The 63,605-nt window shown below is 41.2% G+C and overlaps 4 protein-coding genes and 1 pseudogene across 12 annotated transcripts; 2 read left to right on the top strand and 3 right to left on the bottom strand.

Annotated features, from left to right (window-relative positions):
- Window positions 1-3,004: 3,004 nt before the first annotated feature.
- On the bottom strand, window positions 3,005-15,908 carry LOC139565230 (myosin-8-like; annotated as a pseudogene).
- Window positions 15,909-18,695: 2,787 nt separating this feature from the next.
- Window positions 18,696-21,596, bottom strand: LOC139565375 (protein SCO1 homolog, mitochondrial-like). Its single transcript, XM_071385667.1, has 7 exons — window positions 21,231-21,596; window positions 20,960-21,079; window positions 20,708-20,798; window positions 20,340-20,537; window positions 20,055-20,147; window positions 19,830-19,945; window positions 18,696-19,713 (listed from the first exon to the last, which is right to left on the bottom strand). Exons 1-7 carry the CDS (start codon window positions 21,381-21,383, stop codon window positions 19,579-19,581), a joined length of 906 nt encoding a protein of 301 aa, XP_071241768.1. The 5' UTR covers window positions 21,384-21,596; the 3' UTR covers window positions 18,696-19,578.
- Window positions 21,597-22,746: 1,150 nt separating this feature from the next.
- LOC139565376 (transmembrane protein 220-like) lies at window positions 22,747-24,814 on the bottom strand. The gene is made up of 6 exons (XM_071385668.1): window positions 24,243-24,814; window positions 23,999-24,028; window positions 23,824-23,884; window positions 23,481-23,604; window positions 23,330-23,389; window positions 22,747-23,213 (listed from the first exon to the last, which is right to left on the bottom strand). The coding sequence occupies exons 1-6, from the start codon at window positions 24,351-24,353 to the stop codon at window positions 23,084-23,086; spliced, it is 516 nt and encodes a 171-aa protein (XP_071241769.1). The 5' UTR covers window positions 24,354-24,814; the 3' UTR covers window positions 22,747-23,083.
- A 334-nt stretch (window positions 24,815-25,148) lies between these two features.
- Window positions 25,149-43,235, top strand: LOC139565374 (dual specificity mitogen-activated protein kinase kinase 4-like). Of its 9 annotated transcripts, XM_071385658.1 has the most exons (14): window positions 25,159-25,506; window positions 26,420-26,455; window positions 27,920-27,952; window positions 29,888-29,990; window positions 31,255-31,426; window positions 31,816-31,935; window positions 32,075-32,194; window positions 32,297-32,348; window positions 32,520-32,647; window positions 33,996-34,046; window positions 40,945-41,022; window positions 41,188-41,336; window positions 41,651-41,696; window positions 41,916-42,604. In XM_071385658.1, exons 1-14 carry the CDS (start codon window positions 25,362-25,364, stop codon window positions 42,027-42,029), a joined length of 1,347 nt encoding a protein of 448 aa, XP_071241759.1. In that variant the 5' UTR covers window positions 25,159-25,361; the 3' UTR covers window positions 42,030-42,604. The 9 variants fall into 9 exon arrangements, with proteins under 9 accessions (XP_071241764.1, XP_071241759.1, XP_071241762.1 ...); XM_071385661.1 differs by lacking the exon at window positions 33,996-34,046 and having other exon boundaries at window positions 41,916-43,235; XM_071385659.1 differs by lacking the exon at window positions 27,920-27,952 and having other exon boundaries at window positions 29,900-29,990.
- A 2,729-nt stretch (window positions 43,236-45,964) lies between these two features.
- LOC139565024 (zinc phosphodiesterase ELAC protein 2-like) lies at window positions 45,965-54,277 on the top strand. The gene is made up of 23 exons (XM_071385031.1): window positions 45,965-46,429; window positions 46,554-46,604; window positions 46,691-46,761; window positions 47,876-47,940; window positions 48,040-48,166; window positions 48,338-48,484; window positions 48,982-49,037; window positions 49,126-49,184; window positions 49,274-49,346; window positions 49,462-49,574; window positions 49,697-49,795; window positions 49,928-50,066; window positions 50,227-50,312; window positions 50,540-50,661; window positions 50,897-50,993; window positions 51,114-51,252; window positions 51,361-51,399; window positions 51,505-51,614; window positions 51,718-51,817; window positions 51,944-52,064; window positions 52,569-52,647; window positions 53,282-53,426; window positions 53,758-54,277. The coding sequence occupies exons 1-23, from the start codon at window positions 46,098-46,100 to the stop codon at window positions 54,001-54,003; spliced, it is 2,616 nt and encodes an 871-aa protein (XP_071241132.1). The 5' UTR covers window positions 45,965-46,097; the 3' UTR covers window positions 54,004-54,277.
- The last annotated feature ends 9,328 nt before the right edge of the window (window positions 54,278-63,605 follow it).

The following is a 63,605-nucleotide window of genomic DNA, read 5'->3' as shown; positions in this document are numbered from 1 at the left end:
CCAGGTTGAAAGTCACTGAGCTCTTCAGTAAGGCCAGTCTACTGCCAATGCAGTCTATGGAAATTGCATGGCTGTGTGCTTGAACAGCAATGGGTGTGGCTGAGATAGACGAATCCACTAATTTGAAGGGGTCCACATACTTTTGTATATTTAGTGTAATTCACATTTTTTGTTGCTGCTGGATTATTTTCCTGCTGTAGCAAACAAACTCAAATTAACATCCTACATTCGTAGTCAAACAATTGCTTTAGCTATGACATAAGCTTTCATATTTAGTGGATGTACCTCATAAATTGCAAGGTTACCAGTTTTGAAATCAAGGGCCTGTAATGGTTGTTTAGCTGGTTTTCAGATTAACACATTATGGTATCAAGCTTCTAGATGTCCATATTCAAGGTTGCTGAGATACATTAAAGGAACATTTAGAATACGCATGGGGAGTCTCACAGTGCTAAGTAAGGAGTATGAAGGGCGGACTGATGAGTGACAGTTTGAAAACACATAACAGCATTTTATTTTATTTTAAGATGGTTGAATGATTACACACTCACAGTAGCTCTTTTGGCGTCAATGATAAAGAGCCAGACCCATTACATGATAAGTTTGACCTTAGGTCCTTGTGGAGAAATATGACCATGCTTATGTCTCGGGAGTGCTCCTGCTAACTAGTTCACAGCATATTCTGCTAAGGCCAGAGGGCAGGGATGCACAACTCCAGTCACAGAGGGCTGTAGTGTGTGATGGTTTTGGTCCTCGTCTTTTAATCAGAGACTATTTATATCTGGGCGGAGAGAGAATTGTTCATCCCTTCCATAGACGTTCTATTAAATCAAGCCGGCTCAGGCCTGAAATGTGAACCTGATTTAAGAAAGGATACACATTTTTATATTTAACCTTTATTTAACTAGGCCAGTCAGTTAGAAACAAATTCTTATTTACACTGACAGCCTACTGGGAGTTTCCTCTTGCTCATTCCTTAGAGGTGCACTGTGCAGCCATTTACTTCTCACTTCCATTTCTGAGTTAAAAAAAAGAATACGGCTTAGAATTACATATCTTATGCTATAACACAATATAGGATCCTAATTCAAATGTAATTATAGAATGTCTGTGGTTATTACCTTATCATAATCCAACAAAACCCATTTGTTGCAGGGATGTGAAGTAGTGTTGTATTGTTTGTGTTCAACTGCAGAGAAGGAGAAGCATCCGTGTAACAGGAAGATGCTGTTTGTGTACACTGAAGTGGCCAGTTGACCAATCACCAGTAAATAGGTCACAAAATTATATTTGTATTCCCCCACTGCTACATATCATATACATTATAATCTATCTGCAGGTGGAACTGTTGCATTAACTTCCAAGAAGATTTGTATGCAGCAATAGGTTACATAGCAATGAGTAATACGTTGGTGTGATTACAATAAGCATGATTGCTTGTTGCCTGCCACATTAAAGTATAGCTTGATTATTGTACCTTGATGTCACTTTATTACACGTTCACTCTGTCTCCCACTGTGTGGGGATGTGTGTTGGGTGGGCGTGTTGAAGACACAGGAAGTGTCTCCATCTATTGGTCGTTGAACAATACTACAACAATGGAGCCAATGCCTGCAGTTAGTAACTTCTTGCAGTCACATGAATATCTGTCATGAGTTCCATCTTCAAGGATCTCATATTAACAGCATGCCTGTTAGATTAACCAGAGGGTGTTCCTTGATCTCTATGCTTCACAAAATGTTTTTTTCTTCCATTAGTAAGCTCTGAGTTTGGATGCTTTAATGAGATGCATTTTATGATTAGAGTGAGCTGGGGGAGAGGTTCAGGAATTCACACTGATTCTGGTATGTACAGTATCTATACGTGGAGAATAAGTGGACAATGTGTTTGCATTCTCAACTTGTCCTAATATCTTTTCATCTTCGAAAGTCATTGTGTATTCATGATCGTTACTGATAAAAGCAGTGGATGATTTTGATGTACTGTAGCTCCTGACAGATGAGTGGACACCTCTGACATAACCCTGTATGAGGGGAAGCTAATCTCCTGGAGTATGAAGGTTTCTCCAATAATGCCTGGCATTTTAATCAAATGCTTTTGGATTGTATTTTTCTGCACTCTGTCTCGCCCAGAATCAAGCTGTATGTCTCCTAATGTCTAGGTCAGTGAGGCCAAACTGTTGTCAGATAGCTATCCCTGGAATCTGTCTGTATTCACTCAAAGTTGGATCCAGAGCTCTCTAACATACACTGAAGAATGGCTATGAGACGTTATTTATGGGTACATACTGTGATGGGTTTAGTTTTTCACAACAACCGTTCCGCCCAAAAATATCACAGCTCAGGTATTAAATGGTATTGTCTTTCTTGGAAGTAGGTTGTTTGTTTAATTGTGCTTTTAAACTATGGTGCCTTAACATGCCCATATATTTGAAAATAAGATACCTAAAATAACTGTTCTTTTTTTATAGTCTATGCAATTGGTCACAAGACATATACTGTATTCTATTCTACTGTATTTTAGTCAATGCCACTCCGACGTTGCTCGATCTAATATTTATATATTTATATTAATTCTATTCTTTTACTTTTAGATGAGTGTGTATTGTTGTGAACTGTTAGATACTGCTGCACTGTTGGAGCTAGGAACAGAAGCATTTCGCTACACCCGCAATAACATCCGCTAAATATGTGTATGTGACCAATACAATTTTATTTGAATAGCCCATAATCAAATCTACATTCAGTTAAATGACTTGAAGAAGAGGGTTTTATTCATCAATTCCTAATTACTCTTTGGTCTGTGTATGTTTTTTTCATCGCTCAACCTTTATGGTGGTTTGCGACTCAAGACACCTCAATTGGTGGTTCACGAAGCAAAATGTTTGGGAACCCTTGGTCTATGGTAAAAGTGTTACCTCACATTTCATGACACAAAGACAATAGACCAGTATGATACTGCTTTGTAATATTTAATTCTAGTTTTATAAGTTACATGAATTTGTACTGTATTTCATTGTCATTGTCTGCTTTTAAGTAGAACATCTGAGCATGGCAGTGAATCTATAGCACGGAAGAATGCTAACATCCAGGAACGTACAACGGTGTAAGCATGCATGTATCTTTGCAACAATAATTATTTTATACTGGATCTACATTCTGTGTCTGAGTTATTGCAATTCTAAACATGAATTACAGCAGAAGATGCCCATATCTCTATTCTTCTCCCTTGACGCCAACATCACGACTCTTAGCTCTTAATTTGTTCACTTGGCATTCTGCTATGTCTGCCCGCTCCTCAGCTTCATCAAGCTCATGTTGCACATTCCTGAATTTAGCCAAATTGATACTGGTCTGCTCCTCCTGTGGCTCACAGAAAATAGATAGATATGAATAAGTTAGAAGTGGTGAACTGTTGTCCTATTTATCTAATAATACTATGCACAGTTGTTGCCAATAATATATTGTACTCACCGCCTCCTCATTCTGCCTTTTGTAAGCTTTCACCCTCATCTGCAGCTTGTTGACCAACTCCTGCAGTCTGCCTACATTATTCTTATCTTCCTCACCCTTTTATCATGATTTGATGAAAGTCAGGAATAAGCAACCAAACATATTTTACCTGATACGTGAGCTCCTTGACTTTTCTCTCATATTTTCGCACACCCTTCATGGCTTTTTTTTTTTTTTTCACCTTTATTTAACCAGGTAGGCTAGTTGAGAACAAGTTCTCATTTGCAACTGCGACCTGGCCAAGATAAAGCATAGCAGTGTGAACAGACAACACAGTTACACGTGGAGTAAACAATAAACAAGTCAATAACATGGTAGAAAAAAAAGAGAATCTATATACAATGTGTGCAAAAGGCATGAGGTAGGCAATAAATCGAATAATTACAATTTAGCAGATTAACACTGGAGTGATAAATCATCAGATGATCATGTGCAAGAAGAGATACTGGTGTGCAAAAGAGCAGAAAAGTAAATAAATAAAAGCAGTATGGGGGGTGAGGTAGGTAAATTGGGTGGGTAGTTTACAGATGGACTATGTACAGCTGCAGCGATCGGTTAGCTGCTCGGATAGCAGATTTTTAAAGTTGTTGAGGGAGATAAAAGTCTCCAACTTCAGAGATTTTTGCAATTCGTTCCAGTCGCAGGCAGCAGAGAACTGGAAGGAAAGGCGTCCAAATGAGGTTTTGGCTTTAGGGATGATCAGTGAGATACACCTGCTGGAGCGCGTGCTGCGGGTGGGTGTAGCCATCGTGACCAGTGAACTGAGATAAGGCGGCACTTTACCTAGCATAGCCTTGTAGATGACCTGGAGCCAGTGGGTCTGACGACGAACATGTAGCGAGGGCCAGCCGACTAGGGCATACAGGTCGCAGTGGTGGGTCGTATAAGGTGCTTTAGTAACAAAACGAATGGCACTGTGATAAACTGCATCCAGTTTGCTGAGTAGAGTATTGGAAGCTATTTTGTAGATGACATCGCCGAAGTCGAGGATCGGTAGGATAGTCAGTTTTACTAGGGTAAGTTTGGCGGCGTGAGTGAAGGAGGCTTTGTTGCGGAATAGAAAGCCGATTCTTGATTTGATTTTGGATTGGAGATGTTTGATATGAGTCTGGAAGGAGAGTTTGCAGTCTAGCCAGACACCTAGGTACTTATAGATGTCCACATATTCTAGGTCGGAACCGTCCAGGGTGGTGATGCTAGTCGGGCGTGCGGGTGCAGGCAGCGAACGGTTGAAAAGCATGCATTTGGTAATGCATAAATAATGTATTACAAAAGAATCACAAACTAAGAGAGTGTGAACTGGAAATAAAACATTTATCTTTATCCTTACTCTGGTCTCTGGAGCTCTTTTTTTTCCACCTTTCAGGGCTAACTGCTCAGCCTCATCCAGACGCTGCTGCAAGTCTTTAACAGTGACCTACAGGTTCTTCTTCATCCTCTCCACGTGACCACTCGTGTCCTGCTCCTTCTTCAGCTCCTCAGCCATCATGGCAGCCTATCGGTACAGAATTTGTAATTGATCAAGACATTGTTTGAGCAGACTTCATTTGGGCTGAGATTTACACATTTGGGCTGAGATTTACAGTTCGGACTTACATCTATAATAGCCTTTTTAGCTTTATCATCTGCATTTCTTGCTTCTTGGACTGCATCTTCCACCTCTGATTGCAGCTGAGTTATGTCAGACTCCATCTTCTTTTTTGTGCTGATGAGACCAGTGTTGTGTTAAATGAGTAAAGAGATAAGGTAACACAATAAGTTAAACTGATACATTTAACTGAAGGCCAAAGTTCCGAATTGTTTATGGGGCCTCACCTGAGAGTGCAACAGGTGCATCCTCTCGCTCACGTCGACCAGCTCCTGCTCGGCCAGTTTACGGCACCTCTCTGCCTGCTCTAGTGTTGCCCTCATCTCCTCAATCTCTGCTATCATCAGTGTATTGCGCCGTTCTACAATGGCCAGCTGCTCCTTCAAGTCCTCCTGCCCATGGAGGGCATTATCCAAATGGACCTGAGTGTCCTGAAACAGAAAGGTCATGAATAAGTACAATACCCACTGACTAGAACTTTGATAGAGATGGTGAGTGTTATGGTTGAAAAAAGATGGGTTTCTGGAACCAAACACTAACTTTGAGCTGGCCCTGGATGTTTCTGAGCTGCTTGGTAGCATCAGCTGCTTGGTGGTTGACATGGCCCAGCTGAATCTCCATCTCATTTAGGTCCCCTTCCATCTTCTTCTTGACTCGGACGGCATCGTTTCTGCTGTGGGTCTCAGAATCTAGAGCACTCTGCAGGGTGTCCACGGTCCTCTGATGGTTCCTCTTCAGCAGGTCTATTTCCTCATCTTTCTCTGCCACCTTTCTGTCAACCTCTGACTTGATCTGGTTCAACTCCAGTTGAAGGTGGAGCATCTTGGCCTCTTCATGTTCAAGGGAGGACTAGAAGAAGACACCAGTGCACAGAACAGAAACATTTGCGGTCATATTCAAATAATACATGTAGGGGAATGCACAATATGTGTGAGAAAATGGCGAACCTCAGCTTCTTCAAGAGTTGTTTGGGTGTCCATCTTGTCCTGTTCAGCTTGTTTCGCTGCCTTTTCCAGGTCATGGAAGGTCTTTGCAGACTGTCCCACTTGCTCAGTGATATCTGTTATTTCCTCTGAAAATTGACAAAGCAATATGTTTGTTACATGCAGACCTATAAGCTAAAACTCATACATACATTCTATGAGGGTATGTTGTTATGATTTTCAAGGGTGATGATGATCATACGTTGAAGGATCTTATGCTCTCTCTTCATGTTCTCTAAGTGATCCAGGGCTTCTTCAAATGTGTTTTTCATCTTGAATAGCTCTGTGCTCAGAGACCTGGACTCCCTTCGTGAGCCGTCCAGCTCAGACCAGGTCTCTTCATACTTCTCTTTCCATTCAGCAAGATCCTGATGTTAAAAAAATCACATGAAATTCATACCTATTGTTGAGACCGAACCACCACAGTCTTTAGTAATTCAGACACTAAAGGAGTAAATATGATTACTTTGTCAAAGTTCCTCTGGTTCTGCTTGTAGTCTCTGCTTGTAGTCTCTGCTTATGGTCTCTGCTTGTAGTCTCTGCTTGTAGTCTCTGCTTGTAGTCTCTGCTTGTAGTCTCTGCTTGTAGTCTCTGCTTGTAGTCTCTGCTTGTAGTCTCTGCTTGTAGTCTCTGCTTGTAGTCACCGCTTATGGTCACTGCTTATGGTCTCTGCTTGTGGTCTCTGCTTGTAGTCTCTGCTTGTAGTCTCTGCTTGTAGTCTCTGCTTGTAGTCTCTGCTTGTAGTCTCTGCTTGTAGTCTCTGCTTGTAGTCTCTGCTTGTAGTCTCTGCTTGTAGTCTCCGCTTGTAGTCACCGCTTATAGTCTCTGCTTGTAGTCTCTGCTTGGTCTTCTCCAGTGAGGCACACTTAGCATTCATTGTCTCTGTCTGCTCTTCAGAATCCTGGAGGCGTTGGGCAAGCTTCCTCCTTAAAAGAGGAACAAACAGTAGTAAATCAGTTGATTAATTAATGAATGTATGTTGCAAAATAATATATGTTTTACCCATCAGTGCACTAACTTAGCATCCACAAGTTCCTCAGTGCGCTAGATGGCATCAGTCTCATACTTGGTTCTCCACAGAGCTACCTCACTGTTGGCCTTGGACATGCTCTGCTGCAGCTCAGCCTTGGACTCCTGCTCCTCCTCATACTGCTCCCAGAGCAGGTCACAGTCATGGTGGGTTGATTGTAAACCACGGGCCAGGGCATTCTTAGCCTAAAGCCAGAGACAATTCATAAAGTTAGTCTTAGCTTATATCGTCGTTGTGAAATAATTATGGCTTGTAATTGGCAAGAGTTTGTCTAACCTTAACTTCCTCCTCCAAAAGTCTCTTCAGCTCTTCAATCTGTTGACTGCTCACTAGTTTCACTCTGCTCAGCTGGGACACAGTTAGCTCCTTCTCCTCAAGCTGGCGTTTGAGCTCACCTATTCAAGATATATTGTAAAAGTGGCACACTAGCAGCGTAGTTCTCAAACTATGTATCAAGTCCTTGGTGTCCTTCATATAAATGGGATTTACTTGAAACTTACCATTTTCTGTTTGCAAGCGAGCATTCAGGGCAGTGTAATCATTTAGCGACTCATGGGCCTCGTCAGATTTGTTCTTGTACTCATTACTTTGGTCTTCAAGAGTTCTGCACAGTTTCTCAAGGTTAGCCTAAAATGTTAAAAATAACAGTAAGTAACCAGTGTATCCAACCTGGACTCAGGGGTAGACGTAACATAGTAAATGTAATGCTTCGTATGGTATGTATTCATTTGCAGATGTCCATCATCCATTTCTATGATATGTCGCAATTTGTGTTATGTTACGAATTTACAAATTTCAATTTTATGTGGCTAATGTTAGCTAGGCTAGGATTTAAGGTTTGGGTTAGGAGTTAGGTTAAAGTTAGGGTTAGCTATCAGCTAAGTAGTTGCAAAGTAGCTACCCACCCACACAACCTATGGATTGCTAGACGTTCGCATTATACACCCAACCTATTTAAATGTTTTGCATTAAGCAACCTTCTGTCTTATATAACCATACAAAACTTAACATATCATACTCATTTGAACTTCCTAGATTTAAGTTTACTATGTTACCGCTAGTCTATGAGACCAGGCTGGTGTATAGTGAATGGGTTTCTTTTGTATGTTGAATATCAACATGGTCAACATCTGATGAACCTACCTTGCTTTTGAGAACACTCTCCACGTTGCAGGCCAAGTCATCAATTTCCATCTTGTATTCACTTTTCTCCTTCTCCAGTTTCTGCTTAACTCTCTGGAGGTTGTCCATTTGTTCTCCCAGTTCTGCCACGCTGTCTGCCTGCTTCTTGCGGAGAGCAGCAGTGATTGACTCATGCTGCAGGGTGGACTCTTCGAGATCACGACGCAGCCTCTGAAACTCACTTTCGTGCTTCTTGTTTGCATCAATTTGGGAAGCAGTGGCTCCACCAGCTTCTTCCAGTCTCTGACTGATCTCCTCAAGTTCCCTGGAGAGATCAGACCTCTGCTTCTCTATCTTGGCCCGAGCAGAGCGCTCAGCTTCGATTTCCTCTTCGAGTTCCTCAATGCGAGCCTGTGGTAAAAAAAAATATTCCGTCAAAATTTTGGCAAAAATTACAATGTATGCATTTCATTTATTTTCACAAATCACATACCTGAAACTCCTTTATTTTCTTCTGAAGTTGAGAGCTCAATATTTGTTCATCCTCAATTTTACCTTGCAGGTAACTGAACTCTAAATCCTTCCTGAAAACATTTGAGAATTCATTGAATGGAAATTAGTTGATGCTCCATTGTTTGTGCTGCTTCTATCACTTTCAACTATTGCTCTATCAACATGTGAATCAAGAGTTTAATCTCCATAAACTCAATGATAATTTCTAACTTTTTAAATCTTTCATCCATTTGTTGTCTTTCATTCTCCAGGTCCTTTACATTTTCCTGGGACAGCTTGAGATCTCCCTCAAGTTTTCTTTTGGCTCTTTCCAAATCCGCATGCACCTTCTTCTCCTGCTCTAGAGATCCCTCAAGCTGGAAGGAGACCATAGTCCAGAACAATTGAAATCTTGAAAGAATGCTAACAAAAGACAAAAGTGTATAAGTCACTTGATGCTTACATTATCAGCCTGTTGTTCCAGCTTGACCTTTGTCTTAGTCTGTGTTGACTGTGTCCTCCTCTGCCTGGAGTTCATCCAGGGTCTGCTGGTGCACCTCTTGCAATGCCTTGATCTCCTTTGAAGACTTCAGAAGATGTTGTTCTAATGTGGTCAACTCTTCTGTCAAATGTTTCACCTGTGTTAAAGAATGCACACAGTTACCCTCCATTCATTGTGGTTATGAGATTTAAAGGCATGGGGTGATGTGCTTATCAGATGCCCTGACCTTATTTTCTGTGGCATATTTCTCCTTCTCAACCTCGGCAATAGTGAGCTCCAGGTCGCCTAAATCCCTTTTGAGCTCGGAGCATTCATCCTCCAGTTTCCTCTTCCTGGCAGTGATCTCTGCATTGATCTCTTCCTCTGGATCTTACTCTTGATCAACCCCTCACATCTCTCCTCTGCATCAGAGAGGTTCTCTCTTTCCTATTGAAATATGAACAAGTAGCATACCTTAGACAATAAAACCACTGTAACAGGGTTGCTGCTACTGTTTATTATATATAATGCTGCCTGGTCACTATCCTTACTATATGTACATATCTACCTCAATTACCTCGTACCCCTGCACATCCACTCGGTACTAGTACCTCGTGTATATAGCCAAGTTATCGCTACTCATTGTGTATTTATTCCTATTTTCTTTATATATTTCTCTCTGCATTGTTGGGAAGGGCCCATAAGTAAGCATTTCACTGTTAGTCTACACCTGATGTTTACGAAGTATGGGACAAATACAATTTGATTTGTGTTCATTGGATTCAATTAAAGTTTGGTACTTCTTGAAATGTTAATATGTAACCCTCATAGAAGGTGCTATATATTGATAAGAACCATGCAACATCTACACACATCTAATATAAAGCATGTTCTTAAAAACCTGACAGAAACCCACCACTTGAATCTGGAGGTAAAGGTCATTCTTCTCCTGAGCAAGGACCACCGTCTTTTCCTCAAGTTCCTTCCTCCTGGCGTCTGACCTTGCAAACTCGCCTTTGACCTTTGAGAAGTCCTCTTTCATCGTCTGCATCTCCTTCTCAGCCTCTGCGCTTCGCAAAAGGGGCTTGATCTTGAAGTAGAGCCTCATCCAAGGCCAGTTCTTCACGTTCATGAATGACCGGATGTTATATTGGATGATGAAAATGTATTCCCTATGTAGTGGCAAAAATAAAAAATCCCATCCTTTATTGAAGTTCATAGGAGCTGTACTGTCTTCATTTTTCCCTTACAGAAATATGTTTTTTAGACCTTTTCCTTGACATCTCCTTAAACCTCTGCCTGGTGACATAGCCCCTGGAGACAGCCTGGATGCGAGTCAACAACCACTGCCAGGCGCTCATCTCTCATCTCCTCCAGCAGACCTAACAGGCCAGCTTTAAAGAACACCTAATATACACATACAAACACAAAGAATGCAAATGCTATTCTGAGTTGGTGCACCACTGTCTGAATGTACACTACAGAAGACGACAACTGCTCACATCACTCGATAACATCATCCCTATAGGTCAGAGAATAACATTGTTTTGTCACAATACCTTAGTGTATCCAAATTTGTACTGGGCGTGGTCCACGTCGATGGAGGACAATAGCTTCTCTGATGCCTTTTTGCTGTCAATAAACTGCCCCTCTGGGATAGCACTGGCATTCAGGATTCTGTATCTGTTGGGGAAACAGTCCACATTTATCCTTGAGCTCATGTTTGTTGAATCGTTTTTCTTATAGGTAACAGGGATCAATGAAGGATTTGCCTCTGCTTGAAGTCAGCATATATAATCCTGCTTGGGAACCCCTTCATGCAGATCCTGATACCCTCCAGCACACCGTTACAGCGCAGCTGATGCAAAACGAGGTAGTGTTCCATGGCCCCTACATGGAAAGGCAGAATTCTGTCAGGTCAGGCAGCCTTGAGAGCAAACAACCCACATTACATGTTTCAAACCTTTACATACCTGGTGTTTTGGTCTCATTTGGGATGATGCATCTCACAAAATGGGGATGTGTGGACCTCAGGTTAGACATAAGCTTGTTGAGATTTTCCTGAGGGAAGGTTATGAAATGCAAAAAAAATTATGAACAAGCAAAACAATGCTCACTGAATTGTGCGGAAATGTTCTGAAGTCTACATACGATCATTAGATGGATATACATGTTCATAGTAGGGGGAAACAGTTTTACCCTGAAAAGTGCAGAGACAGTCTGGAAAAAGGACCCCTTCTTTTTTGCTCCTCTTTGGTTTCTATCAGCTACAGAAAGAGAGACATAAAACAATTATATTTCTACTCAAGATCATGTTTCACTGGTCTTATAATGCTGATGTAAACTCACCATCAACTAAGACAAACGTTGCAAACAACTGAGACAATAGTTTCAGGGCAGCTTTTTGGTACAGTTGTACCAGTGTCATTCAGCGGGTCCTTGTTCTTCTCCAACCAGCCACCGATGTTGTAGTCCACAGTGCCAGCGTAGTGCACCAGGGTGAAGTGGGCCTCTGCCTTGGCTTTGGCAGGCTTGGGCTTCTGGAAGTTGCTGTTCTTCCCAAGATGCTGGTCGTAGAGTTTGTTCTTGAAGGAGCAGTCTGTTGCCTTTGGAAACATGCGTTCTGCTTCAAGGATGGAGAAAATACCCATTGGCTGTGGAAGATTTAGTGCAACGGGTTTAGAAGAACCAAGTTATAGAAGTTCATTGTTTTGATCACGTCTGTCTACTAAATTTCAATACTTTGCTTGTAAACTTTTTAATTACTGTAATTAAACAGATCTTTTTCAACTCTGTCCTGTTGATCCTAACTTATTGAATCCATTAACAGTTAGACTGTAAAGAGTGACTTAAAGGAAGGCTGAAAAGGTCACAATACCTTCTCAATAAGCTCAATGCAGGCAGCCAAGTCCATACCAAAGTCAATGAACTCCCAGTCTATTCCTTCCTTCTTGTATTCCTCTTGTTCCAACACAAACATGTGGTGGTTGAAAAACTGTTGCAGTTTCTCATTAGTGAAGTTGATGCAGAGCTGTTCCAGGCTGTTCATCTGCATGGTTTACAAAATATAATTAAATAACATACAATCAATTATTATGTTGTTGTAAATGTGTTTCAAATGAGGAGTCCACTCATACCTCAAAGATCTCAAAGCCTGCTATGTCCAGAACGCCAATAAAATGCTGTCTGGGCAATTTGGTGTCTAGCTGCTGGTTTATTCTGGTCACCATCCACAAGAACAGTTTATCATACACTGCCGTAGACAGGACACCCATGGAGTTATTCACCTGCAAATGAGACAAAACACATTTTAGGACCATTAAAATTTGTGAGAGTTGGGCGAGGGTCACTCATGTCTGTACACACTTTAATGTAGTTGTCATACCTGTTGAACTGTCTGTCCTTTGTTGACATATTCATTCCCGACCTTCACTCTGGGATAGCACACAGCCTTCAGTAAATCAGCAGAGTTCAGGCCCATGAGGTAGGTGACTTTGTCAGCCACTATTGGATACATGAGACAAAAAATATGAGTGGATTCTGGCTGTGGATAAGTGAAGATTTAATTTGAATTTCTAAATAAGTCAAAACCAAAGACTGCTGACCCTCAGTGCCATCAGGCTCTGCCTGTTCCTCACGCTGCTTCTGCTTGAACTTCATGTTCCCATGATGCATCACAGCACCAGTCAGTGTGTAGATCCCAAGTTTCTCCTCTGCAGTGAAGCCTAGGATATCAATGGCACTCTATTGGGACAGATATTGGAGCTCAGTCAAACACATATAAACATTTAATCAGTCCCTAAGACAATCTTATACAGTACAGTTGAGGGTTTTCTATTATGTTTTCAATGTAGTTCTTTTCCAAGCTGTGTGGGTAATATAAAGATATGCGATATAAGGTACAGGTGGACTCACCTCATCTGTGGCCATGAGCTCTTCTGTGTCATTGATGCTTTGCACCGTTATTTCCCCCTGACTGATGAAAGGGTAGTCATATGGGTTGGTGGTGATGAGCAGCATCTCTGGTGAACATGATAGAGAAGGTGTATATTTACCATTGGGGGTTATATTGGTGTTGGAGGCTGAACTCACAGTACAGCACATTTTCCAGATTGCATATTCCAGCCCTCTTTTTAGATGCAAAACATTTAAAGGGGCAATCTGCAGTTCAAACAACAAAGTGGTTAACCTACCACTGTTTTTGGTAAACAGTTGAGGGATGGGGCTGGGGAAATATAACCACTCTCAAATTTATAGACAGAGCTATGGATGTGAGGACTGACTCGGCTATACAGTTTTTATTTACAATTACATTGTTTTACTCCATTGTTTGTAAACAATCTTATATTTTGGGTTCTGATGGGGAACGACAGTTGACCTAAGCTCATGAGGCATTTATTCTTCAAGAATCAATGGGTATATATCATTAATTTAAAAGTACACAAATGGATGTAGCAATCACAGATTGACCCCTTAAAGTAACCAATAACCTTGCATTCCAAAACTACAATTACTGTGTATGGCTTTACATAGATCCACCAGCTAGAATTACTCAACCTACCAATTAACTCAGGCTTCTTATTGGACATGATCTGGTAGAAGATGTGATAACTCCTTTCTGCTAGGAGCTGAAACATTACCCTGGATTTTTCCAATAGATCTAAAGAAGAAAATCATAGAAATCAAGGGACATCTTGTTCCAATCCACAGCAATGGCCTTGTATTTGCAAAGAAAATAGGCAAGCAAACTCACAAGTCTCAATATCAGCTGAGGACAGCTTCCCCTTTGTTTCAAAGTGGATGCGGATGAATTTTCCCTGTATGTTTTCCAAAAATTACATTATTTTTAAAATGTCACATTTCAGCTAAGGTGACTGGTTTATGAATGCATGCCTGGCTATATGTTAACCCTATATGCTCATACTGTATGTTGATCAAACCCACTCACAAAGCGAGAGGAGTTGTCGTTCCTCACTGTCTTGGCATTCCCAAAAGCCTCCAGCAGAGGGTTGGCCTGGATGACTTGATCCTCCAGGGTTCCCTTTGAGAATAAAAGTGTTGGTAAGTACGAGTAAATACACTTTACAGTAAATGCAATAGAAATTACTTTTGCAACAGAAAATGCATTAGAGGGAACTATATACATCTTATGTTAATGTAACATGAGTATGGATAAAACCTGAATTTTTCCATTGATTTCCTTCTTCTTATCACTTCCTCCAGCCATTGCGATTGTGGCAAAATACTGGATGACACGCTTTGTGTTTACAGTCTTCCCTGCACCAGATTCTCCACTGTCAAAATCAAGATTGAACAACACAATTGAGAGTAATAATGTAAACTTTCCTAGTAAATCTAGTTCTTTACAGAGGCAGACAATTAGTAACAGCATGTGCAGCAGTACATACGTGATAAGGATGGACTGGTTTTCACGATCTGTTGAAAGATAAAATCAACTACCCCATTTTCATACTTGAGAAAAAGTAAAGATACCTTAATAGAAAATTACTCAAGTAAAAGCGACAGTCACCCAGTAAAATCTACTTGAGTAAAAGTCCAAAAGTATTATTTTTTTTTTTTTTAAATATACTTAAGCATCAAAAGTAAATGTAATTGCTAAAATATACTTAAGTATCAAAAGAGAAAGTATAAATCATTTCAAATTCCTTATTTCAAGAAAACAAGACACACGATTTTCTTGTTTTTAGAATTTATGGATAGCCAGAAATCATTTACAAACAAAGCATTTGTGTTTAGTGAGTCCGCCAGATCAGATGCAGTAGGGATGACCAGGGATTTTCTCTTTAAGTGCGTGAATTATACAATTTTCATGTCCTGTTAAGCATTCAAAATGTAACGAGTAATTTTGGGTGTCAGGACAAATGTATGGAATAGAAAGTACATTATTTTCTTTAGGGATGTAGTGGAGTAAAAGTAGAAGTTGTCAAAAATAGAAATAGTAAAGTACACCCCAAAAAACTACTTAAGTAGTACTTTCAAGTATTTTTACTTAAGAACTTTACACCACTGGATAAAATTACCTGTTAACTATACTGTAATAGCTTGCTGCCACAATATGATACATCATTAAATGAAGATTATGCCTGTTAGCATAAACTGCTAGGCATTATCAGAGATGGAGAAAATGTGGGGTGGGACCTCCTGGCGCTTCTTGCCCCGATAGCCAGCCACCACCTCTGGGTTGTGGACCGGGAGCCGCTTATAGGGGTTCACAGTCACACAGAACAGCCCAGAGTAGGTCTGCAATAGGGGAACAACTCAGGTTATGTCATTTACATTTACATTTACATTTAAGTCATTTAGCAGACGCTCTTATCCAGAGCGACTTACAAATTGGTGCATACATTGATGACTTGATCTGATTGAACCCAGGAAACTAGTTGGTAGATGTTTGATTGACAATGCAATTAGAAGATGTACGTATGACTGAGTTGAAATGTAATCTGATCTGTGTCTGCTTACATTGATCATCCAGGCAGCGTAGCGCTCCTTGAGGTTGTACAGCACGGTTGGCTCATGGAGATGGGTCAACATGGCCATGTCCTCGATCTTGTCAAATTTAGGAGGGTTCATGGGGCTGATGTCATCCGGATTCACTGTGACAACCTGCAACATGATCAAATAAAGGAGAGGGCAGTTAGGGGAGGCAAGTTTCCATTCAAATAACGAACCAGTTGCATTCTAGAATAACAACTGGATGAAACTGCATCGAAATCATTTCACGGTGGCATAATTAACTTTTTATTTAGCATCCAAGAAGGCTTAGAAATGACATGTACTCTGAATTTCAGTCACTCTCACATAGTAAATAAAATATAACATGCTTTCCCACTGGGCAAACACTGGTTGAATGTTGTTTCCACGTCATTTCAACAACAAACATTTTATGTGATGACGTTGAATCAATGTGGAAAACTGATTGGATTTGAAAAAAAGTCATCAACGTACGTGAATATTGTCTTTTTTTAACCCAACTTTTAACCATGGTGGAATGTTTTGTTGACTTCACTTTGAATTCATGTTAGCTGACAACTCAACCAAATGTAAATGTAAACAAACTCAACTCTCCAGGGCAACAGTGTACATTGAATAAGGCACAAGGGACTCCTGTCCAATTTTTCAAAGAGACGGGCATTTACTGTAGGTAGGACACAACAAATCAAGATATGGAATGGTTCAGTGGGTGAATTAATGAGCATACAACATAAAATTCTCATAAAGGATGATTTGATACTTTGACAGCTGAAAGGTGATCTCTTCTCATCTAGAAGAGTATTTCTTCCCAGTCATCACAAACCACCAGCCAGCCAGGAATGAGTGGAGTGCTTTGCCGAAGAGTGCTGAAAAACTGCTGTGCTCTCTCTAGTTCAGGTTACCAAGGGGGAACTCAACAGGTCCTTGCCTAAAATACAGTCATCAGCTGTGTATTCAGTTTGCAAGGATATTGAGAAATAATTTGTATGTATTAATATATATACAGTGGGGAGAACAAGTATTTGATACACTGCCGATTTTGCAGGTTTTCCTACTTACAAAGCATGTAGAGGTCTGTAATTTTTATCATAGGTACACTTCAACTGTGAGAGACGGAATCTAAAACAAAAATCCAGAAAATCACATTGTATGATTTTTAAATAATTAATTTGCATTTTATTGCATGACATAAGTATTTGATCACCTACCAACCAGTAAGAATTCCGGCTCTCACAGACCTGTTAGTTTTTCTTTAAGAAGCCCTCCTGTTCTCCACTCATTACCTGTATTAACTGCACCTGTTTGAACTCGTTACCTGTATAAAAGACACCTGTCCACACACAATCAAACAGATTCCAACCTCTCCACAATGGCCAAGACCAGAGAGCTGTGTAAGGACATCAGGGATAAAATTGTAGACCTGCACAAGGCTGGGATGGGCTACAGGACAATAGGTAAGCAGCTTGGTGAGAAGGAAACAACTGTTGGCGCAATTATTAGAAAATGGAAGAAGTTCAAGATGACGGTCAATCACCCTCGGTCTGGGGCTCCATGCAAGATTTCACCTCGTGGGGCATCAATGATCATGAGGAAGGTGAGGGATCAGGCCAGAACTACACGGCAGGACCTGGTCAATGACCTGAAGAGAGCTGGGACCACAGTCTCAAAGAAAACCATTAGTAACACACTACGCCGTCATGGATTAAAATCCTGCAGCGCACGCAAGGTCCCCCTGCTTAAGCCAGTGCATGTCCAGGCCTGTCTGAAGTTTGCCAATGACCATCTGGATGATCCAGAGGAGGAATGGGAGAAGGTCATGTGGTCTGATGAGACAAAAATAGAGCTTTTTGGTCTAACTCCACTCGCCGTGTTTGGAGGAAGAAGGATGAGTACAACCCCAAGAACACCATCCCAACCGTGAAGCATGGAGGTGGAAACATCATTCTTTGGGGATGCTTTTCTGCAAAGGGGACAGGACGACTGCACCGTATTGAGGGGAGGATGGATGGGGCCATGTATCGCGAGATCTTGGCCAACAACCTCCTTCCCTCAGTAAGAGCATTGAAGATGGGTCGTGGCTGGGTCTTCCAGCATGACAACGACACGAAGCACACAGCCATGGCAACTAAGGAGTGGCTCCGTAAGAAGCATCTCAAGGTCCTGGAGTGGCCTAGCCAGTCTCCAGACCTGAACCCAATAGAAAATCTTTGGAGGGAGCTGAAAGTCCGTATTGCCCAGCGACAGCCCCGAAACCTGAAGGATCTGGAGAAGATCTGTAGGGAGGAGTGGGCCAAAATCCCTGCTGCAGTGTGTGCAAACCTAGTCAAGAACTACAGGAAACGTATGATCTCTGTAATTGCAAACAAAGGTTTCTGTACCAAATATTAAGTTCTGCTTTTCTGATGTATCAAATACTTATGTCATGCAATAAAATGCAAATTAATTACTTAAAAATCATACAATGTGATTTTCTGGATTTTTGTTTTAGATTCCGTCTCTCATAGTTGAAGTGTACCTATGATAAAAATTACAGACCTCTACATGCTTTGTAAGTAGGAAAACCTGCAAAATCGGCAGTGTATCAAATACTTGTTCTCCCCACTGTATATACAAATATATTATGAATGTGTGTGTAAATTCATCGAAAATGATTTGTTACTATGAGCCAATCATGCATCTATGGCTATAACCAGAAAGAGGCTCCGGTGAATACCATTTATTTGCAGAACAATGGGCCCAGTCAAGACACTGGCCTGGCTGTCATATCAATAGCAACATGATTACAAATCAAGCTGTTAAATGAATTATCTAGGACAGTGCTCTACTCTTGACAACTCCTACGAACAACCTTAAACTCTGACCAGCACGTGTTTGCCACTAGGAACAGGCTAGTCTACAATATGGTTGCACAAAGTGAAGCCCTGAAAACCTTCATGGTAGCCTACGACTACATGGGCAGTAAAAAAATTATAATAAATCAGACAGACATACATAATTGTAAGTTCAAGTTTAATAAATTAAACATTACTTTGGAAATTCAGTTGAAATATGACTGATTTATGAATAGTACAAATCGAGTAACCAAAGAGTTATTACAGTGCATAAATGTTTCTGGTGTCACAGACGAGTCCAGGTATTGGGCCAGACTTAACAGCAAGGCTAAAAAGGAGAATTAGTGTAAAGGAAGTAAAGCCGAACTGTAACAGCACAACGACAACTATTCATGTATTTTTCCATTAGGAGTGTCCAAGGGTAAACACTGGAAAACTTAAGTTCTTCAGTAATGATTTCCAGGGAATACTTTCCCCCTCCATTTTATGGTGGTTACATTTGTTGAGGTACTTAAAATCAAGTATTATTGTTTGGCTCTCATATTTTACGTCGAAACAATTGTATTTCACATCGATTTAAATAATGGGCAAAGCAGAAAAAACAAACACTTAAGTGTTGTCCACACCCATTTGCAAACAATCACTTTAAATCATCTTAGACTTAAATATGATATTAGAGACCATGTTAAATGGTGAACCGCAACAAGGGAATGGTAAGTCGTAGACATTTGAATTCAATGAAAAGCTGTAATGCAGATAAATATTCCATGTCATTGAAAAAAATAAGGTAACGTTCAGTCCTGATGGGCCAGAGGGTGCTGGGCCAGAGGCTGCTGGGCCAGAGGCTGCTGGGCCAGAGGGTGCTGGGCCAGAGGCTGCTGGGCCAGAGGCTGCTGGGCCAGAGGCTGCTGGGCCAGAGGCTGCTGGGCCAGAGGCTGCTGGGCCAGAGGCTGCTGACAGTCTCTGAAGGCTGTGAGAGAGGCACACAAGAGGTGTTCCCAGACACAGACAGTGCACTTGACCAGTTCTCCTTCATCTCACCTCTTAATTCCCCTTCTTGTACTTCCTCATGTGTGATGCAATGGAAGAGGAGATCTCAGCGCTCCTCTTGTTCTGTCCAAAATACTCCTTGAACTCTCCGTCCGGACCAACCAGGTACATGATGATTGTGTGATCGACCTGCAGTCAAGAATAAAGCAGGTTTCATTTAGATATCAATTCAGCTGGGAAAAGTGTGAATATCTACTTTACTATGAACAAATGAGAGTTCTGAATAAGAGCAGGATCAGACTCACAATGTAGTCGTTGTCTTCATCCTTTGGTCCCTGGCTGTAGTAGACTCTGTAGGCTCGAGAGACCTGGTCAATTTGGGCCATTGTCCCAGTCAGGCCAATGAGCTTAGGGGAGAACTCTGGGGATAGAGGACAGAGGGGGAATGTTATTGTTCCACCAATGTGAGTCTAAATGCCACTTTTACCATAACATGGAAGCTACAGTAGTTAATGGCTTGTTCTCTTTACCTTTCACATATGTCCCCATGGCCTCAGGTGTGTCCCTGTCAGGATCAATGGTGATGAGGATGGGGGTCAGGTTTGGAAGAGACTGTATCCTGTCTGGGAAACATGGAAAGACATGGTGTTGATCACAACAAATCTCCTGTACATTCCAGGGTTGTAGCGTTAACATTATGCTTTGTGAAAACATGATATGAGTGACTGACTGGCTACTCACTCAACCATCTAATTGCCATGACATTCATAAATAATATGATGCATAATAAGAGACGTTTAAAATAAAACCTTTACCTATTTCATCCACCACCTCAATCATTTTCTCGATTTCATCAGGACAGATGTCAGGGCAGTGTGTAAACCCAAAGTAGATAAGGACCCACTGGCTGAGGAAATCCTCACTTTTACAGGGTTTATTATTCTGATCCACAAGAGAGAATGGACCCCCAAGTGCTGGTTTGCCCATTGACTTTGTCCTTTCTCTTTCAATCACTGCAGTGCATGTGTAAAAAAGACAACATAATGTAAAACAAATTGTTACCAACATGTACAGAAACTGACGATTAACTCCAGTTCAGAACATAAATTAATTTGTGTAAATCCACTGTTGGATGTAGCCTACTGCATGATGGTGAGTACGCCAAGAGGTGAAATGTCCTTACATTCTTCTTTTTCCTTTTTGAAATATTTCATTCCGGCAAGGAGAACACCCCCAAATGCAAATGTTATTGCTAATGATTTCCAAGTCACTGGCTGCAGAGGATAGATGAATGGAGACAGGCAAAGCAACAAGGTTAAAAACAAAGCAAAAGGCACGGTGCTTTATTTTATCCATAGACATTAAAACCAGGTTTTATCAGGTGCCCAGCCAGTTGTTTACATGTCACTCAGAAATGAATTGATACGTTACATACCCCTGTCTTTTTGGTTTTATCACCAGAAGGGGGCGGTGGAGGTAAAGACGAGAATGATCTTGAGTCGTAAAAAGACAACCACTGTGATGTCCGGCACGTCCAACTCCCGCATAGATTTACCTGCGCATTGCATGAGTACACACAATATGTTAACATGATGGATAGGTACAAGGTACAATGATATCTGTCTTCAAGCTGTTAGTCATTCCGCGCTTCAAACCGTGAACACATTTGATCCTAGTCTGTGTGTTGTAAGCTATGTATGACCTACCAGACCGTGGACTGTCCGTGGTGAGAGATCTGTGCCAGTCCTTCTCGATAAAGCGCGTGTAAAGCTGCAGATTGTGCTCACGCTTTGGTGCGAAATCATACGGTTTAACAATCGACAACTCAAAGTCTGATACGATATTAGGCCCACTGCCATGATGTTAAGCTAGTTTGTCAAGATCTCAATGCGAAAGTGGTAGCAGAATTTTACCCAACGTGAATCATGAAAGTGAAAACGCATTCAAATTCCTGATCTTGGATCAGTATACCTTTTACAACGATGCTCATTGACCGAGTGGCTCGCAATATCAACCTTTTAAGCTGACCCTGGACCTGCCGGCGAACGCAGTTATTTCTGGCTGTTAGAACCGGAAATTACGCACTTGAGTCCTATTTTTGTACTGTGTTCTCTGGGCGCTACTGACATCTAGCTATTGTAAAACACAGTACAGAAAATTCACTTTTCATTGGCAGTAGCTTACTTCTGCTGCCAACTTTAACATGTTAGGAGCACCAAACACAAAATAAGTTTGATTTACATTTATTTAAATAAAGCCTACATTACTTTTAAAGCACATATCCTGTAGCTAATCAAATCAAATTTTATTTGTCACATACACATGGTTAGCAGATGTTAATGCGAGTGTAGCGAAATGCTTGTGCTTCTAGTTCCGACAATGCAGTAATAACCAACGAGTAATCTAACCTAACAATTCCACAACTACTACCTTATACACACAAGTGTAAAGGGATAAAGAATATGTACATAAAGATATATGAATGAGTGATGGTACAGAACGGCATAGGCAAGATGCAGTAGATGGTATAGAGTACAGTATATAAATATGAGATGAGTAATGTAGGGTATGTAAACATTATATTAAGTGGCATTGTTTAAAGTGGCTAGTGATATATTTTTACATAAATTTCCATCAATTCTCATTAAAAAGTGGCTGGAGTTGAGTCAGTATGTTGGCATCAGCCACTAAATGTTAGTGGTGGCTGTTTAACAGTCTGATGGCCTTGAGATAGAAGCCGTTTTTCAGTCTCTCGGTCTCTCACTTTGATGCACCTGTACTGACCTCGCCTTCTGGATGATAGCGGGGTGAACAGGCAGTGGCTCAGGTGGTTGTTGTCCTTGATGATCTTTATGGCCTTCCTGTGACATCGGGTAGTGTAGGTGTCCTGGAGGGCAGGTAGTTTGCCCCCGGTGATGCGTTGTGCAGACCTCACTACCCTCTGGAGAGCCTTACGGTTGTGGGCGGAGCAGTTGCCGTACCAGGCGGTGATACAGCCCGACAGGATGCTCTCGATTGTGCATCTGTAGAAGTTTGTGAGTGCTTTTGGTGACAAGCTGAATTTCTTCAGCCTCCTGAGGTTGAAGAGGCGCTGCTGCGAGGCTATCGAGGCGCAGTGGTGCTAAATAAAAAATACCTAATTATTTGGAGCCTTGAGTAGGCTACAGTACATGCATTTCTTTCAATTTAGATTTCTGATGCAAAAATAATAATAAAAAGCCATTTATATTTCTTATTAAATTGTTTTATTTTACTGTGATTACACCAGATATCACCACAAGTGCAATGGGTTGCCTACAACAACAAAAAATGTTCAGAAAGAGAAAAGTATGATTCCAGTAAAAAAAGGAAAATGTATCAATCATATACATTCTAATTTATGACATTGTCACTTATTTAGATGTATGGTTTAGCAGGGGTGTTTTTTACATGGGTCTTTTTAAACAATGCATTCATGATTTCCATACTGCCACTGTAGCTAGGTCATATCCTCTTGTAAATGTTCCAACCCGCAGATATGTTGCTCACTCATCACTGGACTATCTTAATGAATGGATATCTACAGTGCAGTTTTACAATGCGGGGGCCAGCTGGTCCTCAGCTCCTTGTTAATGTAGTAGTACAGCCAGGCCACAAAGGGGAAGATTGTGATGGCAACAGCAACGAACAGTCTGAGAGCCCCAATAGAGCTAATAGAAAATAGTTACGACAGTACAGATATCAGTGATGTACGGAGTTTGAGTCTTTTTTTAAATAAGGTATTGCATGTTGGGATAAGGTCCAAATCTATGTTGAAAGTCCTTACCTTCCAGAGTGTTGACACAGGAGAAGCCAGACAAGTATCAAGATGAGACCAGAGAATTCCCTGGGGATAGAGAGAAACAGGTGTGACCAAAAGTATTTATTGAACACAATGCTCATCTAAACAGAAAAATATTTTGACAGAGAAACTATACCTTCCCTCCTCTTGCTGGAAGATATTTGTGATGCGCTCTTTATACAGAGTCCATCCCATCATGGAAACAACAGCAGTCGAAATAAGCACATGAAGTTTAGCAATTCTCCTCCAAAGTAGTGTCTCTGAAAAACAGTCTCTTAAGCATTTAAACATTCAGGGTGCAGTGCAGGCTCATGCATACATATTTCTAGCTTTAACTACACTCATGATATAGCTACAAGATACTAAACAGTCAATGGCCTTTTTCACTGGCCAAAAATGTTAAAATGGAAATGTTATTTAATAGGAAAAATAGGCAAAGGTCATTGATGGATCTTTATTCATCCATAATGCCCACATACCTGTTACATGTGGTTTAATGGCAATCAATAAACACAGGTTTGCTGGAATAGCATAGGCAACCTGGAAATAGAAAAGGTGTGGATGTGGATTACTGTAAATAAAAAAATTCAAAAAGCACTTTGATTATAGTAATTCATAAGAACATTAAACGACAAAAAAAAAGCGTGATCCTACCACCCATAACACTGCATCCGGATCGTTAATCTATGCCAATAAAAAAGACAAAAGGATAAGAGATGGGATTTACTCAGTTGGGCCAAATATTCAGAGACAGACATACACCGTGTTCACTCATTAAATTACTCTGCTAAATCCATGAGTTCAACAGAAGCAGATATGCCCACAGCTAACGCCAAATACAGTAGGCTATAGATACAAAGTATCTCAAACAATGTAACCAAATAAGGGAATCACTTGCCTGCACATAACTTGCTAGAGCAAAGAACAATGACATGCATACATTGCAAGCTCTCCAAATGATCAGAGAAAAGTTCGTTTTTGTGCACTTAACGTCACTCGGTTCGTTCATTGTCGCTGTCTATAACTACAGAACCAGTTTCTCGTAAACAGCAATTCGACAGCAAATTTTCCTCCTGGACTTTGAACCATAAACTTTGCGTTGAATCCGTATCCGTTAATTTTTTAGAGTGAGGTTTGGGGTATGAAGTTTCGACAACTGAACATTTATAGGCACGATTGCAAAGTCGCCAAGATTCGTTGTTTTCTATCTTTTTTTCTTGAAAACTGCTTTCTGAATATATATGAATAAGGAAAACGATTAAAAGGTACATATGTGTTACTGTTACATTAAATACTGATTTGGCTACTTTAAAATAAAAACAATTCTGGACAGTATTACACACTACTTTAATGTACGTAAACTGACATTTTACTGTTTACTGTATGGTAATTCATAGCCTAATACAATTAGGCTAGAAATCGCCCCTACCCACTGATACACGGTCAGATATTTGTCTTCCCCCTAGTGCTTTAGGTTAACGCTGGCGGTATGGTTATCTGAGCCTAGATTTGTGTTCCTCGAACTCCGCCCATAAACACAGCAGCGTCGCGTTGGAAGCTGTGGGTGTTCACGTTCGCAAGTGACATTTGGTCAGCTGACTGAGTCTCGACCAGAGACGGAAGAGGAAGCGAGACACCCCACTCGCTGATTTTGTCTGTTTTTTTCTGGTTCAATTAAACTAAGTAGACCAGACCGCGCTGCTATTGCATTGGTGTCTATGGGAGACACACCCAGTTAAGTAAGCCGGAACTGATCTTTTTTCAATGGTAAAAGGCCTGACTGAATAATCTTTATTTATCCACCATCTTTGGTGTTGACTCTATGTGGAAAGGTGGTTACTGGACTGTCAAACACTGTCCCGATTTCTTACTGTTTGTTGGTAGTTACAGTCTTGTTCGGTAGCGCTCTCTACATCCACCACGCACATTTGAGTCGAATAAGTCTAGCCAGTTTGATTATTCTCCAGTCTTGTTTTGTAAGGGTGAAGTTGCTCTGCATTGCAGCCTAGTGCTGCTGATGGAATTCAAACACACAATGGCGACTCCCAGCCCCAACAACTCAACAACATCTACCAGCCACAACAGCAATAACCCAGGATCTACAGGCTCACATCACCATCAATCCCAGTCGCAACACATAACAACAATGAGCAGTATGCAAGGTAAGGATTGTACAATACCAGCTTGTTAACTATATCTTTTTTTGTGAGGGGTGTTAACGGGAGTAACCTAATGACTATGCTAACGAACTAGCTACCGATATTGGCGAGCTAACTATCTACTTACTAACAGATATCTTGCCTCAGTTGTATTCACACACTATTACTAGTTAGCTAGCTAGCTTGGTGTCTACAGTTAACGTTAGCTAGCTACTGTCAAAATCAGTTGCCCTCAAACCCAAAACATTCTTCTAGTCAAATAATGGGTTCTGAAAATGTGTTTTGTTAGAAATAATTAACACCAAAAAGAACGTTAGCTAACCACATAGTTTACGTTAACTAGTGAATAGTTAAGTAAGTTAACTCGTTAGTTATGGTTGGCTAACAAGCGGCATTGCTAGCTACCCTAAAAAACGTTAGCTAGCAAGAATATAAGAAGGCCTGTCATGATTGATCTGGATGTGGTCATGTGTTGCTTACTGTCTTTCAATGTCAGGATACCTCTAACTAGCTAACCTCAATATGTTGCAGTTCTAAAAATAACAAGATCGTGTTGGGATGTGTTTTGGGGAAATTAATTGTATCTACTAACATGCTACTGTAGCAGTTACCATATAATTCCAGTCATTGCACTAACGCTAGTTAGCATTAGCTCCTGAAACTACCTCAACTACTGGATACAGTTATCCATGATTTGATCTGACTCTTGTGAAGTGATAATGGGCTTTATTACTAAAATCCCGAAGTATCCTAGGCCAGGCAGTTAATGTTAGCTCAGTGAAACGTGTGCATGATAATCTCTTAGATTTCAAATAACGTTAACTTACATCCACCAGGAGAAATCTGTTAAATGTCCACCCAATGCATAATTAGCTAGCTATGTTTTTACAAACTATATATATTTTTTAACTTACAGAATCCAACACGTGCTGGAGATGTCAGAGTGAAACAGGTAGCTAACGTTACTGTCAATATTACACATTTTATAAAGATTTATATATACATTTTTTGTTGATACTTTAATAATAACTGTTAGTTCCTTCTGGAACTGGTTCTATACTTTTGCATGCCGTTCTGAATCTGATATTTAACAGGTAGTAAATGAAAGAAACATATGTTATGGTCCGCTTCTGTTAGTGTCAAAGTATTGAAACTACATTTCTGTAATAATTTTCTTCCCTTTCCTTAATGCTACTAACTTCCCATAACCCTCCTGACTTGATGCTGATCGATGGTGAGCTGCCCCAAGAATAGTTTCTTCAATTGTTATTGTCTCTCCCTGCCAGGATCATTTTGTGGATGCATTTAATTTTCTATCTCACACCCCTCCATTTAAAAAAATAATAATATTTTGTAGGTGTTATTTTTATAGGTCTACCCCAATTATCTCCACTGAATCTGCCTGAGCTAATCCTCAATCATATCAAAGTTATCTTGGTTGTTTCTGGCTATATGTGTGTGCATTTAGATTAATCCCCCCCCAGCAATACATTTTTCTGTGTGGTGGAATGCTCAGCGTAAACGTTTACCAGTTCACTGATGTGAGGCCAAGTTATAAAAGTTCAGTAGTTCACTCAGCAGAAAATAATTTGAGTATGTCACAAGGCCATAACCACACTTGTTTACAGGGACATTTCAAAGTGCAGTGTTACATTTGACAGTAAAAAAAAAAAAAGCTTAACAGAACACGGTCTTCCAGATTTGAATGATAAATATGTTTTTAACTCTTCAGTTATTGGTTGGTTTCTTTTGGAAAAGTGCATACAACATACAATAGGGTCTGGGAAATGTACCATCCATAGCATAGAGAAGACAAGTGCAAGAGAGGTAAGCCTATGTTTTTAGTAGGCCTTCCTTAGCACCAGTGCCTATTCAGCCAGTTGTCTCTGTGTTCTTATTGTATAATTTGGGTGGCTTATGCAAAGGAGCTTGTACTGCTTCAAACTAAGTACATTTATGATTATTAACTCTAACATGCAACATTGATAACAAGGCTGCTGCCATTTCAGCTGGCAACATCTGATAAGTACCCTAATTATTTAGTTAAGTATTGCATGTAGGTTAGGCCCAGATAAAAATATTTCCGGTCAGGATTTCTTCAATTGGGCTAGTTGGTCATGTTTTAGTGTGTGTAGTAGTTGTTGTTCACACTTGGTATCAAACTGTGATTCATAGACCTTTCCAGTAATGAAGCCTCATTTAGAAAGATCAAGTTGATTTGAGATACTTCAAATAGTTGTCAGTCATGGTGGAATTGGGAAACAGTGCTGCATCGTTCCCTGGTCTAAACTGAAGCTGAGAAGAACAGTGTTTGTTTTCACCACGTTTCCTAATAGAACCTGATTGTTTTTTGTTTATCGGTCAAACAGTAGCCTAAATAAAGGTGAAAAAGAAATGTTCTCTTCTCACCTCCTAGGGTTTCAGATAAACCTGTCTGGAGCTCCCCCAAGTAAGCCAAACCTCTTTTGCTACAGTACCAACAGTTCTCAACCCTTTGCTTCCGCCTGATGGTCTGGTATGGGGGAAGTCTGTCCTCTTTTCTCAACTAATCCAAGTGAAGAGTTGTTGGGGTCTAGTAGGCTTGTGCCGGTTTTGATAGGTAAGGCTAATAGTTGAGGCTAAACATTGATTATCCTAGAGTTAGAGTGCAGCTTTTGTTGGTCTGTGATTTAAGACATTAGGTCATAATATTTTACTGATGCAAAGCAAGTGAATGAAAGACTTGTCCAACTGTGAGTCTTATTGATTTAACTTCTGTAGTTTCAAAAAAACAAACAGTTGGTGTTAACCATCCTGTATGTTTTTACCTTACTATTAGTTATCACCGAACAATTTAGTTTCATAATGTTCATTTACCAAGATGTTCCAATCCATATTCTGATCATCCATCATCGGCACAAGCCTAGGGCTAAGAGCTTCCATTAGCATTGGTGTATATAGATTCACACTTTGGCTTTCAACTGGTCTTTACCACTGTTTGGTTCGGCCTGAACTGATAACCTTCTACACAAAATAGCACTGTGTTGGAAATGTATTTTATCTTGACAGAAGTGTAGTCCTTTTGCTTGTATTTATTAATTAGGTGTGTTTTTAACAAACATTGTAATGGAAGCTCTACCTTTTTAGTTTTAGCACTTTTAGTCGGCTTGTTACTAACAAGCAAAACTAGCTAGTAATGCTTGGGGTTTTGTCACATTGTTTTTCAAACCAGTTTGCAGCTGTTTTGTTTTTGAACACGTAAGTGATTTTTGGCATGAGCTGTACTTAAACACTTGCCTGTTGAGACATGGAGACACTAGTGTAATTTCCAATGGCGTGTGCCATTTTTTATTGGAATTTGAGTACATACATTCTTGTGGTGTTTTGGGTGGAGAGAACAGAATGCTTCCTTCATTTCAAGGTGAACTCGGAACAGTTTTACTTGGGAAGCTCCTTCTCTGGCAAGATTTTCCAGTCTGCAGTGTAGGCTATTTTACTCTTATGTATGGTTATGAGCCAAAAGTCACATTTTGTATTATCAAAGATACAGTTCTGTCAGATCAATGCTTTTGTTGAGTTAGAATCTCATTACACAATGTTGTCATGTTTCACAGTCTCTGGGTAGTAGCCTAAATGAAATAAAAAATGTAAAAATCAAGAAAAATTGTCAGTTTTTAATTTAAATTCTCACCTATTCCCTCATTATTGTTTAAATTACCAAGCAAAACCTACTAAAACATGGTAGGTGAGTGTTGGATTGTAGCTAAGCTTCCATCCTGAATAGCCATGGTATGGGATGTGATCTAGTACTAGGCTATGGTTTAGAGCAGGTGTCTACTGAGAAGTGTATGCCTCTGCATCAACTTCAGTGAACTGGTCAAAGTATATACCTACCATCTGCAATGAGTCACTGGTACAACCAGGACATGTCTTGTAAAAATTCCTCCAGGAGGTTTCTGTTCCTGGCCACTGAGGCTATAGCATACACATATTTGATTGAGAACCTGTTATTAGACCTACTCGTGATTCATTTTAATTTGGTCAAGACCTGTTTTGTTGACTATCCCATATAGTTCAGTATCAGCCAATATCTCAAAATCAGCATCTATAGAAGAAATGTATGTTCTCACAGAGAAATATAGAGGGAGGCCTTTGGTAAGAAGCTGGTCATTACTCTTACATCCATCATCCCTAGATGTAGATTGCATGACTTCAGTAAATTTACTTGAATACTCTTGTTAAATTTACCTCTCCATTGCTTTACTAGTCTCTCATTCTGTGGTATGGTAACTGTTTGTTTTCATGTTGTTTTTGAGTGTAAGTGTTGTTTTCTGGTCCTTGGCTCTACCCCTGCCACAGATGTCTTGTGTACAATCTGACATAAACTCTGCCTCTTCCCTATCAGGTAAACGCAAAGCACTGAAGTTAAATTTTGCCAATCCCCCGATCAAACCAACGACCAGATTCACTCTGAATACAGCAGGACCCCCATTCCAGAACCCCCACATGTAAGTTGACCTCAACTTTGCAATGGATGTGGTTTTCTGAAGATGTACATGGAGCGGAATTTGCATTAGCCACAATGCAAACTCCTGCATAATGAATTGTTATGTGACTCTAGTCTACAGTCTGCGGGGACTTTTCATCTCCAAAGCCACACATTGTCAATGTAACATTCAGTACTGTATAGGTACCCAGGCAATCTGTCACAATAAAGAGAGGCTAAGTGAGGTTGGAATGATTAGCAGTTGTTGTATTTCTATCTTCACCTGCTCATGGAAAACAGACAGTAACTGAATGTAGCCTCAAGTAGATGTTTGGGCAACACCATTGTAGTGAATGTGAATAAGCCCTGTGTCTTGGCTGTGTAATTAGATGATAACATGAAGCTGCTAAGTTACCCTGGAAAAGCAAATAACTGATGCTGGATAATGCAAACTGAACAAACGGATGCCAACTAACCATCCTTTTTCAGGTGCAGTATCATATATATATATATATATATATATATATATGCTGAACAAAAATATAAACGCAACATGTAAAGTGTTGGTCTCTTGTTTCATGAGCTGAAATAAAAGATTCTGGAAATGTTCCACACGCACAAAAAGCTTATTTCTCTCAAATTCTGTGCACAAATTTGTTTTTCATCCCTGTTAGTGAGCACTTTATCCTTTGTCGAGATAATCCATCCACCTGTCAGGTGTGGCAAATCAAACAGCTGATTAAAAGTTATGATCATTACACAGGTGCACCTTGTGCTGTGGACAATAAAAGGCCACTAAAATGTGCAGTTTTGTCACACAACACAATGCCACAGATGTCTTAAGTTGAGGCAGCATGCTTACTGCAGGAATGTCCACCAGCACTGTTGCCAGAGAAGTTTATGTTAATTTCTCTACCGTAAACCGCCTCCAACGGCATTTAAAAAAAATTGGCAGTACGTCCAAAAGGCCTCACAAACGCAGACCACGTGTAACCATGCAAGCCCAGGACATCCACATTCGGCTTCTTCACCCGAGGGATCGTCGGAGCCTATGCCCTCCCAGGCCCACCCATGGCTGCATCCCTGCCCAGTTATAGGAAATCCATAGATTAGGGCCTAATTTATTTAAACTGACTGATTTCCTTATATGAACTGTAACATAGCAAAATCGTAGAATTTTTTTCATGTTGCATTAACATTTTTGTTCAGTATATGATTGAGGTGAAATTAACTGAACTAACAAAGATTGTGTTTCTTATCTGTCTCCCACCTATTTCTGTGGCCAGAGAGAGGCTGCGTACGCATAGTATCGAGTCGTCAGGGAGGTTGAAGACCGCTGGTGGCGATTGTGACTTCACGGCTGAGGACCTCAAGGACCTGGGGGAGATTGGGCGGGGCGCTTACGGCTCTGTCAACAAGATGGTGCACAAGCCCAGCAACCAGATAATGGCTGTCAAGGTGACTGCCCCTTACTGACCTCTTATTGACTAAACTACAGGAAGTGTTCAGGGCAAGATTTATGCCTGCTCATCAGTCTTAGGCTATATTGTGAAATGAACACTCAGTAATCACCAAAGTGTAACTGACTCCCATTGCAGGATATGGTAACATGTTGCTCATGTTAAGGGGAGGAAGGCTTGTAATAGTGGCTGGAACAGAGCGAATGGAACGGCCTTAAACACATGGAAACCATGTGTTTGATGTTGATACCTTTCCACTAATTCCACTCCAGCCATTTACCACGTGCCCGTCCTCACCAATTACAGTGCCACCAACCTCCTGTGACTTCCAACCATGGTCACAATTGAAAGCAACATGCATCTGATTACAATGTTTGTCTCCCACAGAGGATTAGGTCAACGGTTGATGAGAAGGAACAGAAGCAGCTGCTAATGGACCTGGATGTGGTCATGAGGAGTAGTGACTGTCTCTACATAGTTCAGTTTTACGGGGCTCTTTTCAGAGAGGTGACCATGCAAGTTTTTCACTTCTTTGTTTTGTTGATTAATGCATTGGATGTCAATCAATCGTTCTGTGTAGTTAGCAATAAGCAGTGTATTTTCTTCACGCGGTAATGTTATGTCTTATGATTCTTTTCTTTGTCAGGGGGACTGTTGGATATGTATGGAACTTATGTCTACCTCCTTCGACAAATTCTACAAATATGTATATTGTGCTTTAGATGATGTGATTCCAGAGGAAATATTAGGCAAAATAACATTAGCTGTAAGTTTTCATGCATTTTCTCCTGACATAATTTACACTAATTTGACAGGTAGGGTACATATTTCTCTATATTAATTTAGTTGCTATGTGTTTTCATTACAGACTGTGAAAGCACTTAACCACTTAAAAGAATACTTGAAAATAATTCACAGAGGTAAGACGACTCCAAAATGGAGACCTTGTTCTTTATTTCCTCATTTGATATGTTTATTGCCGTTATTACCTCACAATGCTCTATTTACTGTACCACAACAGAAGTGGCACTTCCTTTACCCAGAACTCTTAGCCTAGCTTTGTCATATCTTCTATATGTTTCTCCTCTCAGACATCAAGCCATCCAACATCCTCCTGGACAGGAATGGCAACATTAAGCTTTGTGATTTTGGCATCAGTGGGCAGCTGGTGGACTCCATTGCCAAAACCAGAGATGCAGGGTGCAGACCGTACATGGCAGTAAGTGATATATGGGGATTTCGGTGCAATTTTTCATTAACGGCTGAAAGACAAGACAAGTGGAAGATGTACAACTAAGGCTCTTTCTAAGAATACATTTCACTTTCACACAATCCAGTACATAATAAGAATTCAACTGTTTTGGTACTTAGTGACTTGGTGGTGATCGTCAGTTGTAAGGAGACTGTAGTGTTATTGAGGGGAGGCAGGTAGTTAAGATTGTTGGGCCAGTAACCGAAAGGCCGCTGGTTCGAATCTCTGAGCAAGGTGGAAAAATCTGCCGTTCTGCCCTTGAGCAAGGCAGTTAACCCCTAATGTCAACTGCTCCCCGTGCGCTGATGAAGTGAATGCCAATTTAAGGCAGCCCCCTACACCTCTGATTCCCCTTTCCTTATTGTTGATGGCAGCGTTGGTAATTATATTATGGTCGCTACTGATATCTGTTCTTGCTGATGCTTGTTGTCTTGTTCCTATTTTGGGCTAGCTGCAGAGTAATCTCATGCCGTCTGTGTGTATGTGACATGGTTGAAGTCGTCCAAACTGCTGGCAGTGCAGTTGAATGAGCTCATCGTGTCGTCATCACAGGGTTTATTTTCTGCCGGTGGTATTGCTGATGGGAGAAGGAAGCCCCGGCCCCTCCAGTTTCCATTCTAAATTTGGCATCTCCCTATCAGGACGTAGGGCACACCTCTGCCACGCGTCTACCAGAAGGCCAAGGAAGGGCTGGGTTACTTCATTCATGTCTGTCAGAATAAAGCTGTTTGGGTTGGTGCTCCCACAGCTGTGAGCTCACAGTGCAGGAATCCAACCCACATGACTCCAGTTTCCTTTTTCAAATATAAAAATTGCAGACCTGCCAGGTGCTTCTTGGCCACCCCATTGCTAATTGCTTTAGCACCATTTGTCTCTGTTTGGTCTAGATATTAGAGAGGGATTGATTTCACTTCAATGGAATATTATGTACTACACTACAATTAAGTAGGTTAGATTTGGTTCATGGTATTTGGTTCAGGTGACAGTCTAGCTCTGTTCCCCTCTGGTTGTTATGATTTAGTTCATTTAGCTGGCAAGTGGCCACATGTCTGAAATGTTTATGTTGGAATATGCTCACTAAAACTTTTGCACACTAGTGTCAGGTTAATGTTGCTACTACCATTATGTACCAAAGCATCCTTAAATCAAGAGTTCAGTCATTTTAATTAGGAAATACTTTTTGTATTTGAAAGCAATTACACATCTACATTAAATGTGCACTGATGTTGTTTTGAGTTGATAATATACACGGTGTATAAAACATTAGGAACACCTTCCTAATATTGAGTTGCATCCCCTTTTGCCCTCATAACAGCCTCAATTCGTCAGGGCATGGACTCTACAAGGTGCCGACAGCGTTCCACAGGTATGGTGGGCTGGCCCATGTTGACTCCAATGCTTCCCACAGTTGTCAAGCTGGATGACTTTTGGGTGGTGGACCATTCTTGATACACACAGGAAACTGTTGCATGTGGAAAAACTCAGCAGCGTTGCAATTCTTGACAAACCGGTGCGCCTACTAACTACTACCATAACCTGTTCAAAGGCATTACATATTTTGCCTTGCCCATTCACCCTCTGAATGGCACACATACACCAACCTTGTCTCAAGGCTAAAACATCCTTTAACCTGTCTCCTCCCCTTCATCTACACTAATTGAAGTGAATTTAACAAGTGACATCAATAAGGGATCATAGCTTTCACCTGTTCAGTCTGTCATGGAAAGAGCAGGTGTTCTTAATGTTTTATACACAGTGCAGTTGTGTTTTGAGTTCATAACAAGTCTGAGTAGCTGTGTCCTAGGTGAGAGCTGGGCAGCCAGATCTTTTTCAGTCTTGGCAGAGTTGAGCTGGTGCTGTAGCCACTATGCCATAAAACACATCAGTGCTGCGGTCAGAGAATTCTGTCCCACTGCTGTGAATGGGTGACATCATCTATTTCTGGTGCATGAATGAATGAGCCAGAGGAGAGGAGGTGCTCCCTCCACTCAGCAGCACGGCTGGTAGAAGTCTGCTTCTGATGACCTTGGCACTGTTTGGAACCACTGCATTTTTTTTTATATGTGTGGAGGTGAGGTCATACGTGAAGTAACTGGCTGAGGTGGTTATTATGAAAGGCATGTAGAACCAGGCAATGAGGACATGGACAGGGTTTTCCGTAGTGCTGTCCCAGACTAAAAATGAATCTTGGTCGACCAAGAGTAGTCTTTTCTTTCGACCATTCTATTTTTATATACACACCCTATGTGTTTTAAAATGAACCATGTGTATTGAGCTTGTCTGGTACTTTAAGCACAGTTTGATTTAAATAATTAACACACACACACGACTCGAGGGAGCCAGTGATCACTGGCTTTCCTGGATTCTGCGTTATGCTCCTGAAGTACCCGGTAGTAGGCTACACCAGGGGTCGACAACCTTTTCCATTTGGAGTGCCAATTTATTTTACAATTTCTACCGATCTGCGTGCCAGTTATGATTTTCATATGCTCATTTTTGTGGAACAGTTTCATTTCGTTTAAAAAAAAAATCTCAATCTCTGTCATGTGGTGAATCTAAATTCTATCTAAATGAAAACAATTCTACAAATATAAAATAACTTCTATTGCCAACGATGTAAGAATAGCCTACATAAAGCCAACAAATAAAAACATTGCAGCCTGCAGGTAAACAATATCCTGATTTTAAAAATAAATATCCTATAAATCACATTGGTTACGCGTGGCCTGTCGCAACAAATTTGAAACGTTTCAATAATCCGACCCGAAACTCGCGCTAGCCAACTTGCAACATTGTATCAAATATTCTGGGCCCTCAATTTCCCACGACACAGCTGTAGGCTAATTGTGCAAGGGAAAATAAGTAATCCGGTATTTTGTGATGTTTCCACTGGATCAGAGCATTACATTGTTTCCTTTCATGCCAAGTGGTTATCGGAAGGGAGAGCGCTGGATTTATGTTCTAATACGTTGAATAATCCATTTTCAATGGATTCTAAAAACAGACTTTGTTTACTTGCAGTTTGAGGTCAAGAAAAAATTACTTTGAGAAGCTCTACAGCTCATTAGTGATGGTGGGTTAAGACAACCAGAAATACTATTGTGAACGCTGCGTGTAACACATCCGGTGTCAGGATAAATAAAAAGCAAGGTCTACTAACTTTCTTTAATTATGTTTAATTACCGCAAACAATGAATGGCAAATGCAATTTTCGTATATACGGGTTCGCTGTATCACCGCGCAGGATGAACAGGGAACTGTGGAATGTACTCACATAGTATAAAAACTACTATGACAATTTTATTCTCAACGTGTCCAGTTGGCCTATCACAGTAGAGGCTGGGCTTGGTTTAGACTTTGCCCCCCTTTGCTGACCCTTTGTCCAAGTCCCTTGGCGCGTTCCTTTGTCCACATCTGGTTGTTGGGTAGAGCAGCTCCATTCTGTGTCCCCCTCGATCCTTCACTCAAACAATTCCTAATATGGTACTGAACTGTCTCTTCACCATCCTGGTTGGCCCAGAGTGATGCACCCCTCCCCTCTCCAGACTGTCCACAGCTTTTATGGCCTGTGGTGGTCAGTCCTTACACACCTACACACACACCCCCCTCTGTATTGTGTGTGTGTGTGTAACAAAACAACATTCATTTTCAACCTATATGCTACCCGGCTATAGTGCATAAACATAAATCCTAACACTATGACATCTCAAATGGGCACATTTTATAGGTCTACATTTGCCCGCAGTCTTAAATGACAGAAAATAAACCCAAACTTGTTTCTCACACGTGTAGCATAGGTGGTGAGCTCTGCAAATGTGTCCACTCTGACAATGGGAATGGTAAATGACTAATAATATATTGAATGCATTCCGCCGAGTTGGACCTTTCTTCCTCTGTGATCTTAGCCACACTCCCCTTTTTCTAGGAACGTGGCATCCCAGAGTCCTCCTCAATGGATTAGTCCACTCAGAGTAGCGCAAATCAGACAGGTCTGCCATAAAATAAATATTTACGACTGCTCGACTAAAAACATCTGACCAACAGCTTATCGACTAAAAAATCGACCAGTTGACTAAATGTGGTCAGCCCTTGGGTGTATGTTGTATTCTGTTGAATAGACAGAATTGAGTGCCTATGATAATGAATGCGCTCAAGTGAATCTATTCAAGATAAAGGAGATGACTGTGGACTACAGGAAAAAGAAGACCCGAGCACACCCCCATTCTCATTGACGGGGCTGCAGTGGAGCAGGTTGAGAGCTTCAAGTTCCTTGGTGTCCACATCACCAACAAACTAACATGGTACAAGCACAGCAAGACAGTTGTGAAGAGGGCACGACCAAACCTATTCCCCCTCAGGAGACTGAAAAGATTTGTCATGGGACCTCAGAACCTCAAAAGGTTCTACAGCTGCACCATTGAGAGCATCCTGACTGGTTGCATCACTGCCTGGTATGGCAACTGCTCGGCCTCCGACCGCAAGGCACTACAGAGGGTAGTGCGAACGGCCCAGTACATCACTGGGGCCATCCAGGACCTCTATACCAGGCAGTGTCAGAGGAAGGCCCTAAAAATTGTCAAAGACTCCAGCCACCCTAGTCATAGACTGTTTTCTCTGCTACTGCACGGCAAGCAGTAACGGAGCGCCAAGTCTAGGTCCAAGAGGCTTCTAAACTGCTTCTACCCCCAAGCCATAAGACTAAGAACACCTAATCAAATGGCTACCCAGACTATTTGCATTGCCCCTCTCCCCCTCTTTTATACCGCTGCTACGCTCTGTTGTTATCATCTATGCATAGTCACTTTAATAACTCTACCCACATGTACATATTACCTCAACTAACTGGTATATAGTCTCACTATTGTTATTTTACTGCTTCTCTTTAATTACTTGCTACTTTTATTTCTTATCTGTATTATTTTTTTTTTTAGCTGCATTGTTGGTTAGGGGCTCGTAAGTAAGCATTTCACTGTAAGGTTGTATTCGGCTCATGTGACTAATAAAATATGATTTGATAGTGATATTTATGTTTGATACCGGTGCTCCGAGGCATGCTTCGAAAGCTGCTTAGTGATAACTTTGAAGCAGTGTGCCGATGCATGTATCTTTTATCAGAAGTATGTCATCAGTTACACCCGACGCTTTGTTTGATCATGTGCTATTTCAACCCGTGTGCTGCAAAATGCGAGATCCCACTGATTTCGTGGTTCCGGTGCTGCAGCAATTCTTTCTGGGGTCCAGCAAAATTAAGGCAGTTCATACATTTAAAAAAAAACATTACAATACATTCACAGATTTCACAACACACTGTGAGCCCTCAGGCCCCTACTCCACCACTACCACATCTACAGTACTAAATCCATGTGTATGTATAGTGCGTATGTTATCGTGTGTGTGTGCATGTCTGTGCCAATGTTTGTGTTGCTTCACAGCTGTTCCATAAGGTGTTTGTTTTTTTAAATCTGTTTTTTAAATATAATTTTACTGCTTGCGTCAGTTACTTTATGTGAGTTCCATGTAGTGATGGCTCTATGTAGTACTGTGTGCCTCCCATAGTCTGTTCTGGACTTGGGGACTGTGAAGAGACCTCTTGTGGGGTATGCATGGGTGTCCGAGCTGTGTGCCAGTAGTTTAGACAAACAGCGCGGTGCATTCAACATACCTCAATACTTCTCATAAATACAAGTAGTGATGAAGTCAATCTCTCCTCCACTTTCAGCCAGGAGAGATTGACATGGATATTATTAATATTAGCTCTCTGTGTACATCCAAGGGCCAGCAGTGCTGCCCTGTTCTGAGTCCTTTTTTGTGGCACTTGACCACATGACTGAACAGTAGTCAAGGTGCGACAAAACTAGGGCCTGTAGGACCTGCCTTGTTGATAGTGTTGTTAAGAAGGCAGAGCATCGCTTTATTATAGACAGACTTCTCCCCATCTTAGCTACTACTGCAATTTGTTTTGACCATGACAGTTTACAATCTAGGGTTACTCCAAGCAATTTAGTCATCTCAACTTGCTCAATTTCCACATTATTTATTACAAGATTTAGTTGAGGTTTAGTGAGTGTTTTGTTCCAAATACAATGCTTTTAGTTTTTGAAATATTTAGGGCTAACTTATTCCTTGCCACCCACTCTGAAACTAAGTGCAGCTTTTTGTTGAGTGTTGCAGTTATTTCAGTCGCTGTAGTAGCTGACGTGTATAGTGTTGAGTCATCCGCATACATAGACACTCTGGCTTTACTCAAAGTCCGTGGCATGTCATTAGTAAAAACAATTAAAAGCAAGGGGCCTAAACAGTTACCTGGGGGAATTCCTCATTCTTATATTTGAGAGGCTTCCATTAAAGAACACCCTCTGTGTTCTGTTAGACAAGTAACTCTTCATCCACATTATAGAGGTGGGTGTAAAGCCATAACACATATGTTTTTCCAGCAGCAGACTTTGATCGATAATGTCAAAAGCTGCACTGAAGTCTAACAAGACAGCCCCCACAATCATTTTATCATCAATTTCTCTCATCCAATCATCAGTCATTTGTGTAAGTACTGTGCTTGTTGAGTGTCCTTCCCTATAAGCGTGCTGAAATTATGTTGTCAATTTGTCAATTCTTGTCTTTCATAATTTGGTCCGATATACTTGGATGTGGAGTTTCAGCATTTGTTGCTGGCGTGTCATCCCTAAGTTTGCCTATCTTGCCAATGGAAAAAGTCATTAAAGTAGTTTGCAATATCAGTGGGCTTTGTGATGAATGAATGAGCTCCATTCAATAAATGGAGCAGAGTTGGCTTTTTTCCCCAAAATGTCATTTAAGGTGCCCCAAAGCTTTTTAATATCATTCTTTATATCATTTATATTTATTTCATAGTGTAGTTTCTTTTTATCTAGTTTAGTCACATGATTTCTTAATTTGCAGTATGTTTGCCAGTCAGTTGTGCTGCCAGACTTAATTGCCATACCTTTTGCCTCATCCCTCTCAACCATACAATTTTTCAATTCCTCATCAATCCAAGGGGATTTAACAGTTTAGTCATTTTCTTAATGGGTGCGTGCTTATTAGCAACTGGAATAAGTAGTTTCATAAATGCGTCAGGTGCAGCGTCTGGTTGCTCCTCATTACACACCACAGACCAGCAAATATTCTTTACATCATCAACATATGAATTACTACAAAACTTCTTGTATGACCTCTTATACACTGTATTAGGCCCAGCCTTTGGGACTTTGGTTTTCCTAGATATGGCTGTAATATTGTGATCACTACATCCTATGGATTTGGATACAGCTTTAAAGCAAATATCTGCAGCATTAGTGACGTGAGGGTATGAGGTCGAATACCATTGAAGAGACACTATTTAGAAAATTATTTTGTGAAACCACACTTTCTGCACTGTTCAAATTTGTTTTATTTAGTATCGTAAATGTTTCTGTCTTAAGCATCCTAAATAATGCCATAGATTCCGTTTTTGAGAAATAGTTAACTTGAAGGGCAAAAAAAGGAAGCCTGACGTCAGATGTGAACCTGGTATTCCAACTGATCATAGGCTACTAAATCCAGCAATTTACCGTTGCGCCACTGAATTTTTATGAAAACAGTGGAGAATAAAATATTCTCTGATAATCACATGCAGATGCCACTAATGTGCGTTGTGAACAGATAATGACGCTCTGTTTAATGAGCCATTTTTCGGTGAAAGCACCGACGCCTTTCTCGTCGCTACTATTCACCATTCGCTTACAATTGAACAAGACCTGGCCTAAAAGTTAAAACGCACCCAAAACAAACTGCAAATGCATCCAAAAAGCAAACGCGTTTATAGAGTTACAAGCTTGATACAGTTGTATGAGAAATTATATGGAACCAAAAACAAACCTTCAGATTACTGTGAATTTGTCCAAATACTTGTGATTTCTTAAAATGGGGGAACTAGATACATGAAGTGCTTTTATTTCAAAAGGATAAAACGGATACCCTCAAATATATGGGGTTATTTTATACCATTGCTTCAGTCATCATTTGATTGATGATCCAAAATACTGGAGTATAGAGCCAAAATAAGATGAGCTTCACTGTCCAAATGCATATGGTGAGGACTGTATACACACTTGTCTCACAAGTCTCTGTTTAGATTTTTTTCCCCACAAGTTGTCTAGTTTTGAACATTTATTTGAATGTTTGTTCTTCATTTTAGTTTTTCTCTTTAAAGGCCCATCTATGAATTCACTATGATGAATTGTAACATGTTTTCCATGTCTCTTCCACAGCCTGAGAGAATAGACCCAAGTGCCTCCAGACAAGGCTATGACGTCCGGTCAGACGTATGGAGTTTGGGAATAACACTGGTGGGTCCTCAACCCTCTTGTCCACGTTGTCTTTAACATTCAAAGAGCTATTTGAAGATACACTGAATGTTAAATCCACAAGACAAGATAGTATATTATTCTTTGTGTTTTTGTAATATTGTAACTGTAGACTCACCATGTTGTCTTTGTGTGGGTTTTTTACAGTACGAGCTGGCGACTGGGCGGTTTCCCTATCCAAAGTGGAACAGTGTGTTTGACCAGTTGACACAGGTGGTGAAGGGAGAACCTCCACAGCTTACCAACTCAGAAGACAGGCAGTTCTCTCCCAAATTCATCAACTTTGTCAATCTGTGGTAAAGGACAAAGATACAACTTCTGCTGGCACTGCTTCAATGTTATATTCACGATGATATAGTATAAGTTGAAGTACATTGAATCACTGCAGAGCAATATTGTCAATGTAAACAACTGCATACTTTCGCAGTATTCACCCACAAATAATAAAAGGTGGGAAATTCATAAAGTAATCTTCTGCATGAGACATCCTCTGGATTTGATTTCCCCCTGGTGGACAAAACATGTAATGTATTTTAAGTCTCGAATAGACCCATGATGTGGTTTATTGCAGAGCAGAATTATAATTATTTATTCCCTTTGCCCCCTTTAGCCTCACAAAGGATGAGTCAAAAAGGCCAAAGTACAAAGAGCTTCTGGTAAGTATGTACGTCCCGTGTGGCTCAGTTGGTAGAGCATGACACTTACAGTTCAAGGTTTGACTCCCACAGTACCAGGGGGTGTATGAAAATATATGCATACGGGCGTCTGCTAAATGACTAAATATTAATTAATGTAATTGTATTACATGCAGAGATACTTATCGCCCGTACATATTATTACATGTTATAACATGTTTCTGTGTCTCTTCAATACAGAAACATGCTTTCATTCTGATGTATGAGGAGCGCTCGGTGGATGTTGCCAGTTACGTCTGCAGAATCCTGGATCAGATGCCTACTTCTCCCAGCTCCCCCATGTACGTTGACTGACTGTAGAACAAGTAATAACGGAAGCCTGGAACAACAACAACAAAACAATGACCTAAAGAGTTGCTTCATCCCATACTGCAGTGTTAAACTAAGACAGGAAATGTACAAACTAAAACACCACGTGTACTAAGACTGGTGATCAGTCACGTCTGTATAATATCAACATTCTCACACTTTTCTCTATCCTACACACACACATGTAAGTACAACTAGTAACTGAATGAATATACCATGGTCTTGGTTCATCTCGATGTGAGACCTCATCTCTAATGTGGATACAGTACAGTGATTTAAAATCTGGAAATGTATTTATAGTGTTTAATCACTTGTGGAATATATCATTTGGAGATACTGGAATCATGCTCTTTGAATCTTCCCACCTCTTCCATGTATGTGACTTTAAGAATTGTGGTTGGTATTTTAAGTGAAACCTTGCTTCTTATGGTGTAAAGCAATTTAAAACGTAACAGCATTGATGGACAGGATCATGTGGCCTCCATCCAATGTTGTGAGGGTGCTGCCGTCACTGTGCAATGGACTTTGTGCTGATATATAAATAAAGATAAATAATTGTGCTTTGAGAGACATTTAGTTACTCTGCATCTATTTGAGCTCAGGTTAATCCATTGATGTAAAAAGACAAGCAACCACACAAACAAACACTCACTGGCTCTCTCAAACATGGCATATGCAACACTCTCTCTTTAAAAGCTAAGCTGTATGTATGTATGGTGCTGTTGATCTGTAATTACTCATAATGCCATCTTGTATCCCTGTATATAGCCACACATTTATCTGTAATGAAATTGCCTACTGTTCTGGATGTTGCAACCATTCTAATGGACCTGACCGGCCCCTAATTATTTCAGCTGATATGCCAGTATTTGTTTCTTAAATGCATGGCACCTGAACTGTTTTCAGACTGTGATTGATTGACTCCTATAATATTCACAATGTACACAGAATCTAGAGGTTTAGTACTCAGTGTAGTTCACATCTTTTTAGATTACCAGATATAATTGAAACTTAGTTGACTGCTGGTAAAATACTGGTACAGTAGTAAACTGGCTGGATATCATTGCATACAACATGCATTTAAATGTTTGCAGTTTTACTGTAGAACATTCAAATGAGAATATCTTGCTGGGCAGAATGTGTAAAATATTTAATGACCTGAGAATATTAAAATGAGCTTATGAAATATAAGGATGATGTATCAATTTATTTATCTTTCTGTGAAAATATGAGTGTACATTTTGAGCTTGGTGTCACAGAAAAATGTAAGAACTATCCAACAAATAAAACCTGTACAGGGATTTGCCTTACTGGTGTTCATACAGAGTAACTCTGGCAAGTGGCAATGGAGCATTTGAAACACATGAAGTAAGACCTTTTTTACTAGTTTTCTCTTTCGCTTTTGTAATTAATTATTTAGTCCATTCCTTTTGGTCAGGATAATTGCTGCACAATAAAGGAAAGCAATGGCCTGTAAGTCTGAAAGCACAATATGAAGAAAAATGTAATATAAAAAAGATTGATATTCAAAGAAATAGCAATGACAATCTCATTAAAAACTTATTTCAGGGGTCAAGGGGTACAAGCTAGCAGGATAAATGGTAAAAAAAAGACAAATTGCCCACAATGGTGTCCCTCTCTTTTAGCAAGCCAGTGTGAAGAGTCTGTAGCCCTATAAATACAATGCCAAATTCATGATATTAATAAACATTTACATTTGTATATTGTCTTTTAAATTCATAACATATATATAAATGTATCTATATACTATCCAAATATAAATGTTTATTTTTAATTTGCCATACAATTTATCAGTCTCCCTGGCCTGCTACATATGAGGCTATTGATAAGCTCTGTTATATTACTGACGAGAACGTTGTCAGATATTATTAGCTTTAATCAACAATACTCCAGTTTATTTATTGGTTGTTTTATTGCTATATTGCAAATCAATGCAAAAGAACAGTGAGACCTCCCACATTTATTAATACTCAGCTGGCCCCTCCCTGGATTTTGTGTTAAACGCTCTACAACAAAGCTTTCTTAGTGTCCAACAAACATTCTCTACCCTTAACCTTGTTCTGAACACCTCCAAAACAAAGGTAATGTGGTTTGGTAAGAAGAATGCCCCTCTCCCCACAGGTGTGATTAATACCTCAAGAGTTTACAGCTTGAGGTAGTCACCTCATACAAGTACTTGGGAGTATGACTAGACAGTACACTGTCCTTCTCTCAGCACATATCAAAGCTGCAGGCTAAAGTTAAATCTAGACTTGGTTTCCTCTATCGTAATCGCTCCTCTTTCACCCCAGCTGCCAAACTAACCCTGATTCAGATGACCATCCTACCCATGCCAGATTACGGAGACATCATTTATAGATCGGCAGGTAAGGGTGCTCTCGAGCGGCTAGATGTTCTTTACCATTCGGCCATCAGATTTCAATCAATCAAATGTATTTATAAAGCCCTTCTTACATCAGCTGATGTCACAAAGTGCTATACAGAAACCCAGCCTAAAACCTCAAACAGCAAGCAATGCAGGTGTAGGTGTAGAAGCACGGTGCCTAGGAAAAACTCCCTAGAAAGGCCGGAACCTAGAGAGGAACCAGGCTATGAGGGGTGGCCAGTCCTCTTCTGGCTGTGCCGGGTGGAGATTATAACAGTACATGGCCAAGATGTTCAAATGTTCATAGATGACCAGCAGGGTCAGATAATAATAATCACAGTGGTTGTAGAGAGTGCAACAGGTCAGCACCGCAGGAGTAAATGTCAGTTCGCTTTCATAGCCGATCATTCAGAGTATCTCTACCACACCTGCTGTCTCTAGAGAGTTTAAAACAGCAGGTCTGGGACAAGGTAGCACGTCCGGTGAACAGGTCAGGATTCCATAGCCGCAGGCAGAACAGTTGAAACTGGAGCAGCAGCACGACCAGGTGGACTGGGGACAGCAAGGAGTCATCAGGCCAGGTAGTCCTGAGGCATGGTCCTGGGCTCAGGTCCTCAGAGAGCGAGAGAGAGCATACTTAAATTCACACAGGACACCGGATAAGACAGGAGAAATACTCCAGATATAACAGACTGACCCTAGCCCCCCAACACAAACTATTGCAGCATAAATAGTGGAGGCTGCCACCAATGCTCCTTATAGGACACATCACTGCACTATATACTACTCTGTAAACTGGTCATCTCTGTATACCCATCGCAAGACCCACTGGTTGCTGCGTATTTATAAATTTAAAAAAACTATCTTTGGCCTCACTCCCCCCTATCTGAAATATCTACTGCAGCCCTCATCCTCCACATACAACACCCGTTCTGCCAGTCACATTCTGTTAAAGTTCCCCAAAGCACACTCATCCCTGGGTTGCTCGTCTTTTCAGTTTGCTGCAGCTAATTTAGCGACTGGAACGAGCTGCAACAAACACTCAAACTGGACAGTTTTATTTAAATCTCTTAATTCAAAGACTCAATCATGGGCACTCTTAATGACAGTTGTGGCTGCTTTGCGTGATTTATTATTGTCTCTACCTTCTTGCCCTTCGTGCTGTTGTCTATGCCCAATAATGGCTGTACCATGTTTTGTGCTGCTACCATGCATGCTGTGTTGTCAAGCGTTGCTGCCTTGCTATGTTGTTGTTTTAGGTCTCTCTCTATGTAGTGTTGTGATGTGTGTTTTGTCCTATATTTATATATTATTTTTTAAATGTTTAATCCCAGCCTCCGTCCCCGCAGGAGGCCTTTTGGTAGGCCGTCATTGTAAATACGGATTTATTCTTAACTGGCTTGTCTAGTTATAGGTTGAATAAATACAAAATAAGCACACCAATGATCGAGAGTGTGATGAAGACGTCATCAATCTACGCCGGAAGAAACACAGTTGAGCGTCAAATCACATTTCTAAACTGCTGAAGTCCTGACTGAATGTTTATATTTCAATGATAAGTGGGCTGATAGGTAAAATTATATTTTCATAAAGATTATGCAATGATTATGGATAAGTTTTGTGTCTTGTACGACCAACAGAACTGATTTCCATTAAACATTTTTAGTATGACTAAAGTGTCTCTACACTGTAAATCTATTGCATGGCTATTTGTGAGACACACATCTACGGGTCGCCTACAAAGCTTCGCATGCAGTGAACATCGTTTCCCCCGGATTTTCCCGTTTCTGCGGACAATGTCTACGAACACAACAGACAACCAACATCTGGGATCAAAGAAACCCAGAACACCCAAAGAAACATTGCGACATGTGAAGTCTAGAGAACAGAGGAAACGTGGAGTGGATGTGCATGGACCAGCCACTGTCTACGCGCAGGTCGTCGGGGCAGGGAGCCGAGATAATGGCGCATCACTTTATGTCTTCTCTGAGTTCAATAGGTAACTTAACCAGAGAACATGAGTGTCTGACAATTTGTTGTAACATTGCCAAATATATTTGTATTGTGGGTATCAGAAAGGCACTTGGCTGCAGCATATTTGTTTACCCTTTTTCCTCTGGAAGGTACCTATTCAACTGTGGTGAGGGAACACAGAGGCTGATGCAAGAGCACAAGTAAGTTGAATTGCCTCCTGTCAATGCCTCCTGTCAAATCTATAATTCAGTCTCGGCTCAATAAATCTCAATGTTCCTCTTGTCAGGTTAAAAGCTGCTCGCTTGGACAATATTTTCCTCACTAGAATGAGCTGGGAGAATGTTGGTGGTCTATCAGGTAAGTTGCTTGTTATTCTAGCCACTTGACATCAAGTCAGTAATGTCAACCTGGAAACAACTGTGCATAGATAATAGACCGATCAAAGCTTACTGCATGATTAGCCTATGTCACTGTGTACTGTCATGTGAAAAAGCAAGTACACCCCATGGAAAGTGGTCTTTTTGTTGTTTTTACATATTTGTGCACATACATTTGAGCTAAATTCCAACCACATTCATTGATAAAGGTAACCCAATTTAACAAAAAATGTTTTTTAAATTGTTTGGCTGCAATGCCAGATGCCATGTTTGGCTCAAACAAAACACTGCCTTTGAACAGAAGAACCTCATACAAACCGTAAAGCATGGAGGTGGTGGCATTATAGTTTGGGGCTGCTTTGCTACCTCAGGGCCTGGCCAGTTTGCCATTATTGAGTCAACCATGAATTCAATATTGTACCAGAGATTTATTGAGGAGAATGTGAGGCCATCTGTCAAAAAGCTGAAACTAAGCTGAACATGGATCTTGTAACAGGACAATGATGCAAAACTACAACAGAATGGCAAAACAATAAGAAATTGAGGGTATGGAATGGCCGAGTCAAAACCCAGATCTCAAATGTGTCAAAAAACAGTGGGGGGACTTGAAGCGGGCTGTACATGCAAAACAAGCCCTCATACATGACACAATTGAAGCAGTACTGTAAAGAAGAGTATGCAAAAATTCCTCCCAGTGGATGTAAGAGACATAGACAGTTGCAAGAAACGGCTGCATTAAGTTAGCCAAAGGGGGCAACCAGCCAAAGGGGCAACACCAGCTATTGAAGCTAGGAGTGTACTTATGTTTCCTGCACTATGGAATTGCATTTCTGTCGATTTTTGATGAATAAATGATTGCAAAGTATAATCTTTCTGTGTCATTTGTTAAATTAGGTTACCTTTCTGTCAATAGTGTTGAAGTGAAGATTACATAGCCACCTGTCCAAATATGTACAAAAAAAGACCACTTTCCTGGGGGTGTACTTACTTTTTCACATGACTGTAGATAGACATAGGTCAAAGGTTGTTGCATGCTTAGCATATGTCTCCGCGTATGTCCTTAAGTGTGATAAACTGTGTACTCTCTGGTTTAGGGATGATATTGACACTGAAAGACACTGGTGTCCGTGAGGTTGTTCTCTCTGGACCACCACAACTGGTGAGTGGACATTGTAGCAGTACAAAAGATTGTCTGTTATGAGTCAACTGTTTTTGTGTTATCCTGAGTCTAATATGTCATTCCCTCCTCTTGATCTAGGATAAATATGTGAATGCCATCAGAGTATTTTCTGGACCACTGGAAGAAATCAAGCTAGCTGTTCGACCATACACTGAGAAACAATACACAGATGACACAATGACAGTTAGTCAAATACCAATATTTGGTGAGTACTAGAAATCACCGTTGTATTTTTTTTTTAGCATTGAGTAATAAACTGTTACTCATACTCTTTATCTTAAAGCATATTAAGTTTATGACGGGTAAAATAGTGAATATTTGTGTTCTCATACTGAAGAGTTGGTAGTTGACACTCTCTTAACCCCAATTATACCAGCCCAGCTCAGAGAGGACGGGCCAAAGTGCTCCCCTAACTCAGGGAGGAGCAGCCCCTCCAGTAGTCCCCAGAGGAGGGAGCTGTGGAGGCCGGAAGACTCTGAGGACACCAGCACAGACAGCAGGAAGGAGAGATCAACCAGCCCAGGTAAGACTAGGAGCTTGTAGGCTCGGAAGCCCAGGCTGCGCATGCTCTGACTGTTAGAAAGCCTTGGGACGTTCTCAGGAAGATGATAAAAAGAGGTGAAGTACGGTGGAGTCTACATGGAAACTAGTGTCGCTAATCAAACCAATCAAGTCATTTGCTAGGATGGAGCTCCAAACAGGTTGTGTTTCTGAAAATGTTTCTGACTTGCATAAAGCTAGCTAGCATAAGATACAAAACAGACTGCTAAAACTTTGTACGACACAGTAGGAAAAGAGATTTGGACGAACAAAACAAGGAAAAACAAAAAAGAAACACAAGGAAATGCCTCTCCTGAAGGAAAATATAATTTATACTTCGAGCCAATCAAATGCAAGTGTTAAACCAGGCAGCGCTCCCATTCAAATGCAAAATCCAGCGCTATCAGGGGCATCAGTACCCTAGTTCAAGGATGTTGAGCTCCAAAGGACACCAATTCTCACATTGCATTTTCATCTCAGGTGGAAAAGCAAGAGCAACAAGGGATCCTTCTTTAGTTGTGGCATTCGTTTGTAAGGTAAGAAACACAATCTCATTGTCTCAGTGACATACGGAATGATTGCATTTTGATGTAATTTATGTCAAATTTTCTCTTTGACTTGCAGCTTCATCCTAAGAAGGGGAACTTCTTGGTTGCTCAAGCAAAAAACCTTGGATTACCATTGTAAGTTGATTTTTCAATACAAATTCAGTTTTGCCTGCTCAACAAACTTGAGCCGATTTAATGACTTTTTTGATGCACTTTCTCCACAGAGGCACTGCAGCTATTGGTCCTCTCATTGCAGCTCTGAAGGATGGGAAAAGTGTTACCTACGAAGGAAGAGAGGTACTTCAATTATATTTGGTTGATTGTTAGGGCTCTGTAATTTTGGATTAGCTATTGTAAATGTTAGATCCATTTCGTCCTGTTGTCTGATGGTATCCTGATGGTTGTCCTACAGATCCATCCTGAGGAGGTGTGCACTCCCACTGATCCAGGACCAGCCTTCATTGTTGTGGAGTGTCCCTCTGAGGAGTTTGTTCAACCAATCTGCATCCATCAGCAGCTGAGCAGGTAATGGCCTGAGTGAAGTTGGCCAAATGTGTCAAAGGCTGCTTATGCATCCTGCGTCATTACTCCTTAGGCCTTCTTTAGGAGATCGTAGTTAAGTTCTGAGTTATTTGTCTCATCTGCAGATATCAACGTGGAGGAACAGAGGACCCTGCTGTCTTAGTAGTCCACATGAGCCCTGAGTCTGTGCTGAAAACAGATGAATACAAGCAATGGATGGAAAGGTACAAAATCAGCCATATGTAATACTCAGTTTCAGACTGTTTACATACTCCATATTCTGAAATGCACTTGTCTCTCTGTTTTCTGTTGGTCTTTCTACATGTTTAATGTTTTTGTGTGCTTTTGTATTTTAGGTTTCCATCTACCACGGAGCACCTGATCCTGAATGAGCAAGTTTGCACTGTTCACAACGTCAGGAGCCACAAGATTCAAACTCAGCTCAATCTGATTCATCCAGAGATATTTCCAGAGCTCCAGCACTATAAAACAAAGGTAAGTTGTGAAGTGCTAGAACTTTAATTATTCACCATTGTAACCTGCTGTTACACAGAGATAAGCGTGTTCATTTGGAAACCTTTTGTAGCTTGCGTTGTATTGTGCTAATCGCTTTCTACTCTTGTTTTTGTAAAAACCTCTGTTGTTGATCTTCAAGGAGACCCAGGCTGCCCTGCATGTCCCCAATGTCAGAGCCGAGTGTCTTCTGAAGTTCCAGCTCAGACCCAAGATTGAATGGCAAAGGTGAGTCTGTCCTTCAGGCCACAATTTACCAGACATTAGTCTGCACATACAAAGGACTGCTTTGTCAAAGAAAACCATTTCATATGAAACACTACTTTCAAGTGTGGCTTACTATTTCTTCTATGATCTTATAGATGCCAACACTGTCAAAGTCAAATGAGAGCGTCGCTGCCCCTCAGCACTATGTGATGTGTGGTGTGTGCTCTCTACTGTTTCTTATTCATCAGAGATGCCATCCCCACTTGTGACACTGAAGAGTTTGTGAAAGAGGCTGCGGAGGCCCCTAACTTCCTCCAAGAAGTGGAGGAGTGCAAGCGGTTCCGTGCGACTGATGCTGCAGTGCTGTCTGGTGAGCCCTGCTCTGATACAGGTCAGGCTAGAAGCCCAAGGGGAGATGTTACATTGCTCAGTCCAAAGCTCCATCAATTTCTCTTTACTCCTCTTGAATGGAGTTGCAAACATTTCACTCTGGCCATTTAAGAAAGTAACAGAGTTTAGTTTCCTGTAGTCCTTTTGTCTGATAGAATATCATAGTTTTACGTCTGAAATTTCAATGGCATAGAAAAATTATGTGTTTCTTGCAGGGCGGACAGAAAAATACCCAGAGGTGGTCTTTTTAGGAACTGGATCGGCTCTTCCTATGAAGATCAGGAACGTTAGTGGCAACTTGGTCAACATCAGGTAATGGCCCTCAGTTAGACTCGAGTTACTTTAAAAAATCCTTAAAGATATGTCTGCGTGAGGTAGCCAGTATAAATGTCTGTCTCTCTCTGTGTTTATGATATATCCCATCTCCTTCAGTGCCACTCAGTCAGTGCTGCTGGACTGTGGAGAGGGCACCTTTGGCCAGCTGTGCCGACACTATGGGGACCGTGTGGACGAGACACTGGCAAAGATCTCAACCGTCTTCATCTCTCACATGCACGCGGACCATCACACAGTAAGGATTATTTTTCCTATAAATTTTTGTTTATTACAGAGTTATAGCATATATTCTGGCATAAAGTCATTTCAAATCATTTTTAAAGAATATTACTTTATTTTGCAGGGATTGTTGAGTTTGCTGTTTCAAAGGGAGAGAGCCTTGGTCAGTAAAGAGTTTCCCTTTTTCACATTTTAAGATGAGTCCTGTTTAATTCATGCAAAATGGAACACTTTAATGAATGTTTGTCCTTATCTCTTTACCGTTCAGGCAACTCTTGGGAAAGCCTTCAGCCCCATCTATCTGATAGCACCTGTCCAGATGATGACCTGGCTCAACCAGTACCATGACCACTGTGAGGAGATCCTCAGCCATGTCAAGTATGTCAGGAAAGACACGTCTTACTCTGTTGAATTGATGCTTTCAAACCTGATGATATGATGTCCATCGTCTCTAATATTGATGTATTCTTGACTGTTTCAGCATTGTCCCTAGCAAAGTCATGTGTGAGGGGGCTGAGGTGTCCAAGTTCAAAACCAAGGCATTCATCCAAGCACTGCTGAAGAAGTCTGATTTAGCAAAGGTATGTGGAGACTTGAACAGGCTGCTTCGTGGTTCAATAAGACTCATAACACTCTTGTTAGGTTCAACGACTGTTTATTGAGGCTTTCGTCAAAGCTTAAATACATATATTCTGTTTCTCTCATAGTTCCAGACTTGTCCGGTGCGTCACTGTAAGAATGCCTTTGCCTGCAGCATCACTCACCAGTCTGGCTGGCAGCTGGTCTTCTCTGGGGACACAATGCCCTGCGATGCCCTCGCACATATGGGTCAGTACCAACAGTTCTCGACCCCAATTGTGATGTTTGTACAGCTCCCAGAATTTGTGTGATGTGAAAAGATTTACACACTCGCTATAAACCACACTTGTGACGTCCGGATCAAATGGTAAATACTCACCAATGCCATTTGATCTGCCGTTACGTGCATAAATGTCTGGCATCATTTACCAGATATTGCTTAATGCTATCGATCGGTTCCAAAGTTCGCTATGAATCACAAGGTCTCCCACATAGTTCCTGTGGGATCCCACTTCATTGTCTCTTTTTAAATTGTTCGACTGGATGTGATCCAGCTGAAGACTACCAGAGAGAGCCTGGCTATATCCCATGCCTGTTCATTATAGAGGCCTGGGTGTGCCAGACAAGCAGGGCTGGTTGATGGTTTATTACACAGAGCTGTGTGATTGATTTCCTCTGGGAGAGGAAGAGAGGCTGGAAGTGCTGTGCCATGCAGCAATTGTGTGATTCATGTTTGTCATTGTGTTTTCAAAGGAAAGAATGCAACTTTACTTATTCATGAAGCCACATTGGAAGATGGATTGGAGGACGAGGCTGTGGAGAAGAGACATAGGTTAGTAGATGGATCTAGTATGGTGCTTCTCTTCAGAGGTGTCCTTCGTTATTCTATTAGAAAACTATCTATCTTGGGCTGGATTCAATCAATATCGCGGAAGATCCGCCTAAAAACATTTCCTTTTGTGTCGACATATGCAGTGTTTACCGTGAATGCAGTCTCCACAAACGAGGAGACATTGCCTTTCAATTTCAATCGAGCCATAATGCATATCTTCCGTGATACTTCTGTGATACTGATTGAGTCCAGCCCTAAGTGTGAAAATATGACATGCATTGAAGGAGGTAAACAGAAGTAGACTAGTGTCATTTTTCAGCTGACAAAGAAACTCAAGGAGCTTTTGAGAAGTCAGTCATTTTTAGAGGGCATTGTAACTGGCTACATTCTTCTCTGAGATTGCCATTGATTTTTGGATTTCTGTATTGGAGGTAATGAAGGCACTTCTGCCTTCCAGCTGGAATTTCAGTGACTTTGGTTAAAGAGCTCCATCTCGCATTGAAAACAACTTGAAAGTCATTGAGTTGAACTGAACAAACTCTGTATAGCTTACCATGGGGTTAAGTCTGGTAATTACTGTTAGAATAGCAGCAGAGTAGCATCATGCTTCTCTGCTTGCCTCCCAAAATGACAGTACCACCTCCCAGGCCATCGGTATTGGCATGAAGATGAATGCTGAGTTCATCATGCTGAACCACTTCAGCCAGCGCTATGCCAAGATCCCCCTCTTCAGTGAGGACTTCAACGACAGAGTGGGAATATCTTTTGACCACATGAGGGTAAGTGGGTGGTGAAGGGTGCACTTTAGTCCACTTGTTATGCATAGCAACATTGAAATGTTCTGCACATCTGAAATGTACTTTCCCACTGGATATGTGTAGCCTCAGAATGAATTAGGATCATGATTCACTACGGTATGAGCAGACAATGCCCCTAGTCCAGGTAGAATACTCTGGGACAACTTCAGTTTAAATCTAGAGGTACCATTTTTAAGGTAACGTTCAGAATGTGTTAGACTCCCATCAGAGATACAACTCCAGCTGCCTCAGAGGAGGCTGGGTATGTTGAAAGACCTCCTCTGAGTGATCTCTCTTCCCTGTCTCTCCTCAGATTCGGTTTGGAGACTTCAGAATCCTCCCCAGACTCATCCCGCCCCTCAAAGCCCTGTTTGCCGAGGAGATCGGAGAGATGGAGGAGAGGAGAGGGAGGAGGGAGCTTAAACAGATGAAAGGAGTCATTGCTGAAAGCAACGAAGAGCAGAGGACACCCAATGAAGGTGAGACAGGCAAAGGTGCCAAACGAGAGCCAGAGGAACCAACACAGGACGTGGGAAGTAAGAGACTCAAAACAAACTAAGACCCTGACCATAGCTTTGGGTTACACCAGATATTAGTGGAAATCAAATGACTTATTTTACTGAGTTTGCTTTATTTAAATGTATTTTTATGAGAAACTTGCATGAGGGATGCTCTGTAAAATAAGAGATTTTCATTTGGCTGGACTGGCTGCCTTCATCGCTTGTGAATAAAGAATTCCTGTTTTTCCTGTCATTACCATTGCTGTGTATATAAAACATGTAATTAACATAGTCTTTGATTTTGCATTTAAAAAGTAAAGCGAGTCAATCAAGCTCCATGGTATTGGCCTGTTGTTTTCTAGCAACATATTGTGAACAACTCATACATCCTTTATGTCTTATTAAACTACACCCTTAAAAGTTGCATCTGAACAAATTAATTTAGTGAAGTTGTCACACAGATGAATCGTATTACATTGGACTGATAGTCATACATAATAGTCATACAGCACCATGGTCACTCGTTGCTTAACAGTTATTGGCAAAGGTTGAGGTTGCATTTCATCATAGATCATGGTCTAGGAGTGCTGTGTGATGGTATGAATATCATACAGCTTCACGAACCAGATGAACTGTTATTTTCCTTTTTGTAAATCATTTATATGAAATACACAATGTGCTATTGTTCTAGCCCTGAAACATGAAAAATTCAACAGTGATATCTGTCAAAAACAGTCCTGATCTTTCAGTGAGACAAGACCCCCTAAAGCACTGTGCCAGCAGCATGCTCTCTCTGTGTGACAACTCTGTTTTGATGTAATATTTATTGCAGTAATCAGAATAAAGTTAGGACACCTTATATACCAATTAATGTGGCTACTGCAACTTTACCGACAGGTGCAGCTGACAGTTCACTCTAAATGGATCCCTATCAGAGGAGGCTGGTGGAAGGAGCTATAGGAGGACGGGGTCATTGTAATGGCTGGAATGGAATGGTGTCAAACACATCAAATATATGGAAACATGTTTGGAAACCACATGAAAACATGTTTGACTCCATCCCAAAAATTCCATTCCAGCCATTATAATGAGCCTGTCCTCCTATAGCTCCTCCACCTGTTGCCTCTGATCCCTACAGTATGTACAAAGAATGATGGATAACTGAGTCCCTGTATCACAGCTCTTTGTCTATACCAGAGAGCACAGTAGCCTATACTCTAGTGTGATGCAGTACTGTCCCTCCACATGGTGGCTGTATCGAGCTGTCATTGTTTTATTATTCTATTATTCATCCGCAGAGTACGACCCTGCCTCACACAGGAAGCGGCGCAGGTCCTAATCCAGGCACTTGTCATCTCCCGTCTGGATTACTGCAACTCGCTGTTGGCTGGGCTCCCTGCCTGTGCCATTAAACCCCTACAACTCATCCAGAACGCCGCAGCCCGTCTGGTGTTCAACCTTCCCAAGTTCTCTCACGTCACCCCGCTCCTCCGCTCTCTCCACTGGCTTCCAGTTGAAGCTCGCATCCGCTACAAGACCATGGTGCTTGCCTACGGAGCTGTGAGGGGAACGGCACCTCAGTACCTCCAGGCTCTGATCAGGCCCTACACCCAAACAAGGGCACTGCGTTCATCCACCTCTGGCCTGCTCGCCTCCCTACCACTGAGGAAGTACAGTTCCCGCTCAGCCCAGTCAAAACTGTTCGCTGCTCTGGCCCCCCAATGGTGGAACAAACTCCCTCACGACGCCAGGACAGCGGAGTCAATCACCACCTTCCGGAGACACCTGAAACCCCACCTCTTTAAGGAATACCTAGGATAGGATAAAGTAATCCTTCTCACCCCCCCCCCCCCCTTAAAAGATTTAGATGCACTATTGTAAAGTGGCTGGTCCACTGGATGTCATAAGGTGAATGCACCAATTTGTAAGTCGCTCTGGATAAGAGCGTCTGCTAAATGACTTAAATGTAAATGTAAATGTAGATGGGCCAGCAATGACCTTCTGGAAGCTGTCTGAGAGAGGAAGGGCCACAGCCTGACCACCTTCCATTTCAAAGACTGTTTACTGGCCAGTCTCTCAAATGACATGAAGTGTTGACTGTAATCCACTCTAGATGAGATCATTTGCCTTCACTAAATGCATCAACTAAATCAAATCAAATTTTATTAGTCACATGCGCCTAATACAACAGGTGTAGACCTTACAGTGAAATGCTTAGAGTTAATTAAAGTGACTATGCATAGATGACAACAGAGAGTGGCAGTGGTGGGGGGGAGGGTCAATGCGAGTAGTCTGGGTAGCCATTTGACAAGATGTTTAGGAGTCTTATGACTTGGGGGTAGAAGCTGCTTAGAAGCCTCTTGGACCTAGACTTGGTGCTCCGGTATCGCTTGCCGTGTGGTAGAAGAGAGAACAGTCTATGACTAGGGTGGCTGGAGTCTTTGACAATTTTTATGGCCTTCCTCTGACACCGCCTGGTATAGAGGTCCTGGATGACAGGGAGCTTGGCCCCAGTGATGTACTGGGCTGTTCGCACTAGCCTCTGTAGTGCCTTGCGGTCGGAGGCCGAGCAGTTACCATACCAGGCAGTGATGCAACCAGTCAGGATGCTCTCAATGGTGCAGCTGTAGAACCTTTTGAGGACCTGAGGACCCATACCAAATGTTTTCAGTCTCCTGAGGGGGAATAGGTTTTGTTGTGCCCGCTTCACGACTGCCATGGTGTGCTTGGACCATGTTAGTTTGTTGGTGATGTGGACACCAAGGAACTTGAAGCTGTCAACCTGCTCCACTGCAGCCCCGTTGATGAGAATGGTGGCGTGCTCGGGTCCTCTTTTTCCTGTAGTCCACAATCATCTCCTTTGTCTTGATCACGTTGAGGGAGAGGTTGTAATCCTGGCACCACACGGCCAGGTCTCTGACCTCCCTATAGGCTGTCTCGTTGTTGTCGGTGATCAGGCCTACCACTGTTGTGTCATCAGCAAATTGAATATGGTGTTTGAGTCATGCCTGGCCTTGCAGTCATGAGCGAGTGAGGAATGTATATGCTCTCTTGGAGCAGCAGGTAGCCTAGTGGTTAGAGAGTTTGGCCAGTAACTGAAAGGTTGCTGGATCAAATCCCGAGCTGACAAGGTAAAAATATGTCGTTCAGCCCCTGAACAAGGCAGTCCCATAAGACTTACCTTGTCAGCTCAGCCACTGTTCCCCGGTAGGCTGTCATTGTAAATATGAATTTGTTCTTAACTGACTAGGTTAAAATAAAATTCCTGTTTTCTGTTAGACTTGCCTGTCTGATAACTATTGTAAACAGTATTGTAATGCCAGAGTTTTCTTTCCCAGCTCTTTGGTGTGAATATGTTCACAGAATTGACTGAGGTTGAATTTGCATTGGTTTACTAAAACCCCTACAGAGAACAGCTGAGGCCAGTCGTGATCCTCTGTCCAGTGCTGGCCACATTGTCTGCATGTCCCTTGGGTAACATTTGCATTTCAATTGGGTATTGATCTTTCCACATTGATCATTCTCCACCTAGAGGACTAGATCCAGCATTAGGTGGTTATCTCAGACTTGTTGTTGTGTTGCCATTTGAAGGGTAATTCATGATGTTGGAACTGCCCAAAGTCTGTTATCCTACTTTTCTTTCAGATGATTGGTATCATTTTTTGTTGTAACTAGGCAAGTCAGTGACAGTCTAGGAATGACAATCTAGGAACAGTGGGTTAACTGCCTTGTTCAGGGGCAGAACAACAGATTTTTACCTTGTCAGCTCGGGATTCGATCTAGCAATTTTTCGGTTACTGGCCCAATGCTCTAATCACTAGGCTACCTGCCACCCCATGATGCATTATGTGGCATGCCTCAGAGTAGTGTCTCCCCATATGATTTGTTTAAACGGAACTAGAAAACTGAGGTATCAAATATACTCTGGGAGTAAGAATTTAGTCAATATCTCTGTGTTATAATTTTGAGCTCATTTGAAGTATTGTATTTCTGAGTCTGTCTGGAGAGGTATAATACTATGAGCCTAAGACTACACAATGACATCTTTACTCTTGTTCCCAAAATACGAGTGGATATGAGATTTCCTAACCTGTGCTTCAGTGAAGTAGCAAAATTGTCTTGCGGCGAATCTCACACTTCACAATACCAATATGACTTGCAAGTCATTGCAGCTTAATGTCTGCTCCAATCCTGCAGTGGCATCGTGAGAGAGAGTGATGTAGAGTCATTATTTCCATTTTCCACTTGAGGGAGCGGTAACCATGAAAATCTACTCAACACAAGGTAATGGCACATATAGGCTCAGGGAATTCACCCATGAGAGGGGCCTCAATGGCCCATAATTACAAAATGGCATCAATGGCACATAATTACAAAACACTCCTAAAATCATGAATAGCAGACATGATGCAGTGGTGAGCCACAATAGTCTGTCATTCAGGTTCCATAAAGCTAGTATTTACATTTGAGCAGACACTTCTATCAAGACAGACTTACAGGAGCAATTAGGGTAAAGCACCTTGCTCAAGAGCACATTTTTCACCTAGTCAGCTCTGGGATTCAAACCAGCAACCTTTTGGTTACTGGTCCAACACTCTTAAACGCTTGGCTACGTGCCACCCTATCTCTGTAATGCAAGTCTTTACTGAATAAGAAGTATGTATATATTTTGTCTCATGTTTTCAAGGAGGCTATTTCAGGCCGTCGGTCTTATCCCCCTATGACACAGCTCCAGTATAGTGTGTCTGTGTGTGTTACCCAAGTGAGACATGACAAGTTCTACCTAGAGAGAGAACTGAAATGGGACTTTGTTGTTCTGAGGCTTACTGTAGCCTACATCTCACAGGAAACAGAGGATACTTAGCCCTGTGCAATATGTCATGTCAGATGCACACAATTGTTGGAATACTGCAGACCTGTTCCAACACAACCTTCTATCAGATGGATTTCCATCAGAATATTAGCTGGGCCTTGAATGATTAATAAGCAGGTTCTAGATGAAAATCTGGGGGACTTCTGTGTCTGTTAATTGTACTCCCAATACGTTTCTATCAGGTTGTCCTTGAGCATTTCGTGAAACAGCAACAAAAAAGGCATTTCTGAATGGGTAAGGGTGTGGCATACATATCAAGAAGACTCCTTCCTTTTGTAGATAAGACAAGTGCTTTAACTCTCAGTTGAACGTAACATGAGTGTTTTTCTGGGCTTAGTGGGCTCAACGGACAGGTGATTATCGTATTTTCTGGAGTGTGAAGCAGTCTGTTGAAGAGTCAAAGCTTCCAGGCCCAGTCCATTAGGGCCCATTCTAGTGACAATGGCCCAATCTATCTGGGGGCACCTAAATCACAAGCAGTGGGGCAGAGAGTAGGCTAAATCTCTCTCTCACAGCTTTTGCTGTGACTAGAATTCGTCAGACAGCAAGTGACCGTGAAGATGTACTGGATCTGCAGTCAACATTCGCATTCATTGCACGTATATTTAAAATACCGATAGTATGAAGCTTCCGTTTTAATTGGAACATTAATTTGCTAGTCTGGTTGTTTCTGTCTGTACATTGAGTTTTTTTGGCGGGACAAAGCCCCCTAGTGGGCCAATTTGGCTTTGGTATTGACCCTCACCATACAAGTAGTTTTAGCTTTCTCTGAGAAGCATGTTATTTCTTTGGCAGATGTGCTGTGTTTGCCTTTCTTTTTCATAGTGGTTATTTGTGGATATGGTTTAGGCCCTCAAGGGATTATTGCTTAATGAAGTCTAATAGAGGAAAGAAGCTTCTCCATCATCTCTGCATTCAACTATCTTGTCTGGAGACTTTATCTACCCAACATAGCCATAGATAAAAGAGAATGTCATTCAAATATAACATCATCAAACAGGGAGCCACTTCATTGTTAATGTTTGTCATTTATTTTTGTCTGGGAGGGGAGACGGCAGACGTAAACAGAACGGGGCAGGAGGGCAGCCTCCAATCAGATACACCTCTGCAGACTTGAATGTCGCCTCAGTCCAAAGTCAATTATGCAGCCTGCTCTGTTCTCTTCACATTTTCTGCCTGGCTGCTGATTCAAAGAGGGGCCCTATTCTCCGCCAGAAGAAATCAAAGTGTGAGATAATCTGAGGGGACTTCTGTGAAATTCGATGACTGAAGAGGGACCGGGACTTTAAGCCACTCCAATTGGAGGTTACGGTTCTGGCCAACTCATCACAGCTCACCTGGACAGGTCAGTAATTGTGGGCAGACGGCCATCCCTGGCGACTCGCCTGAGACCCCCACATGACTGTCACTCAGCCGTCACCTCATATCGAGCTCTTCATCTCCACTCCTCATCCTCTGTCATCCATCTATTACCCTCCGTCCTACTCCGTCGATCCTAACGCCTGAGGAAGATCCAACCTGGACCTATCTAGAACCCTCCCCTGCAAGGAAGAAAGAGAGAAGGAGGCTGTGAAATTGAGATCAGAGTTCCAAGCCAGATCTTTGATAACTTTGCAACATGGTGAAAATAGATTTTTTGACTTTTAAATGCTACACAAAGAAAAGACAAGAGAAAGAAGGTGTGTATAAGGGGTCTCTGCATGACAGAGGGCATTAGTATTCCACGTAGCAGGGCCAGGGTCGGCCTGTCTTCCCCACGACGAAGCTGCATTAACAGACTGTCTGTAGGAGAAACCTCAGGAGACATGAACAACACTGGTGTTACCTGGCCCTGCATGTGAATGAAGTTGGATTCTCCCCACGCAGCCACGAACGACAGGGTGCTCTTACATTCACCAGCAGTAACCCAACAAAAAGCACCTGCCGCATAAATGCTAAGCACAGGAGATTAGAGGGGCAGGATGGGATTGGGGATGTGCTGGCTTGACAAAGTTTCAGATTTAGAGATTACATTTGCATAAAATGACTGACTGCCATAGAAGGTTTAGGTGGATGGACTGTAGCATTGATTTCTTATTCAAACCCAAGACTGTTGGGAATATATGATGAAAGAATGGCCAGCAGCCAACAGTGAGAGCAGAAAAGTGAATAATTTCATGGTACTTAGTACACGTTGTACGACCCCTTTTTGCACATGGTCCATTACAGTAGGTAGTGATGGAGGATGTATTTCTATCAATATACACTTACATAGTATTCTAAACAAGTCAATCAAATCATGTCCTTAATTTACTTATTAAATCCTTTGCCAAAATACCACTTTATTTGAGCTTTATGATTTAGAAGACCAGAGAGATCAGATGAGGCCCCTTTTTTTAATAGAAAAATTCTGACCGTGTGTGGCTGAATTCTCTCTCCCTCTCTCCTACTTCCCTGTTTCTCTCTCCCTTTCTCCTCCTTCCCTCTTTCTCTCTCCTTTTCTCCTACTTCCCTGTTTCTCTCTCCCTTTCTCCTCCTTCCCTCTTTCTCTCTCCCTCTCTCCTACTTCCCTCTTTCTCTCTCCCCCTTCCACTTCTTTCTCTGTCAACATTGTTTCAAAATTCAAAGCAGAAGACGCCTAATTTGAATGATCTTGCAAGGGGGCCTAATACTTTTTTGCAAATCCTTTGCTTTTAAACGCTGTGCATTGAGTGGAAAGCTTTTAATACTGCTCTGACGTTGACTTGCTTTCTCAGTATTTGAGTGATCCCTAAAGCAGCAGCATATCACTCTGTCCCTAATGACATTGCCATGGACTTCAGTTTTTGCATGGTGAATAACCACTCTATAATATCCTATTTTCAAAATGTCCTGCTAAAGTTTCAATGTACCCTTCAAAAGTAAACTTTCTCTCTGTTCAGTAATAATAGCAGTCAGTCCAGTTTTACATCAATATTTGAGTGTCTTTTTGGAAGATGGTATAGTTCGTTGTTGACACTGTAGTGTAGGTAGGGCTCTCTTGCTGTTGATAATCCTGATAATACTTTCGCACCACGACTGCGATTGTGATGCATTTCTCATGCCTACCTTATGGTAAGAGAGGTGTAGTGGGGTAATATCTGATATGTGTATATTATATACACACCTCACATGCGACCCATAATAAGACTATGCACTTAGCCTATTAAATGTATTTATCTGACTCCATAAAGAGGATTTAGAAATATGCACAAAACTATAGTTGAGTTACAGTAATAGGCAATCAAGAAAGGTCTAATCATTTTCTTTCAGAGGCAAATAGATTTATTTAACATTGTAAAATGAATTATTACATTGTACAAGGCATAAGCTTAAGTTACAAAGCATTAACAAGCATTACAAGGCATTACCTAGGCATGAAGATCCTAGAGTTACCAAAGCCAAGCATGAACATAACAGGCCTACTCATGCCGAAGGCCTGGGTAGCTTACAAGAGAAGCATGCATACAATCTTAGTCCATGGGCATGATATAGGATAAGAGGCAGAATAAATGCAGTTAATTCCATTTATAACATTTGAAGGTGTGACTCTTTCAAACCAAAACCAACCACCATTGATCAATTAAACGATACCTAGTTACAGTAACCTGATCACCCAGGCCCAATCTCCACAGGATGTCACAGCATCTAAAGGCTTGTGTGTGGGATGAGACAGTGGAGATAAGGCAGAATTGCTAAAGACTATAAAACCCTTTGCATAGACCAGTTAGAGTTCACCCTGTCCAGATACAAGTTACCACAGAGATCATACATCCATATAGATAGCATCAGAGTTATCCTAAGGGGACAGGTTTTAGATAGATACCAGACATGGAAGCACTAACACACATTTAAATAATCAGTCCTCTGGTTACTGTAACAGAGAGATACATTTTGGCACTACAGAGCGGGAAAGGCTGACTAGTCCTTGGGCATTGTCTTTTTTGTTTTGTTGGGCCATTTGCCATGCGACCGGAGGTGACAGACAGCACATAAATTAGGGACGCATCTACAGAGGCACTTAACAGAAATTGATGGTCTATGCTCTTGCATAGTTTATTGATTCATTATGACATGAGTAATGGGCAGTAAGTTATGGTAGAACATATTACAGTCTCATCTGGGATCTGTTGCTACAGTATCATGGATATCATTACCTTTTTGGGTTACAGTGAAACCGTTGTCAACTTATGATTCATTGCTTTATGTGTCTTCCAGCCTCCAAGACAGTGTAATAAGTTATTCGTATATTCGCATATTGCACCCATGACCTGGGAGAGCCTTGTGTTTTTTGACTACATGCTGTGAAAACACCTCGTTATCCATCTTCCCTCTTCATACCAGCAGATCAAGACCAGCCTCGCCAGTGAAGAACTGTGTATCAGTTCTTTAACAGTAAATTGCCTGTCTTGCAAAGTTGTTTTAAAAACAGCTTGTTGGGTTAAAATAAAATCTAAAATTCCCAGGACCATAAATACAAATTCCATCTAGACACCGTTGCCCTAGAGCACACAAAAAAGTATACATACCTTGGCCTAAACATCAGCGCCACAGGTAACTTCCACAAAGCTGTGAACAATCTGAGAGACAAGACAAGAAGGGCCTTCTATGCCATCAAAAGGAACATAACATTTGACATACCAATTAGGATCTGGCTAAAAATACTCAAATCAGTTAAAGAAACCATTGCCCTTTATGGTTGTGAGGTCTGCGGTCCGGCTCACCAATCAAGAATTCACAAAATGGGACTCCAAATTGAGACTCTGCATGCAGAATTCTGCAAAAAATATC

This window comes from Salvelinus alpinus, chromosome 36 (assembly GCF_045679555.1).
Source record: "Salvelinus alpinus chromosome 36, SLU_Salpinus.1, whole genome shotgun sequence".
NCBI lineage: Eukaryota > Metazoa > Chordata > Actinopteri > Salmoniformes > Salmonidae > Salvelinus > Salvelinus alpinus.
Note: the sequence above shows the minus strand (reverse complement) of the source record. Positions and strands in the feature narration are given on the sequence as shown.

Coding starts and splice junctions, on each gene's coding strand:
- LOC139565374 (XM_071385658.1), top strand. CDS start 25,362: ATGGAATTCAAACACACAATGGCGACTCCCAGCCCCAACAACTCAACA. Junction 41,023..41,187: donor GGAGTTTGGGAATAACACTG/GTGGGTCCTCAA, acceptor GGTTTTTTACAG/TACGAGCTGGCGACTGGGCG. Junction 41,697..41,915: donor CAAAGTACAAAGAGCTTCTG/GTAAGTATGTAC, acceptor TCTTCAATACAG/AAACATGCTTTCATTCTGAT.
- LOC139565376 (XM_071385668.1), bottom strand. CDS start 24,353: ATGAACGAACCGAGTGACGTTAAGTGCACAAAAACGAACTTTTCTCTG. Junction 24,029..24,242: donor CTCTAGCAAGTTATGTGCAG/GCAAGTGATTCC, acceptor TTATTGGCATAG/ATTAACGATCCGGATGCAGT. Junction 23,885..23,998: donor CGGATGCAGTGTTATGGGTG/GTAGGATCACGC, acceptor TTCTATTTCCAG/GTTGCCTATGCTATTCCAGC.
- LOC139565024 (XM_071385031.1), top strand. CDS start 46,098: ATGACTAAAGTGTCTCTACACTGTAAATCTATTGCATGGCTATTTGTG. Junction 49,185..49,273: donor AAAAACCTTGGATTACCATT/GTAAGTTGATTT, acceptor CTTTCTCCACAG/AGGCACTGCAGCTATTGGTC. Junction 52,648..53,281: donor GCTGTGGAGAAGAGACATAG/GTTAGTAGATGG, acceptor CCAAAATGACAG/TACCACCTCCCAGGCCATCG.
- LOC139565375 (XM_071385667.1), bottom strand. CDS start 21,383: ATGGCAGTGGGCCTAATATCGTATCAGACTTTGAGTTGTCGATTGTTA. Junction 21,080..21,230: donor CACGGACAGTCCACGGTCTG/GTAGGTCATACA, acceptor TGCAATGCGCAG/GTAAATCTATGCGGGAGTTG. Junction 20,148..20,339: donor TGAGGTGGTGGATGAAATAG/GTAAAGGTTTTA, acceptor CATGTTTCCCAG/ACAGGATACAGTCTCTTCCA.